Raw genomic sequence first — 69,531 nt, forward strand, 5'->3', positions numbered from 1 at the left:
AGAGGCAGTGGGCAGCCCCAGCGAGTGAGACCAGCCCACGGGGCTCCCCGGAGTCCTCCCCCAGCTCAATTCGGAAACGGTGCTATCTGGGGAGCTGCCAGGCTGAGAGCTGCCCAGGGACGCTGGCCGGCCGGCCTCCCTACTCCCACCCGCCCGCAGCGAGCTGGCACAGGGGCGTCCACAGCCTCTGTCTCCTTCCCCAGCTCGGAAAAGGCACAGCCCGTGGTGTCAGGCCCCTGAATTCAGCCCGCCGCTCTGGGCAGGGGTCAAATGCCACCAGGCCACTGGCCCCACAGCGACGGCCTCCTCCAGCAGGGCTGTCCAGAGGGCCACTGAAGCCGCCACCCCGTAGTGTAAGAGAAGCTTCTCGGCCGCTCGCAAGCTGCCCCGGCTCCGGTTCCCTCTCTGCCAGAGGCTCTGACCGCCAGTGGACTGTGGGTGCAGGTGGGCAAGCTTACCTCGGGTGCGGCAGCCGGGAGCCCAGGTGAGCCTGCCTGGCATGAGTGTGTGTCAGCGAGTGTGGAGACACGTGTGTGACTTGTGTGTGCTGTGTGTTACGTGTATATGTGTGGTATACATGTGTGTGTGTACGTGTGTACAAATGGGGATGGTGTGTGTGGTGTGTGTGTCTGAGTGTGTGTGTATATGTGGTATGTACGGTGTGTGAGAATGGAGGGGTGTGTGTGTGTATCTAGGTGTGTGTGTATGTGTACATGTGTGTGGGATGTATGTGTGGGGGGTGTATATAGTGTGTGAGTGTGGAGGTGTGTGTGTGCATGTGTGTGTATGGGTGTGGTGCGTACATGTGTGTGGTATATATGAGTGTGTCTGCTGTGTGTATGTGTATATAGTGTGTGAGTGTGGAGGTGTGTGTGTGTACATGTGTGGTGTGTGTGTGTGAGTTGTGTTGTGTGTGTGTACATAGCGTGTGTAGGGGTGTGTGTGTACATGTGTGTGCTGTGTATGACTTGTGTGGTATGTGTACGTGTAAGCAGTGTGTGAGCTGAGGGATGCATGAGCTCAGCCTCCGGGGTGGGGTCTTGGCTGGCTTGGCTCTCCCGCCTCCGCTGGCTGGACATCCCTGGAGGCGGTGTCCCGAGGGACAGGACAGCGGGAAGGCCGGCTGAGGCCCTGCCAGCTCGGGCTCAAGGCCCCTGAGGGCTGCAGGACCTGCCCAGCTTGGCCATCACCTGAGCCCAGGGCCCCGCAAGCAGCCAGGCACAGGGAGGCTTGGAGGGTGCTGGAGCAACGGTGGGATCAGAGCTGAGGAAGGGCCCCTGATGAGGACAGAGGCCAGTGGGCCGGGGGCAGGGTTGGGGACAGACACAGGGTGCAGACCACCTGGCCTGCAGGAAGCAGGAGCCCGGTGGGGCCGGGTCAGACACCAGGGGGCCGGGGCCCAGGGCTCGGCATTGTCCAAGGCCTTGAACCAGGCGAGAGCCGGCCGGCCCAGCCCACCCTGCACCCCCAGAGGCCGGGGAGCAGGCAGGTCAGGGGACTGCTATGGATACTGTCGCCAGCTCCCGAAGGTGTCAGGTCACGGAGGGAAGGTGCTGGGCCAGAGCCCACAGGCCATCGGGGGGTGGGGATCCTCGGGGGGGCAACCCTGGCCAGACCCCTTCTCCTGGGAAGCAGGCAGAACCTTGAGGAGCCTCGCTTGGCCCCCTCAGGGCCCCCAGGACTGGCCCAGGAGCTCTGGGGGTGCCCAGGGCAGGTCTCCAGCCCAGGGAAGGACAGGGTCCCCCCCCAGGCAGCGGCCTAGCAGGCCGTGCCTGCCCCGACAGGGGGCGGAGGAGCGGGTGACACTCTGCAGGCCCAGAGCTATTTTCCACCCTTATCGCCCGTCTGTCACGAGGCCGCCTCGGAGAAGGACACTCATGTTACAAGCCGCCCCTGCGGGAGGCCCCAGGGCCTGCCCGCCCCCACACAGGGCGTCCACCCCAGGGAGGACAGGGGCCTGCGGGCAGGTGGGAGGCAGGGCCCAGAGCAGCCTCACCCGCTGGGCAGACCAGAGCCACGCCTTCCTCTGAGTTCCTGGGGGGGAAACTGAGGTTCAGCCCCTAGGCTTGACTGAGGCCACTGAGCCTAAGAAGGGTGGAGCCCAGCACTCAGGCCAGTCCTGGGGGCCTCCCCGCTGGGGAGGGGCCGGGGGGCCCTTTAACAGAAGCTGGAGCCTGGGCGAGGCTGCAGGTGTGGCTGAAGGCTGATGGGAGCAAGAGGGGCCTGGGGCTCCTGAGAGACAGCGGGCAGGGCACCCTGCAGGGAGCTCCCCCTGCACACAGGCTCCGTGCTGGGCATGGTCGCTCCCTCTCCCTGAGAGCTGACCCAGGCTGACTGGCTGTGAGCCCAGGCAGGTCCCGGTCACCCCTGCGCCCTGGCAAGAGCTGCCACACTCACCCCAACCAGAGCTGTGGGGTGTTTCCAGCTGAGGAACGGGAGGCTCCGAGAGGTTAAGGGGCTTGCCAAGGTCACACAAGGTCACAGGATGGGGCTGAGTGAGGCTGCCTGCCCCGGAGGCTCGGAGCTGCCAGGGACACTCACCACATTGCACCTTCACAGCCAGTCACGGGCACATGCACGTGTACAGGCACACACACACTCCCACATGCACACTGGCACGTGTGCGCACAGACAGAAGGCGCGTACACTGACGCTCGTCCTCACACATGCTCCACATACGTGCGCACTCACACGCACGGGTGAACGTGGTCACGCACAGCTGCACACACACTCTTGCCCAACATATGCAGGTACACCTGTGCACCCACACACACGTGTCCACAGAGGGCTCACACACGTGCATCTACGGGCATCCACACGTGCACACTCACCAAAGTGCTCACACAGGTGTGCACACATCCCACCACCCCCGGCCTGGGGGCAGGGCCCTGGGAACCCCAGTAGGGGTTCAACCGCTGGGCCACTGGCAGAGCCCTGGCCCCCCAGGGCCTCTGCGAGAGCAGGCCTCCCCCCCTCCATCCCCTCCACCCCCGTGACCCTGTTTGCAATAAAAAGCCTGACGCTGAGACAGGAGAAAATTGCTCCTTTTTGAAATAACTGAATGGCCGGGCTGTTATCTCCCAGATGGAGAGAGCCCTTCCCCAGACCAGGCACCCTGGGCACCCCGGGCACCCCTCCCCGACCCGGCAGCTCCCGCCTCACTCAGCCCCACCTCCACCCTTGGGGGCGGGGTCCTTGGAGGATACCCCTCATAAAGCACGGACACCTGCCTCCATAGAGAGGGAGCAGGAAGGCCCACCCAGGACCCCAGAGCAGGGCCCCAGCAGAGCCTGGGGCTGGGGATGGGTGGGGAGAAGCTCCCACGCCACCCCGCTCTTGTTATCCATGGGGACGGGGCACAGAGGGCCTGGCCACACCCCCGGCACCCACTTTGCTGTACAGGTTCAAAGCAGGCCTGGGGCTGCCTGGCTTCACCCGCACAGGACTGAGGGAGGCCTCAAAAGTCAAGGACCCTTCAAAGGACGTGAAAGAAAATTCACACTAGACAGACCGCACTCAGAGGCTCCCAGAGGGGGCAGTACCGCCTTACACTTACTACACGAGCACTCTAAACACCAGGGAGAAAGACAGGGAGGGACAAAAAGACAGAGGGAAAAACAGTCTGGGTGGGCCTGAGGGCTGGGCCCAGCAGCTCCAGCCCCCATGAACGCCAGAGAGGCCTTTCCCAGCCCCCACGAAGCCCTGCTGAAGCCCAGCCCTGGATGCCGGCTTTCAGCCTGGAGCATCCCCGGGAAGGAAGCAGCAGTGATGTTTACTGCAGTCTTATCTGTGGCCTCAAAACAATTGCAAGTGGCAACAGTCAAATGCAAACCTCCCGGACATCCCCACTAATGAAGGAGCACGGTCGTCAATCACAGGGTCAGCCCTGCGGAATATTACGCAGCCGGTAAAGCTGATGATTCAGAAGATGGCAGCAGGGGAGGACACTGACCACGCGGTTCTGAGCAAGCAAGTTTCCTCCACGCCGGGAGCAGGTCGAAGGGAGGCTGAGGGGTGGGCGGATGCCAGCTCAGCTTCTGGAAAGAATCTCCCCCCCTTTTATTTTATTCCTGTGTGTGCACCCTGGGTGATAAATAATGTCTGCTTATCTCAGGACCATGTCCCCGTAAATGAAGACTGCAGCGCACGCCTTGAGCCCCGACTCCCAGCCAGAGACTCAGCATCAGACAAGAAAGAATGAGGAGGCGGCTCCAGGCTCACCGACACCCAGGGCGGGGAGGGTGCGGCAGGGCCCAGGGAGGGCGCTGGTCTCTGGGGGCCCAGGGCCCCGTGCACCTGGTCCAAGGGCTGGGCCTCTGTGGGTGGTGGGGAGAGGAAGGAGAGAGGGAGGGGGTGGTCTCTGCCCCAGGAACCCCAGGGGGAGAGGGCTGAGTTGGGAGAACCAGGAGGCCTGGCCCTCCGCCCACCCAGGGGTCCCCCTGCCAAAGCCCAGAGGAAGCAGCAGGCGCTCTGGCGAGGCTGCCTGTCTTCTCCAGCCTCCGGGAGGCCAGACGGGAAGCACTCACTTCCGCTTGCTTCCCTCTACTTCCCACCCTCCAGGAGGGCAGAAAGGGCCCCGCCTCAATCCTGAGACGAAGCTCACGGGAGCGCTGTGGCCGTGGGGATGAGCCGCGGAGGACCACGAGGCACGTGCGGTTCCGAGAGCCCCTGGAGGTGGCCGTCCGCTGTAAGAGAGGAGGCGAGCGGGCCGCGGCGGGGCGGGCGGGGGCTCGCGGCGGGGCGGGCGGGGCCCACAGTCACGGCCCTGCCCTCACAGTAAAACCCAGGCCCGTGGGGTCGGGCAGGACTGAGTGGCCGTCAAGAAAACCACAACCGACAGGAAGCCTAGAACCAGAGCCGCCGGGGCCATCCCTGTCTTCTTGAGGAAAGGCCGGAGGGCAGGGGTCCCCGCGCCCACCCACTCTTCCCTCCCGCATCCCGAAGCTCCTCCCTGCCCCCCAGCCTTCACTGCTCACCTCCCCGGTCCTCCCCACTCCTGCCCAGCGCCCCAGGGCCACCCCAGAGCCCACTCTGTGCCCCTGCCCCCTCCACCCCTGCCCAGCTCACTCCTACTCCAGCCCTGCCCGTGGGCCACAGCCCTGTGTCAGCTAGCGATGCCTTGTGACGAATACCACAGACTCAGCCGCTTCAGCAACCGCGCTGATGATCCCAGCAGCCCTGTGGGCCGGGGCCCCGGGCACAGCCGCGGCAGCCCTCCCTCACGGAGGCGGCCACCAGGGAGTCAGCCAGCACCGGGCCTCACCCGGCGCCCAGGCCCCTGGCGCAAGCACACCGGGTTATTACAGAATTCACGTCCTCCAAGCTCCACCTCCAAGGGCAGCAGAGGAGCCTCTCCCCGACCTCCAGACCCTCTGCCCGGAGAGCTCGTCCAATGGGGCCAGGCCCACCCAAGACCCCGTCTCTTGACTCGGTGCCTCATGGGGATTCCCGTCGGAGCTGCGGGACCCTGGCCCCTCTGCCGTGTCCTGCTGGTGGAAGCGTGTCCCAGGCCCCCACGCTAAGAAGGGGGGACCACACAAAGGCAGGGACCCGGTGGGGGTGGGGGCATCTTAGATTCTGTTGCCACGGCCCCTAAGGACGGGACTCCGAGTCCTGCCGAGCTGTGAGTGCAGCTTGCCGCCCCAACACATGTCAGCGTCTCCTGTGGAGGCCGGTGGTAACCAGCGGGAGAGGCCTCCACCAGGGGCCCTGCCCCCACACTCAGCTGCCCCTCCCTCCCAGATCGGCCCCACCTCCAGGAGCTCCCGAATCCCGAAAGCAGAGACCCTCAGACGGGGAGTTGGGCCCGGTCAGCATTGGCCTGGGGCCTCCAGTATTGGCCCGGGGCCTCCAGTGAGCCAAGCAGGATGGATAGGAGGCCAGGCGTCTGGCCACCCTCGCCCCAGGACCCCTGCAGACTCCACACACACCCCTCCCCCGGGACCCTCAGGAGGCGCCCCGCATCTGGAAGCTGAAACCTGAAGCCTAAGAGGCTGGGTGGGACCCTGGGAGGGCACTGGCAGAGAGGCCAGCCAGGGGGTGGACCACCCAGCCAGGTCAGGACCTGCGGGAGCTCGTCTCCATCGGCAAAGCGGGGAGCTCTGTCTGACCTGGTCAGACTCAGGGTCCTCAGGAGGGAGACTGACGGGGGACACCCTGGGGGAGCCTGGCTGGTGGAGCGGGCTCACCTTCTGAGAGGGGAGGCGCCTCCCTGCCCAAGCCCACTCTCACTCTCCTCCCCAGACATCGCCTGCAGGGAGCCCACCGCCGCTGCCCAGGGTAAGTTCAGAGCCTTCACCCTCGACCCCCAGAGGCCCCGCCCCCACGGCTCCAGCACCCCAGACCCTGGCAGGGCCCCGCCCTCAGCTGGGGTCCCTGATGGACGTGGGTGGGCAGCAGCTCCCCAGGGCCGCCCTCTGCCCCTCACTGCCCACCGCGGGAGGGCGCAGGGCAGGGTGCCCACAGCAGGCCCCCGTTGCAAGGAGCCCACTGGCCAGAGAGGGATAGGGAGACCCAGGCCCCCGGGGACCTTGGGGGTCACTGAGCTGCCATGAGCTGCCAGCCCCTGCGGGAGCCCGGCAGGGTCCGCACCGGCCCCCGCTGGTGGGAGGAAGGGCGCCCGCGGGGTCCCCGCCGGGGCCGGGGTCAGGCCTGCCGGCTGTGCTAACCTCCCCCCTCGGCCCCCAGCGCCCAGCCGGCCACGGCCCCGCGGCAGCTCCCTGCTTCTGCGGCTGACGACCTGCGTCCTGCTGGCGCTGGTGCTGGGCGTGTGCTGCGGCCAGGCCGGGCCCGTGGCCGGGGCCCTGGAGGACCTCCGGGCCCGGCTCCTCGCCGCCCTCCTGCGCCTGCGGCTGGCTGCCCTGGACTGCTGGCGCTGCCTGCTGCAGCTCTGACGGCGACGCCCGCCCCCCAGGGCCCAGGGGCATCCACCGGGAGGTCTTCTTCAAACAAGAATGTCACCACTGAAACCCGGGCACCCACGGGTTCCAGCCCCTAGGGCTACCCTTCAGGCGCCCCCTCACCCCGGCAGGAACTCTCGGTGACCTTGGGCTGGGCTGCTTGTAGCCCCTGGAGCCGGGGGCACCCTCCCTCTTTCCGGGGCACCCAGAGAAGGAAAGGAAACTGGGCTTTGCTGCTTGGGGACCTGAAGCCCAGACCCCAAAACCGGGAGAGGTGGCTCGGGGGTGCGCTCTGTCCTGCAGTCACGTGAGGGGGGCCCAGCACCCCAGCTTATCTGCCACCAGCGCTGCGCCCCCGGCCTGGGGAGCCCCGCTTGTCCAGGGGATGTGCGCCACCTGGCCCCTCGAAGCTGCTGGCCTGGGGGAGGCAGAGAGGGGACGAGAGGGCTGAGAGGCAGGGTCGCCGCCCTCGGGATGCGGCCGTCTGGGCCTGGGTCCCAAAGGCCCCGCGTGGGCTGTGTGGAGCCTGGGAGCCCCATGACCATGTAGCCCACGCAGGCAGACTGAGGGGGCTCTGCGGAGACAGACCCTGGGTCCCCTCAGATGCAGGGAGGGAGAGGGGCCTGAGCGAAGCAGGGAGGCCCCTCCGGGGGAGAAGCCCCCACAGCTCGAAGACGGGTGTCCACACGGGGCCTGGGCTCCTGCCGTCCGCCCCCACGGGCTAAGTGGGGAGACGCCGGCTTTCTGCTGAAACACTGCCACCTCTTTCCTCCCGGAGACATTGGCCCCAAGGAGGGAAGTCGGGACCGACTTGCTGTGGATTCACTTCGGCAGCCGCTGCAGAGGTCGGGGTGCCGTGCGAGCAGGCCCCCCAGGGCTTCAGGGGCCGGGGCACCCGTCTCCAGGGTCCCTGCAGGCTTCAGAACTCAGGGAGCCCTGAGCCGGGAGCCCAGCAGACAGAGGCCCGCCTCCGGGGGCAGCGGCCCTTGGGGACCCTCCAGCATCACAGCTGCCAACCTCACGGACACCCGCCGCCCCCTGCGCCCACCCACCCCCTGAAGAGGACGGGCAGGCTAGGTGGCAGAACCGAACCCACGGGAGTCAGCCCCACCAGCCCTGAGCCCGTCGTGAGGGGAGCACTCGGGGGTGCCTGGCTTCCCCAACACCCCTCCTCAAGGCCCGCCGCTCTCAGCTCAGGGCTTCTGCAAAGACCCGCTCAGCTCCGATGGGTCTGCAAGACCTGGACCCCCGCTGCTTTGGGGAAAGTATCGCTCAAGGTGCACCCGAGAACGCTGAGAATTCTGAAACACGAAATCCATCCTCACACCCGAGCAGTGACGGGAAGCAGACAGAACAGAGCCCAGATGGAGGCTGCAGCCGCCGGGGGCGGGGGGGCTCCCGGTTCCCAGCAAGTCTGGGAAACTCCAGGAGCAAACACAGAAGGCGGTGTTTTCAGTCTTCAATTGAAAGCAGACAGAAAATAGAAACAAAGGCAAACTGAAGAGGCAGAAAAGATGGGTAAAGAGACACCTGATCCTTCGTCCACATTAGAGGCCCAGGTATTTTTGTTTTTATTTTGACTTGAGAAATAAATACATTTGCGTGGAAGAACCTTCACTTTCAGTTAAGCTGGAGTAGAATTAAGATAGGATGTCCATTATCAGACAGCACTGGGGAGAAGCAGGCACTGAGGAAGCGGCAGGGCAGACCCTCCTCAGGGGCCCCAGGGCACGGCTGGCCCCTCCAGCCCCAGGCGTCCTTTCCCGGCCCACTGCAAGGCCACCGCCTCCTGTCCCAGGACACCCTTCCCAAGGCCAGCCGTGCCTTTCCCGGGAGCCCCCAGGATGGGGAGTCTGGGGGTGCCAGTGCAGCTGGCCCACGACAGCCTGTGTGTCAGTGACCGTTGCGCTTTGCGCGTGGCCCTGTAAGAGGACACAGGCCTCTGCTGGTCTGACCGAAGGGCTGCCCAGACCGGCTCCAGGCCATCCACAAGTGCCAGGCACACCCACACCTGCAGCAGAGCCTCTGGTCCAGAAGCCCACATCCAGGGCCTGCTCCACCCTCCAGAGCCCAGATGGCTACCGCCTGCTGGGGGGCAAGGCAGAGCCACCCCCTTCTGTGGAGAATAGACCAGGAGCTCCCAGGCACCAGTGAACTGGACAGGCAGATCCCCTTGAGGGCCTCAGGTTCTGTCAAAACCCCTCCCCAAGGCCCCTGCTCCTCTGGCCAGAACCCCCACCAGGCCAAGGGCCAGAGCATCTAAGATGCCAGGAGCCTCCATCACCTATGCCCCGAGCCCCCCTCCCGAAAGATGCCAGCTGAGCACATCATGACAGGTGACGTGCACCTTGCTTCCCAGGGCCAGGCTGCCTGCCGCAGGGGGCCCCTAGACCCAGGCCCAGATCCGCGGCCTCTGGATGCCCCAGGCCCCTCCTTTCAGGGAGATGGAGGCACAGCAAACCAGCATGCAGGCCAGACCTGCCTCCTGAGCCGGGAGCCCTGAGCGGCGTCCACAGCCAGGCAGCCCCAGGCCCCCGCCAGCTCCTCCGCCTGCCGCCACGGGGGCGGGATGCACCCTCGGGGCCCCCTGAGATGGGAAAGCGGCCCCTCCTCTGGGGCACAGGGGGCCCTGGGGATGGGGGTGCAGACAGCTGCCTGCTCTGGTCTCCACCCACACACGCACGCTTGCACACACACTTGTGCACAGGCACGCTCATGTGTACACGCAACATGCTCACACACGCTCACACCTCGCCATGCAGGCTCACGTGCACTCATGCACGCTCGCACACACTGGCCACGGGCACTCACAGCGCACACACGTCCACACCCTCGCACGCCTCACATGCACGCACACACCCTCGGTGGCACCTGGCCCCTCTCCCCTGCAAGACGTCACTCCCACATCCAGAGCCCAGGTCTCCAGCCCACAAGCACAGGCCCAGCCCATAGGGGGGCCCCTGGGGCCTCCCCAGGCCAGGCCCCCAGGAAGCCCGCACCACCGCTGCGGCCTGACCCCAGGCCGACCCACCACTCTGTGCTTTCCCAGGGGCTCTGGAGCCAGAGTCGGGGGCTCTTAGCCCTGGGGGCCGCCTGGGCGAGGGGCTCCTTCCCGCACGCGGCGCTTGGCCCGCAGGTGGCGGGCTCCTCACCCCCCGCGCGGTTCAGGAGCAGGTGGCGAGAGTGACGTGTGGCCGTCTTGGGCTGCTGGGGTCACACCGAGGCCACAGGTTGCTGCCATGGGACCTGGCAGGAGGTCACACAGATGGCGTCCAGCCGAGGCCCACAGGGAGGCGTGGCCACAGCAAGCCCACTGGCCGGGGGCCTCCGCAAGGCTTACCCCCGGGATGGGTGGAGGCCCCTGCATGGAGCCTGGGGGCTGAGGGCGGCCCCACCCCCGCTGGCTGCCAGGCCGGTCCGCGGTGGGAACCAGGCGCCCAGTGAGGGGGTCGCTCAGCACTGCACACAGAGCCGAGGGGAGGCATGCAAGGCGTGGGGGCTGGGCAGAGCCAGGGCCGCGGCCCAGGGCAGCACGTGCCCCCCAGCCCAGGTGGGGGCCGGCCGGGCCTAGATGACGGCGCTCTTCTCATCCTGGAAGGCGGCGCGGGGGGCGGGCCGGGCCAGCAGCAGCTCCTTCTCGTGGACCAGGTTGTCCAGCAGGTCCTCCTGGCGGTAGTTGTGGTAGACTTTCAGGAAGGCCAAGACGGTGATGGCCAGCCAGGCCAGCCACGAGGCCCAGAGGCCGAACTGCAGGGGCGGAGAGCACGTCAGGGGGCCGGCCAGGTCCAAGGGACACTGCCGGGGGCACCTGCCCACCCCCCAGGGCCAGACAGGATGGGGGCATCACCCCCAGTGTCTGGTAGCCCTCAGCCCCAAGCCGCGCCCCTGCCTCGGGAACACTGCCCATCCTCGTGTCCAGGTGGGGCCCCCGGGGTAGGGGGCGGGTACTGGGCCCATTCGGCTCCAAGCAGAGCTCGTTTCTTCTGTAAGGGAGCCTCTTCCAATCACTGGAACAAATTGACCTTTATCTGCTGTTTCCAAACAGTTGGAGGGGAAACAATTTAATCAGAACCAGGCTCAAGGCGCAATTAAACTGGCTCCGTGGAAGGTGTTTGTCATCGCTCAGCCTGCACCTCCCTTATCTAACCAGCACAAACTCGGGCGGGAGCGTTTCCCACTAAATTTACGTGAAGGTGTCTCTGGCAGGCTCGGCTCATCTCAGCTGGACCCACTGACGTCCAGCCCCCCAACCTCCACCCCAGAGGGCTCCTCACTTGGAAAAGACCCTCAGGCCGGCCACTGGCCAATGCAGGGCCAGAAGTGGACCCGGAGGCTGGCGGGACCTGCCCGGAGCCGAAAGAACCCACCTGCCCAGGCATCCCGCCACCCCCGCCATCAGAGTCATCATCAGGGTCAGGCGCAGATGTTGAGGGACAGGCCCTCTCTGACCACACGTCCCGACACGCTTGTGTCCAGCAGACGGGGTCCCTAGACTGACCCATGGTCTCCTGGAGGGCAGGGGACGAAGCTGATCCAGGGGCAGGACTGGCAGAGCTGAGTTCCCCAGACAGTGGCTAGGGGCTCCTCCAAATGGGAAAGCCAGATTCCCTCTAGGAACCCCCTCCCTCCCAGCTGGGGCTTCACTGTGGGTCCTCAAGCATCTATCTGAGGGCCCACGTGGAGCCAGAACCAGGATCCAGACTCCGGGCCCCAGCCTGCAGGCTCAGATGAGCAGCACAGAGCCACCTCTCACCCCCCAGGCCTCCCGCTTCTGCCCTCAGTTCAGGCTGTTCCCTCCTCCGGGGATGCTCCACGCCTCACTCCTCCCTACCCACACAAAATCCTCTGCCTCCAAGATCCAGCCCTCCTGCAGGAAGCCTTCCTGACTGCTCCCCCAGCGCTGTGCTCACTGTCTCCTCTACCATGACACCATCCTTAACCAAGAGTCTGTTTCCTCCTGGATGGGGCGGGGCTGTGCGCTCAGCGAATGCTCAGCAGAGAGTGGTCCCCTCCCTGGTACCCCAGCAGCCCCGCCCACCCGGGCAGCCCCGCCCACCCGGACAGCCCGGCCTACCCAAGAAGCCCCGCCCCTGAGCAGCCCCGCCCACCCGGGCAGCCCTGCATACCTGGGCAATCGCAAACTGGTCATAGAAGGCAGAGTTGTCCACGTTCAGCTCCAAGTCGATGCCCTGGAGCTCTTCACAGCTAAAACGGCAAGACGCGGGAGTGGACGGTGACCGCTGGGAGGGCCCAGCAGGCGGGCAGCAGAGCATCATCCCCAGATGGCGAGGCGCTGTCCCCGAGGCGGGGCAGACAGGGAGCTGCCGGGCCCCATCGGTGGAGCAGGGACCCTGTAGATCTGACCCCATCTGACCCTGAACCGTGGGGGATGCCAGCCCTGGCCATCACTCCCCTGAAGCCCCCGGCCCTGCCCCCCGTGGCCCCACGGCACTGCAGGACCAGGGGCTGCAGAAGGTGCGGGCTGCAGCTTCTGGCCCCTCAGTCCCCAGACTGAGCTGCACAGCAGCCCTGCTTGAGTTTAACGGGCATCCGAGGGCACCCCTTTAACCGCCTGGGGCTGGCAGCACAGGCCAGCAAACCCAGAGGCAACCCACAGGACATGACGCAGAGCCCTAGTGACCTCCACAAGCTCCTTGCATGTGGACAGGCTGGGCCGCGCTGGGCCTCCGAAGCCTGGAGTGGATGGGGCCTGGGCTCAGGGACCTGTAGCCTCTCCAACGTCAGGACACAGGAGTGGGAGCCTGGTGCCCAGAGAGAGGGAGGCCCAGAGGCCCAGGCTCACCCTGGAAGGAGCTGGGGGGATGAGGCTGAGGGCTGGAAATGGAGTTCTTGAGGGTAAAGAAACACTGGGTACCTTTCCAGAGGAGCCCAAGGCCATACCCAGGGGCCCGTCCCCACTCTGAGGACTCGGGAAAGGGGGCAGGGGGTGGTAAGTGGCTGGGGGCTCGGCAGGGAGAGCCCACACAGCTCAGCATGGGTAAGACCCCCACACACAGAGGGGCTGCCCTGCTGTGGACCCTGAGGGAGTCACCCACCCTGGGTGCTCAAACCTTCCTCTGTTGTGCGCCCAAGGCTTCTGCAGAGGCACCAGGACCCCAGGGCGAAGGGGCAGGGTGGCAGGCAGGGGCCCCACCCCTGCCTCTCACTTCAGCTCTGTCGTTGGTTTACACGTTCAAGTTCCAGATCAGACTTTTCTTAGAGAAAGAATCTGGAGCCTCTGGAAGAGGTGACCCAAGGGTCCCCGCCTTTCCAGAGCCCTGTCCTGGGGCACTGGATACTGCCCTGAGGGCTGGGCAGTGGGCAGCCCTAGGCCAGGGTCCAGCAGTCACCATGCTCCACTTGGGGCTGCCCCAAGCCAGAGACAGCCCCTCACTCAGGACCCAGAGCATCCTTCCTGGCCCGAGGCCTCTGTTCCCAACCCCCTCTGACCAGAAACTCCCAGTCCTGCCCCTCTCACCCCGCTCACCCCATCTTCATCTTCCTCCTAGGACCTGGAGCCCAGCCCATGGGGTCCCGTCATCCGACCACATGCTGGCGATGATGGGGAAGCTGGGACCTCTGACGTCCGGGACCTCCACCCCCACCCCCAGCCCATCCCCAGGGTCCTTGGGGGGCCTGCCCCGGTGTGAAGCTGCTGCAGGCTCCCTGAACTGGGAAGGGGGTGCGGACCAGCGGAGGGTCCCCACGGGAGAACCATGGGCGGCAGGGAGGGTCCGTGCAGGAGGAGGTTGGTGGGGAGTCGCAGCGGGGCCCGGAGCGCACCTGCGGGACACGGCGCCCTTCTCGGTGATGGCGTCACACCACATGGTGAAGCCCACGCTCACGATGGTGCTGGCGATGAAGACCAGGAAGACCACGAAGGCGCTGACCAGCAGGCTCAGGAAGGCGTGGAGGAAGGAGCTGCAGCGAGCGCGGGAGGCCGTCACCGAGCCCGCCTGGGCCCCCAGCACCCCTGCAGCGCCAGGCGGCGGTGGGGGGCAACCCCGGCCCTCAGGTTCCCAGCGGGGCCCTGGGCCCCAGGGGACCAGGTGGGGCCAAGCAGGGTCCCTGCCCTTCCCAGAGCGTCCCTCATCCCACAGCCCCGCTGCCCAGCCCGTCCTCCCAAAGCCCCGGAGTGGGGCCCATCTTATGGCAGAGACAGGGCCTCTGTTTAAAGGCAGGTCCACCCGGTTCCAAAACCTCGAGGCCAGCAGCCACGCTGGCAGGCCAGACCGCCTTTCCTGGCGGCTCAGCCTCACGGGCACCACCAAGGCCGTCCTGGCGGCTCACCCTCACGGGCACCACCAAGGCCGTCCTGGCGGCTCACCCTCACGGGCACCACCAAGGCCGTCCTGGCGGCTCAGCCTCACGGGCACCACCAAGGCCGTTTACCCGCACGGCCATCAGTGCGGCTGAGCAGCACCCGCACTGGGGGCCGCGTGACCCTGCTCTGACTTCCCCACTGGAACCTAAAAGGCCAAGGAGTGACCAGGGCGGGCGCCTGGGGGCCCTGGGGGCCGGGCCGAGAGGGCAGAGCTCACTCAGGGCAGGGCTACACCACCCGGGGGGCCAGGGCCTCTCCAGGGTGCACATGGGCAGGTCCCCACTGGGATGCTCTCAGACGGTGCCAGCATTTGCCCTCCCATGGGGCAAGCGAGGGGCCATGGTGGGAATACCCACCCTCTGGACTCTCCTAGCCACCCAGGAGCATCCTGTCTTCTCCAAACCACCCCCGGGAGACCCAGAGTCCTGCAGGAGAGCAGGTGGCCCAGCTGAGGCTGCAGGGGGCGGAGGGACAGGGCTGTCCCGCCGAGAAGGGCCAGGGGGCAGAGGGAACTCCCCCAGGTGGGACTGCAGCCCGGGCCCACCTCCCACCTGCTGCAAATTTCACGTGAACATCAGTGCTTTCAGGACATCAAATCTGAGCGGAATGATTGGCCAAATACGGCTTCACAGAGAACATTCATCAAACAAGGTATCGGCTGGGACCTCAGCCAAGAAAACATCAAAGTTACTGTCCCTGAGCATGGTGACTGTAGGCTGAGGCCAAGGGGCGATGGACACGATCCATCCATCATCCACCCCCCACAATCTGTACTGAATCCTACAAGCCCAGGCGGGCTCCTCACCCTCTGTGTGGACAGACACCTTCAGGGAAACCCTGGACAGCAGGCCTGAGACACAGCCGGCCCGTCAGAAAGCTGCCCCTTCCCACCTCTGAGGGTGACTTACAACAGTCTCTGAGAGACAGAAGCCCCAGACACTCCAGCCGCATCCCTATTAAAGGGACACAGTTTAGGGGTCTCCATCCCACAAGACGGGCTTCCCTTATGTCTCAGCTGGTAAAGAATCCGCCTGCAATGCTGGAGACCTGGGTTCAGTCCCTGGGTTGGGAAGATGCCCTGGAGAAGGGAATGGCTACCTGCTCCAGTATCCTGGCCTGGAGAATCCCATGGACTGTGGAGTCCACGGGGTCACAAAGAGTCAGACAGGACTGAGCGACTTTTTCATTTCCATCCCACGAGACAGGGAAGGGTCCGTGCTGGGGTCCCGCCGGCCGACAGCCGCCTCCGACTCTTCCCTCACTTTCTGCCAATTTCCTCGGCATCTGTCCCAGGCTTTACAGGCTTTTGAAGAATTGGGCGTGTGAGAGCCTCACCCAGCCCCCCAGAGTTCACAGTACAGGAATGGGAGCCTGGCACTCACAGGGTTAACTCCGCCTTCCTCCTGCCACCTCCCAGGGTGCCCTGCCCGGATGTGCCGTCTCCATGGTGACAGCTATCCTGGTAAGCCCTGGGAGCGATGCGCAGGCTGAGGGACACGTGTGGGCAGGCAGATGGGTTGTGTTAACCCAGCACTCCCCAGCCATCAATCACAAACCACGGCCACCTGGACACACAAGGCTGCCCCAGGCCCCCGGGCCTGAGACTCACCCTCAGCTCAGCCAGGGCCCTGACCCAGCAATGCCCCAGGAAGACACAGGCACCACGAATCCACGGACCCTCCCTCCAGGCAGCAAGCAGGGTGACTCCCCCTGTACAAAAGCGGCCTCCACCCATGACTCTTCACACCCCCCGGGCACAAGTCAGGGGCGCCCGCTTTGCAGACACGCTCTGCATGAGGAGGGAGCTGGCACCACGGACACTGTGTCAAGACCACGAGCATGAGACCCAACCATGAGCCCCTCACACAGAGCAAAGGGTGGGATTCCACCCTCAGTCTTGGTGGGCCTCCCTGGTGTCTCTGAAGTTGGTCTCTTAAGAGATTAAGGTGCACGCTGAACCCTGAGCAGCTAGGCCCCTCCTAAAAACCCGAGTCTGACCAGAGCAGTGGGTCCTCCATGGGCTGGACTGCAGGGGCCACCAACGCCCCTGAGGGCCTTGTCCATCACACGGCTCCCTCTACCGCCCCTCCCAGCCTCCTGGCTCTCCCTGACCCACCCCAGACCTGCTCCCCTGGTCTGTACAGCTTGACCAACTGTGCCAGAACTGGCTGCCCACAGCTGAACATTCTGCCCACGGCAGGTCCAGACACAGCAATCCCAGAGGGCTGACTCCTTGACCAGACGGTGAATCTGCAAAGGCGTCTGGGCCCATGAGTGGCCGTGAAGCAGCAGACGCCAAGAGGCGGCAATCTTTCTGTCATCCACTCAACAATCACTAATTTGGTGCCTTCTGGGCACCATGCCCGACGCTCAGCCCTGAGCACACAGAGGTGAACAGGTGTGTGCCCACCATGGGCACAGCCAGCCCAGGGTCCCCTCAGATGGACAGCCGTGACCTCCACGAGAGCTTTGACCAGGGCCTGCAATCAGAGCTAACACGGAAGAATGGCACTCGAGACAGACGGCATCACAGCTGACCGACTGCCAACCGAGTTCTGTGACGGACAGCGTGGGGCGGGTGGACACAGGTGGGCCACCACACGGCCGTGATCCTGATGGCCGAGAAGGGCGTTCCGCAACAGATGTGCCTGGAGAAGAGAAGCCTGGCTCAGCCCTGGCCGCCAGGGTCGAGCCCACTGGTGGTAGCACAGGTGAGCCCCTGGAACTGATGCAAAGCGACAGAGGACCCAAGATGTTCCTCCAACCAGGACAACTCAGAGGAGCGCAGGCTCCCTCTCTCCTCAGAGGACAGGCGCAAGGAAGGAGCGTGGGGAGGCACGCACACCACAAAGCCTCAGTTTTCTGTCTTTAAAACAGGGATGGTAAAAAATCTAAAAAAGCAAAAGAAGGGGTTATATGCATATGAATGATTCAGTTCCCTGGTGGCTCAGACGGTAAAGAATCTGCCTGCAATTTAGGAGACCCAGATTCAATCCCTGGGTGGGGAAGATCCCCTGGAGGAGGAAATGGCTACCCCTTCCAGTATTCTTGCCTGGAGAATTCCATGGGCAGAGAAGCCTAGCGGGCTACAGTCCATGGGGTCCCAAAGAGTCGGACACGACCAAGCAACTTTCACACATGTATACCTGATTCACGTTGCTGTATAGCAGAAACTAACACATCATTATAAAGAAACTGTACTCCCAGAAAAATTAATTTTGAAAAATATGAGGATGCTCATTGTTTCACAGAGCTGATGGACACCTTCTATGAGACAATGAAGGGTGGAAGCTGACCCCAGTTCCTGTCCAGCTTGTGTGAAGTGGGCAGCATGCCTGACCAGGACTCCTTTCTTGCAGGCTCTGGGCTCTCTGCACCCTGCCTGCTCCCAGCCTCTGGTGTGTGTGTGTGTGTGTGTGTGTGTGTGTGTGTGTGTGTTTAGTTGCTCAGTCATTTTCTGACTCTTTTGCAACCCTACGGACTGTAGCCCACCAGGCTCCTCTGTCCATGGAATTCTCCAGGCAAGAATACTGGAGTGGATTGCTGTTCCCTTCTCCACCAGCCTCTGGTGGTCTCTCTGAAATCTCACATCACTCAGAGCCACAGGGGCTGAGCCCCACCTAGAGAGCCACTTACATGTCCTCACCGGGTAGACGCTGAACACTCTGAGGCCACTTATCTTGTAGAAATGAGCAGGAACCATGGGTGTGAACTGATGGTCAAGCCATGGCCCCCACCTGGCTAGTGCCCTCTGCCCTCAGCTGCACAGACTGAAGGGACCTCCGCCTGCACCACCTGCTGGCCACCCGTCCTCTTCCTCAGACCCCGTCTCATAATCAGAGCTGCTCCTCCAGCCTCGACCTGGGCCAGAGGCACTGACCGGCTGGCACCACGCTTGGCAATGTGGGTGCAGGTGAAGCCTCACACATCTCCTCAGGACACAGTCATCGTGAAGGCTGAGGGCGGAGTGAGCAGGGCAGGTGCCCTCTAGGACTGGCCTGGGCTCACCCCACAGAGCCCCCAGCCCACAGCACGCAGAGAGACCCCCGGCTGACACGTGGCTTCTGCAGACCCCGGAGCCTGAGTGCACTGGGTTGAACCGCATCCTCTGCAGCACCGACCCGCATCAGCACCGCAGTAACCGAATGAGACCTCGCTGGGGAGTAGGGTCTTTGTGGGCGTCACCAAGTTCAAGATCTCCGGATGAGGTCATCCTGGCCTTGCAGTGGGCCCTAGGTCCAGTGACTAGGGTCCTTCTAAGAAGAAGGAAAGAGACAGAGAGGAGGCCCCATGCAGAGGGGGACAGAGACTGGAGTCACGGAGGCCCAAGCCAAGGGACATCAGGGTGGCAGGCGGCCACTGGGCACCAGGAAGAGGCCTGGAAAGGGTTCTCTTCCCAGATGGAACCAACTCTGCCGACTCCTTAATTTTGGGCTTTTGGCCTCCGGGACTGTGAGAGAATACACCGTTTTAAGCCCCCAGTTTGTGGTGCTTTGTTACGGCAGCCCCAGGAGCTCATGCACATGGGTTGCTGGGATTTCACACCCTCCCGGGTTGGGATCCCCTAGCCTCAGCTGGCCCTTTGCCTTTCAGCTTGCAGCCTCCTGTTATCTCTCCGCCCCTCTCTCCACCCCAAAGCCCAAACTGAGAGAGCTCAGGGGCCTCTACTCATCTCCTACTTCCCCCCCCCAAAGAAGTGAAAAGCCACCCAGAACCGCCAGAAGATGATGGGTGGGGTGATGGGGCAGAGTTGGGAGAAGGCCTAGCTTCCACGTGGATGTGAGGGCTGACAGCAGGCAGGACTGGCCTCCTGTGCCGGAGCGCTGGCCACTCCAGGGTGTGGCGATCCACAGCCTGGGCGTGCGGGGCTGGGGGGGGGGGGGGCACAGTGAGTCCCACAAGGGTAGAGGCCCGGGGAGTGTTACTGACTGAGGACCCCCACCCCAGGGAGCCACATCCCCCTCTCTCACAGAATAGAGCCAAGACAGGGAAAGGTGAAGAGGAAGACAGAGGCCAGGAGCGAGCGGGGGCCTCACTCGCCAGCCACTCCCTCTCCCACATCCCCCAGCCAAGGTGTGAGTGCTGGCGGTTGGCCTCGAGGACTTCCCTCCAGCTTCCCTCTGCCAGGAGGATGGGGACGCGGGGAGGGTCCCCGGTTAGTCTGGTGGGCCTTCTGCCTGCCCGGTTCTTCCCCAACCACCCAACTCGACGGGGAGCTGTCCGCGGTGCTGACGGGTGTGGGCCCCGCAGAGCCAGCGAAGGAGGCCCAAGCCCGCTCAGAGATGACGATGCAACATTTGCGCCCCCGGGGACATGGATGGTGACGCGCACTTGTCCAGTGAAGTACTGGCCTCGTGCAGAGACGGCCGTGGCCCCTGGGTTCTGCGTGGAGACAAAGGGCAGTTTCCCTGGAAGTGATGAGCCATGACACATTTTAAGGCCTCTGGAACCGTGGGGAGATGGAGGGGCTCGCGCTCCTCCTTGGGGAGCTGTGGGCACAGAAGGGGCGCCGTGCCGGGGGTGAGGGTTGCGTCTGTCGGTGAAGGGCAGCCGTGAGACACCCCCTCCCCCACTTACCCCTCGTGTCCCTTGCAGAGGAAGAAGAGCGTGCGCCAGGCGTGAGCGGCGGCGAGCAGCAGAGAAAGCAGGCTGGCGAGCAGGCTGAAGCGGCAGGCGGCCGGCGGCCCCCACTCCTGCACGGTGAAGCGCTCGCGTTCCTGCACCGTCAGGTTGGCGCTCAGCCACATGCCCTCGGTGAAGAGCAGGCAGCGGCCGCGGAAGTCGTGGCCGTTCTCAGACAGCGGCACCACCACCACGAAGCTGAACAGAAAGGCCAGGAAGTAGCAGACGCACTGCGCAAAGAGGAAATTGTTGAGCGCCATGGCGAGGCCTGGCGGGCCGAGGAAGCGGCCGGAGGACGCGGCGAGGCCGGCTGGGGACGCGGGGCGAGGGGCGCCGGCCGGGAGCCGGGGCCGCCTGAGTCTCCCGGCGCCGCGCGCAGGCCCGGCCGGAGCCGCGCGCGAGGCTGCGCAGTGGCTGCGCCGGCGGGTCCTGCGCGCCCCGCCCGGGACGCGTGCGCAGCGGCCGAGCGCGGGCCGCGCCTGTGGCCAGCACCGCGGACAGCTGCCGGCGAGAAGGCCGCAAAGCCGGACAGCGGGCGTGGGGCGTGAGAGGCCACGCCGGGGAACCGGGGAACCGGGGAACCGGGGAACCGGGCACCGACGCGGAAGCAGAACGAAAATCAGGAAGCAGGAGGACCGCTATGTCGGCTTACGGAGACCCGACTCTGGGGCCAGGAGCTACGTGTGTGGGCTTCACATGGAACGGTTCCCTGGTCCCCAGCACCCGCATCAGCGTTAAGGGGCGAAGGCCGGGAGAGAGGCGCTCAAGGGACGAGTCCCAGATGCCCACAGGGAGGGTGGGAGTGAGGTTTGCGGTCCAGGCTGGAATGACTCTTTTTCGGGACTCTGGGCTTGCACCAAGTGTAGGGGACTTGAGACAGACAGGGGAGGAGCTGGAGTCTTGAAAACGACACAGAGGTCATCCACGGAGCCGGGAGCCGGGAGCCGGGAGCCGGGAGCGGGTCTGTGAGCTCCTTTGCTTCTCCGCCAGGCCGCCTCGGAACCGCCATCTCTCACACGGCCTGACAAGCAGAGCTCTGCGCTGGTGCTGGTGAGATAAACAATGGATGCCCCCAGCACCTCATTAAGACAGCCTTTGCTGAGACGGAATCTGCCGGTGCATTAATTAACAGAATTAACGCCTTTTCTAGTTCCTTTTGAGACCAAGGCACGTTTAGTCCAATTCCCAGAGCAGAGAAAGCCGCCTCCTAAAAGAAACTGCCAAGTGGTTTAAAATTACATCAGCGTTTTTGTTGCAAGCATGAAAAAATCTTTGTTTTATTGCCAAAGAAATATATGCTCATTTTAGAAGTCGAGCCACATAGAAACGTAGAAAATAAGAAGACAGTGTCTCCTTCTTGTCCCTCCCCACCCCCACCCTGCCACACTACCGGGATGACCACTTCTCACAGTCTGGCTTCTACTTTTCTGGGCATTCTGCTAAGCACACAAGCACACCTGCCCACAGTTTGCACATATGCTTTATACTATACACACCATTCTGCAGGTTGATTCTTTAATTCAGCAATATGTCACGGACATTATTCCCTGCCCACATATAGAGCTTTACCTCATTCTTCTTAATAACTGTGTAACAGTCGGTAATTACGATGATCCCACAGTTTGCATAACTGTTCCTCTTTGGGGAGCTGATTAATGCCTTTCCTTTTTGCTGTTTCAAATACTGTTGGGTGAGTTTCCTTGTACACATATGCTTGTGCGCTGTTACAAGTATCTTCTAGAAGAGGAATTGCTGGGTCTGCATGTTTTGAGGGTTGGCAGAAATGAGCAAACTGCTCTCTTAAAATGTCATACAAATTTACCTTTATGCCCATATTTCAGACACCCTCTCGCTCAGCCGTGTCCGACTCTTCACAACCCCATTGACTGTAGCCTACCAGGCTTCTCCATCCATGGGATTTTCCAGGCAAGAACACTGGAGTGGGCTGCCATTTCCTTCTCCAGGGGATCTTCCCGACCCAGGGCTTGAACCTGGGTCTCCTGAATTGCAGACAGACGCTCTACCGTCTGAGCCACCAGGGAAGTCCATTATACAGGGGATTGGCTAATTCAAGTGCATCAGGGGACTATCCTGGTGGTCCAGTGGATAAGAATCTGCCTGCCAATGCAGGGGACGTGCGTTCAATCCCTGGTCCAGGAAGATCCCTCATATCACAGAGCCACAAAGCCCCTGCGTCACAACTGCTGAGCCTGTGCTCTGGAGCCCCGGCTCCCCAACAAGAGAAGGCGCTGCAATGAGAAATCCTTGCACCAGAGCTGGAGCATGGGCCCCGCCCGCTGCCACCAGAGAAAAGCCCCACGCAGCAACAAAGACCCAGCACAGCCGACGTAAACGCGTAAATATCTCAAAATTCAAAAGGATAGAGACATTGCTGGAATAACATATCTATTTTTAAAAACACACGTGGAGGGGTCTTACACTTCAAAAGCCTGGCCAAAACAAAAGAGGCCACAGCGACTGAGAGGCGAGTGGCCCAACTGGAGAACTGCAGAAAAATTGGGAAGATCATTAAGTATCCACCATCTTTTAAAGTCTTTATCGACTTTGTTATAATAGTGCTTCTGTTTCATGCTTTGGCTTTTTGGCCAAGAGGCACGTGGGATCTGAGTTCCCCAACCAGGGACCGAACCTGCATCTCCTACACAGGAAGCCAGAGGCTCAACCCCTGGGCCACCGGGGCAGTCCGAGATCTGCCGCTGTGAAAGGTGCGAGACTCCAGCGTGTTCAGAGATGAGCCCCCTCTGCCCTCCAAAAGCCGTGGAATTCCCTCGTCATTAAAGCGATTTCAATCTATAGAAAGTGTGGAAAACCCCAAAATTCATGTTTTAAAAGTCAGTGTTACACTCATGCCAGAATCCCCTTAGAAAAGTGAAGAAAGTAACGAGGAAGTGCATGTACAGATACTGATGCAAAGAATTTCAAAGAAAATATTGGCATCTTGAATACAGTCCAATGCAATAAGAAACTAAGAAAACGTGATCAAGCAGAAGTTATTAAAAATGTAAGAGCAGGTTAGCTTTAGGTAATTTATCAATAATTTATTACATCAACAAGCGAAGGAGAAAATCGCTATTTTTTTATCCAGGGATACCCAAAGTCATTCATATAACTGAATACCCTTTCCTTTTTTTAAAGTCTGTGTAATAAGAAGAAAATTACCTGAATATGATTTTTTTTTAAAAATACCTTAAAACAACATCAAGGGACTTCTCTGGTGCTTTAGTAGTTAAGAATCCACCTTGCAATGCAGAGCGTGCGTGTTCGATCCCTGATCGGGGCACTAAGATCCCACATGTTGCAGAGCAACTGCCCAGGCACCACAACCAGGACCCAGCACAACCCAATCAATCAGTTAACTAATTTTTAGAAACAGTGTATATGAAAAAGCAAGATCAAAAATCTGCACCCATTCAAGTCAGAAAGAAGATGGGAAGTCGCACTCTCACGCCTATTACAATCTGTTGGGCAAGTCCACCCAATTAAACAAGTCAAAGAAAAGAGTGAGCTATATATCTGGAAAGAGATACAATTATATTTATTGGATAATATGACTATATGGGGCTTCCCAGGAGGCACTAGTGGTAAGGAACCCCCCTCCCTCCCAGTGCAGGAGCCGCAGGAGACCCGGGTTCAATCCCTGGATTAAGAAGATCCCTGGAAGGAGGGCATGGCCACCCACTGCAGTATTCTTGCATGGAGAATCCCACGGACAGACAAAAGCCTGGCAGGCTACAGTCCACGGGGTCGCAAAAGAGTCAGACACGACTGAAGCCACTTAGCGTCATGCACATATAACTGTATACCTACAACCCTCCAGATACTCTGCTAAGAAGTCACTAGAATTTACAAGAGAATTCTGTGAGACGAACGGACAGACAGGACACAAACATACGAAACTCAACAGCCACGATCCTCTAAGCCAGAAGCTTAGGTCTGCTTCCTGGGAAACAGACGCTGAAGCCTGAAATCCAGGCGCGACAGCACACGCGAAGGCGTGAGGCGGCAGAGCTGGGCAGACGGGCTGTCGGCCTGGGGCGCAGCTAGAGCGAGGCCTCAGCCAGGAGGCCCTGAGCGTCGGTGGACGTGTCCCACGCCGAGGCCCGGGGCCCACGCCGAGGGATGCGGCCACGTGGGCATGCACTGCCTCGGGCGAGGCAGCTTCGCGAGGCAGAGGGCAGTTTCCAGACAGAGTCCCCTGGGCTGTGGCCCCTGAGCAGGTCCTGAAGCGGGTGTGCACCCAAGACCACAGCATGCGCCTGGTCCCCACCTTGAGCAGCCCCGACCCACGCGCTGCGCAGCAACCCCAGGCTTCTCGAAAGCTCTACCTGCTGCGGAGTTTTCCTTCTCTCGTGGCCAGGCCCGGACTCACAGGCAGAGTGCGTTTGGCCCACACACCCTCCTCTCCTGTGGACATGACCTTGTGAGGCAGCCTGTGCGGGGCGGGCCTGGCCGCATGGTCGGCTGAGGCCCCAAGTCAGGCCCTCTGTCTCCACCAGGGCCAGCGGCTGGTCCGGAGCTATTGCATAAACGGTGATCAGTTCTCCTGTGTGGACAGCAGGCCCTTGTTCTAAATCCGAGTGTCTGCACTCTGACCCTACTGGGCCTATGAACTCCACGAAGCACCCATTTCCACATAAATACCTCTAACACGAGGCATGAGACCAGCCCGTTCGTGTGGCCCGAGCACAGGGCTGCCCACCTCCCAGCTCAGAATTTCTGGGGGCTCTCTCCTGCTCCGGGAGCAGCCAAAGCTGGCAGCCTCCCTTCCCCAGGACGCAGTAAATGAGTCAGAGCTGGGCCCCCACGTGTGAGCTTCAGGCCCAAAGAAGCCTGTGAGCCTAGTCCCTCCTCCTCCTCAGCGGCAGCAGGTGCTGGGCTGGGTGGTCTGCTCTGGCCTCGCAGATGGCTCCCCAGCATGCCGTGGACCATGGGACCCTGCACGCATGCCAGCGCAGCAGGCCCTGAGTCCTGTGTGGCTCCAGCACCTCCCCGAGGCCTCGCACACCTGCCCCGCCAGCTCCTTCCATCGGATGATCACAGTCACGGTGGACCTTGTGAGCGTGTGAAGTCTGTCCAGACGGTTCAAGCCCTTCGGCGATGCGACGGCAGAAGACAGGAGCTAACACAGCCCCGGGGCAAGACCGCGACGAGCGCCGCTGTTCCTCACACACAGGGCGAGCTGTCGCCGCGGGGTGGAAAGGAACGTGCTGGCCACACGGGTGGCTGGGTGCCCAGGGCCGCAGGCCCATCACTCTGCTCCGGCAGAGACGCACTTCCCGGCAGAGCTGTGGCTCAGATTTCTACGTGGTCGCGTTTGTGGAAGTCCACTGTCATCCTCCGTGGGCCTGGGGCTCAAGGAGCCGGGGGAGCCAGGGCTCCTGAGTGTTTGTCCCAGGAGGCTCCCGGGGAAGCAGACTCTGGGCGTCGGGGAAGGGCTTGGCAACCCACAGGGGGAAGGTCAGGACAGACCAGGATGGGCTCCCAGGGCGGCCTCCGCTGCCCCTGGGGCCCAGGCCTCCCCTAGCCACCAGTACTGACCAGTCAGAGGGAGCAGCGGTCCCGGACGGAGGTGACCCCTCGCCAGGCGCAAGGAGAGGGCAGTGCTCAGGGCAGCCGGTGGACCGAGCCCAGCTTCTGAAGCAGCTCCGCCAGGGAGCTCAGGCGCCGTGGGGCAGGCCTGCTGAGGTCAAGAACCCCGCCTCCTTGAAGCCAAGCCCTGGGTCTGATCCCCCACTGTTTCCGCCCTCATCATGGACTCTCACACTGGCCTTTGGCCGGACTGCAGGTGGCTCCGCTGCCCGGCAGCCTTCTCCCGCGACGGCAGGAGCTGTCTGATCCCGCAGCGCTGCCGTGACCCTGCCCCTGCCGCCAAGTGCCCAGCATGGGGCCCAGCAACCACGACACGCCCCACCCCGGTGTCACACCCCAGGCGCCGGGGCTGCAGGGTCCCAGCGTGACCTCACCACCAGCAGCGGCGCCGAGGCCGCCGTTCCGCCTCCATCCCGTGTCTGCAACTGACTCCTGGGACCTCACGGGTGGGAAACAGACACGGGCTTTGTGCTTTGTGGAGCGCGTGAGGGGCCTCCTGGGAAAACAGCCGTGAGTGAGCAGGAGCAGCAAGATGGGACCTGGAGAAGTCGCCCAGCGACTCAGAGGCCACGCGAGCCAGCTGACCCCATCGCAGCAGCCCCCCGAGAAGGGTCCCAGACTGCAGCTGGGGCTGGACCTTTCACCCCCAGACTGGCCGGTCACTGGACATGGACTCCACCCCAGGAGGCACTGGAGGAGCTGGCCCCCGTCTTCAGCTGCCCCCAAACTGGCCTACAGGGAGTCGGCTGGTGGGCACAGGCAGGTGACCTCGGTCCTGCGGGGACTCCGTGTGGCCCATCCCAGCCCCCCAGGAACCAGCCGACTCCTGGGAATGAAACACCGGCCGCAAAGTCCCCGAACACGAGGAGACTGGAAGGGGCACGTGGCCGAGATGAAGGGACATCCACGCCACGGAAGGACAGAAAATGAGGCTGGAGGCCCGGAGGGAAGCACCAAGCTTCTGGGTGAGCCATCCTCCCGCCACTGAAGGCCAGTCCTTCCCAGAGAAACCTGCAGGGGTGTTGCCACTCCAACCCAATTCCTAGTTTTTTACTTTAAAGTTCAGTTGTAAAGAATGGATTTTCCGTGATTGTCAGAACGTTCTGCAAAGTGTTAAGCATTGCCACGAAGCAGGTGCAGAGCCGCCCCGGGGACGGGCTGGAGGGGCAGACACGGCTCAAGTGCAGAGCCCTGCAGGGGAAAGAGAGGCCCGTCCGTCCAGTTGCGGGGGCCAGGGAGCAGGCGTGCTCACTGCACCGCAGTGTTGCCATAGCCGATCAGAGGTGGGGAGGAAAGCATGCTTAACCCGTACCTCATCCCAATACAAGAATAAACTCAGTATTTTTAAAGGACCAGGATGCAGTGCAAAACAAAAGACATCCAATAAGAAAAAAATGTAAGACTATTGGCATAATTCCAGGTCAGGGAGACACTTTCAGCCAAGAGGGGAGGTCCAGTAACAAAAGAAAGAGAGAACTATTCAACCATTGTACAAATGTTAAATCCTCTATGGCAAAGTGTAACACATCAGCAATTTTTTAAATACTACATTACTCTGTGTGTGTGTGTGTTAGTAGCCCCAGTCGTGTCCGACTCTGCAACCCCATGGACTGTAGCCCACCAGGCTCCTCTGTCCATGGGATTCTCTAGGCAAGACTACTGGAGTGGGTTGCCATTTCCTTCTCCAGGGGGTCTTTCCAATCCAGGGATCAAACCCGGGTCTCCCGCCTCGCAAGCAGATTCTTTACTGTCTGAGCTACAAGGAAGCCAATTACGTGAGTATATTACATATTGAATATAAAAATGTTACATTTGTGTGTTTAAAATATGTGAGTACTGAATCTAAAGACAAACACCGGGGCCTGTAACTCGCACAGCTGTCTCTCCATTTGCAACAGAAAACGCGCACAGCCCATGTAATCAGGAGGTTTAATTCCCAGCCTGTACAAAGAGCTCCCGCAGACTGAGATGAAGGATAAACGGAGGGTTCATGCGCGCGGAAACATAAGCCTGGATATGGAACGGTGCCTGCACACGCGGGCAGTGAGGAGGCGCAAACCAAGATGGAAATCACTCCAAACGCAAAAGGTCAGTAGTGGGCGGGGCGGGGGGGGCGGCGGGTGTGTCCAGGCCAGGGGGCGGGGCTCCGGCTGCAGAGGGAGGGCGGCTGGGTCTGGGGGTTGGGGGCACATCTGAGAAGCTCCCTCTGCTCCGTTCTCTCACACACACACCCCTCCCCAGATCTTCCTCTTGTAAGGACATATGTCCATGAATGTTTATCACAACGCTCTGTGCCTCCCAAACGCAGAAACAAGCAGAATGTTTACTAACAAGGGCCAGGCTGAATACACTCCCGTGCCTCCTCTCGATGGAAAAATGTACACACGAGACATAAGGAGCCAGGGCTCCGGGCTCCGGCTTGAAGGATGATCCATCACAGAGCGAAATCTGAAAAGCAAATTGCAAAGCAATGTGTGCAGTGTTGCGCTTTCTGCACAGGCAGTCTGGCTGTTTATCCGACACACACGTGAGACGGGTGCGTCCAGAGCAGGAGGCAGCAGGCCAGCCCGCAGCCTCGGGGGGGACGGAGCCTGCAGGCGGCCTGGGCCCACGTCCATCTGTCCCCTCTGGCCCACAGGTGCCCGGTGCTGCGGGGCTCTGGAGGAACACTGTGCGGCTTCAGTGCTGCGGGGCTCTGGAGGAACACTGTGCGGCTTCAGTGCTGCGGGGCTCTGGAGGAACACTGTGCGGCTCCCAGGCAGTCACCCTGGAGTCGGATGCGGAGGCTGCTCTCAGGCCTGCCAGTGGCCGGCAGCTCCCCCAGCGCCCTTGAGGCAAGACTGTCCGCAGAGCGGAGTGCAGAGGAGTGCCCGGCCTCCTCCCAGCCTCCTCCTGGCCTGTGGCCAACCGGCCGCAAACCTTGCCTCCCTGAACCTTTGCGTCTTCATCTGCAGGTTGGGCTAATATCTCCCCCCCCCACCGCAGGCCAGGCGTGTGCGGGGACAGGGCCACGACCCAGAGCTGTTCTCAGGATGGCATCTCAGGATGGTTCTCCTCCATGGACCGTGTCTGGGCACCTGCTCCATAACGGCCCTGAGTCAAGCACCGGTGCCCCCTCCAGAGCCCCCAGACACTGAGGATGGGGGACCGACTTCTAACTCTGCGAGACAGAGGCACCACAGGCGCTCAAGCCATGGGCCACGCTGAGCCAGAGGAAGAGGCCGCCCTGAGGGGCCCAGAGGGTCCAGGAGATCTGGGAGGGGCCTGAGGGGGAGGGGCAGAGACACGCAGGGCTCAGGGCACAACGGAGCTCTTCAGAGTCAGAGTCGCAGATGGAAGACTCTGGAAGGGACGCCCCCACCAGGCCTCACCGCCTCCTCTGGCCTGGGGGAGCAGGGCTGGGGGCTGGCGGCAGGAGGGGGACACACAGCTGGAGGGGAAGGCCCCCCACCGGGTCCTGGATCTGCAAATGCCTTCTTGCTGTGTCTGGGTCTCGTTGTTTCTGCTCCGCACTTCACGGCGTTCCTGTGCTCTTGGCGAGCTTTTCTATTTGCCAATCAGAGATACCCTCCTTTGGCCCTCTTAAACATTTTGCCCTGAATTTTACTTTCTATGATATAAATACTGCATTACTTACATTTTTTTTTGGTATTTTTATAGGGATTTTTTTGCAGCTTTTTTTGAAATTAGTTCTAAATCCATCTGAAAGTCCTAATCTTTTAACACATTTACTTAACCCATTGACATTTATTGTGGTTTGTGATAAAATAAAATCTTACTTTATATTTTCTATTTTATTTGTTTTTCCCCTTCCTTACCTTATTTTGCAGCAAAAGTTTTTCTTATTCCATTTTTTCCTTAACTGGCTTTGAAATATTTGCATTCTATTTCCAATCTTCTCTTGATTACCTGTAGACTTAAACTTACAATTTTCTGGCAGCGGTCTGGGCCTAGATGCCCTCAGAACAAGGCAAGGCTCGCAGTGTAATTTTATTTCTCTCCATGTCTCACATGTCCCCCAAGCCTCCCCTGTTGACCCCACATGAAATTTTAGCTTCCGATTGTTAACATTTTTACAGTTGATACCTATTTATCTGAGCGTCACAATGTGCTACCTCTTTTTTTTTTTTTTTGCAACTTCATCCTCATCTGCACCTTCATCCTCACCTGTGAAATCTGAGCAGCAGCCCCTGAGCCACAGCCTCACCGTGAGGCTCAAATCAGGTCATCTGTGTGCATCACTTAGCAGAATTCCAACAATAACCGTCGCCAGCAGCGCCCTCGTCACCCTCCTTCCTGCTGAAACACATCTCCCAGCGGTTCTTCCAGAAAGGTGGGTGATGAGGGCCCAATGTCTTTCTTACACATAAATAATGGACTACCCAGGCATTTCCTCTCAGAACGGAAGGCTATTCTGTCTTATCACTTCCAACATGGAGAAGACAGATGTCAGTCTGATCCCTGCTCTTTTTCAGTAACATCCCCTGCCTCTCCCTCCTCACCCAACTTGGGAAGACTTTAGGATTTTCTCTGTGTCATCATTTTGCTCTCTAATGTGTCTAGAAGCAGGTTTGGTGTGTGGGGGGTGGGGGAGTTGTCTGCATTTATCCTGCTCAGCACCTGGTGGTCTCTTCCGGCGAGGCTCGTTCACCCGATTGTCTCTCGGAGCCCCAGAAGGTGGGTGCGGGGCTTTCAGGCCTGCAGGCCCCCTGTCTCAGCTCGCCCTGCGTGCTGACTCTGTCCCTTCAGCTCCCCGTCCCAGCCCACTGGCTGCCCCACGGCATCTCCAGTCTTCACGCAGCCCAGCCACAGACACATTTGGCTTGTTCCTAACGACTGTTTAAATCCCAGGCCTCTCATCAAAAAATCATCATTTTGCTCTCTAATGTGTCCAGAAGCAGGTTTGGTGTGTGTGGGGTGGGGGAGTTGTCTGCATTCATCGTGCTCAGCACCCGGTGGTCTCTTCCGGCGAGGTTCGTTCACCACCCCCCACCCCCCCGACTGTTTTTCCGACACGCCCTCCATCTCACTTCCTGGGACGCCGGTGCGTTTCGGACCCTCTCGGCCGGCTCCGCGGTGGTTTGTTCTCACGAAGGCTCCCATCCCTTGGAAACTGGACGATGTGTGCCGGTGAGCTCACCTTAGCTGCGGCTTCTCCCATGAGGCCCCTGCTGTGTCGCCTGCCACGCCCTTGGAGGCGACAAGGCCTCTCGAACCTCAGCCACCTCTGCGCACTCTCCACCAGTCAGCCTGTCCTTGGCCGGCTGAGTCCAGCTCAGCAGGAATCGCCCCCGCCCCCGGACTTTCCTGGAGGCCCAGTGGCTGAGACTTCGCACTCCCAATGCAGGGGCCCCAGGTCCCACGCCTGCTCAGAGAACTAGACCCGCACGCCAGAACTAAGACCCGGCACAGCCAAACCCAATGGGCGTGAACCAGAACACAGTCCGGGAGATGGTGAAGGACGGGAAGCCTGGTGTGCTGCAGTCCATGGTGTTGCAAAGAGCTGGACACAACGTATTGACCAAACAGCAGTCAAGGGAGCAGATGAAAGGGACCCCCAGCTCCTGACACCCGGTCGAGCCCCGCCTCCCCCTCCTGGGACACGCCCCACGTCCCTCTGGGTAACCTCCCATCCGTGCCCTCGCCCTGCCCACCTGTCCCTGTGTTTTCAGAGTTGAGCCCAGTCTCTCTCTCCTATTGCAACAGTCTTGAATAAAGTCTTCCTTGCCATTTCTAAACGTGTCCAGGGTAATTTTTTTCTCTTTTACAAAAGGAAGGCTAAAGGCTGAGACTTAACTTCAGTTTCCAGTAAGAGTGGAAGGCCAGGTCATGCCTGGTTGAGGTTACTGGGTCCAGACTGGGTGTGAGCGCTCCATACCCCTCCCAGAGCCAGCAGACACCCGGACGTGCCCTGCCTCTTTGAACCAAGATCCCACAGCCGCTGATCCTAGTTTAGACAGACCCTTGATCACCGAGGTGACCCCAGGTCGGGGGGGGGGGGTGGGGGGGGGTGGGCAGGGGACAAGTGCAGCCAATCAGTGTCCAGGTGAGAAAGCTTCATTTACACACAAGCATCCACTTCATAAGAGATCAAGGAAACGGCTTGCGTAGGGTGGGGGAAGCCCTTTTGGAACTGAGGGCCCTTTCCCTGCCCTGAGCAAAACGTGTTTGATTTCTAGGTTGTCCCACACCCAGGGACGGCTTTGTCTGCCACCCACCGAGCAGATGCCCCCACTCCGTATTGTGAGAAGGCTGCGGCCACAGACAGAACGTGGACACAGTCTCCAGCTGGGGAACATCCGGGGGCTGGGGGGATGAGACAGGGCGCAGGAGAGGGTGAAGGGACCAGTGCAGGGAGCACCAGTTTGGAGAACTTCCGCCCTTTACTTGGCACTCCCTTTTTAAAAAGAAAATGTTTATAGCCCAGGAAACCAAGAGGAGAACCAAACATGAAAAACTGCCGTGCCCTACAATCAAAGGCCAGTTGCAATGCATCGAATTTGTGCACAGAGGCAAAGAAATTGTTCCTGAAAAAAAAGTGCAAATTGCTAGTTCGCTGCATGTAAATGAACCGTTAATTGCTTTTTGCAAACAATATTTATGCAAATAGTCTCCCACTCTGCAAGGCTGTGCAGATAATGCCTTCACATCCCCGTTTGTCACCACCCCAGCCGGACCCCCGCCGCACACTCTCCTGTCTCCTTCCTCCGCAGTCCGCGGGCCCCGCTCTGCCGCCTCCTTCCCCCTTCCTCCTCAGCTCCTCTGCCCCAGGATCCTCCTCCCTGAATCCTGCCTCCTTCCTTCTGTACGTGCAGGTCCTGCTCTCAAACCTCCTATCCCCAAGTGAAAGTCAAGACCTAACAGCTCACCCTGCACTCAGCGCTGCCAACATCTCCCCATCAGCAAAATCAACAGGAAACCTAAGAGCCTGGGGGAAGTCAGGCAGACAAGTCACACTACTCCGAATACATAAAGACCTTCTGAAAACCAGTAAGAGAAGGCCCACAAGCCAGCAGAAAGAAATTTTCAAAGACAAAGCATTAGAAAATAAAACCCACTGAGTCTTAAACACATGAATGGGATCTTTAAACCACTCGCATAAGAAATGTGCTCTAAAGCTCCCAGAACTGGACTTGGGGAACCAAAGAGGATGGAAGCGGCCTGGGTCTGCATCCCCTGCAGGACTGCCAGAAACAACGAAAGACAAGAACAAACACAACCGCACGGAAACCGCGCCCTCAGCACGACTGGAAGATGAGACCGCCGGGACTTCAAAACAACTGTGAGCGTGGAAGAAAGGGAGAGAGGACACGAGACGCCAGCAGGCAGGCTCCCCTGCTCTGCAGCGAGTGAGAGCAGTCCAGCACTGGGGAGGGGGCTGCAGACGAGGGCTGGCCGGGCAGCCAGCGCAGAAGCAGAACCCCGGCAACAGGGCAGCGGGGAGCCCCACGTGCCTGCACAGCAACACGCGTGCCGCACATCAGGGCACCGACTGCGGAGACACCCGCGTAAAGTGGGGGCTTTGAGAAGCAACGGGTCAGGAGAAGCAAGACAGAAGGAGGCCCTCCCCTGTAGGAGTCACGTGGCAAAGGCAGAACGCAGTGCGACAGGGAGATTCCAGGTGCCCTTAGTGCAGGGGACTTACCGCCTGTCCCGCTCCCACCACCCCCAGAAATGAATCTATTAAGGAACCCGGACTTGGCTCTTTGCTGCACAGATGGAAGAGGGGCCACTGAACCAGCAATCTTGTCAACACTCCCCCTCCAAATCCACAAAATGAACAGAGCAAAATTACCTCTATGCTGAAGTGAAAGTGTCAGTTGCTCAGTCGGGTCCGACTCTTTGTGACCCCATGGACTGTAGCCCGCCAGGCTCCTCTGTCCATGGGATTCTCCAGTCAAGAATACTGAAGTGGGTAGCCGTTTCCTTCTCCAGCAGATCTTCCAGACCCAGGGATCAAACTCCAGTCTCTTACGTCTCCTGTACTGGCAGGAGGGTTCTTCACTCCTAGAGCCACCAATATACTCCAAAGAGCGTTGGGGGACACGGAAACCATCTTGAGTCAGAAATTCAAACTCTAAACACACAGATGGACAGAAGTGGGAAGAAGTGAAAAGGTTGGTGGAGATCAGAAGGGAAAAGGAAGGAACAGGGAAAATCATCCATGAAGCAAAGATCAAAGTCAAGACCCCTGAGAAAGAGCAGGCTGAATAAAGGCGTCAGGGAAAGGGGGAGGCGGCCAGGAGCCTGGAAACGAGAGCACAGAAGAGGCAGGAGGGGCCAGGGAGAGAGAGGGGCTGAGAAACACCAGCAAAGAGGGGGCTCCAAGGTGGGAGTGAGAAGCGGGAGGGGCTAGGGAGAAAGAGGGGCTGAGAAACACCAGCAAAGAAGGGGCTCCAAGGCGCGAGTGCAGCTGCCAAGGACAGAGACAGGCAGGAACAGTATTCACAACCACAGCCCAAGAAAGGGTCCAGAAGTAGGGCCCGGAGGCATACAGTGAAAGCCCATCCCCGAGGATACCGGGGAGGAATGACCTGCAATGATCCATTCTGAGATGATTCCTGGAGAAACACCCACACTTCCAGGAATAACTCACAAGAGCGAAAGAGCTCTCCTGGCATCAAAAATAACAGCAAGGCAGCAGTGGGGCAATCTTCCCAAAATACCAGCCAAAGTCTGAACCAAGGAGTCTGCATCTGTAGAGAAAACACTTCCTGTTTCTGAGATGCGGTGGGCTTCTGAGCCGGAAGTGCTGGTGACCTGGGTTGCAGAATGCCAGGGGGTCAGACCAGCCTTGAAGCTTCGGAAGTGACAGACCCGGGGGAGAGGGTCCAGGTCTCTCTCCCTTTGCCACGTGTTTAGATTTCAAAATGGGATGAAACTGAGAGCTATCCCACCACATCCCCAAGGCGGTAAACGAGGGCCGGTCCCTTCTGTTCTCTGCATTAGAAAGAGAAGCTTCTTCTCCAGGGCTCCTGGGGAGGTGAGTGCTGGGCTGGGGAGGCAGTGATCTGTATAGTGGTTCGTGTATGAGCCGCAGGATCATAATTTGGGTCCCTCTCCAGTGGGCAAATCTCCTTCTGCTCGACAGGGTCCATTCTACTCTCACCTGCTGCCTGGGTGGGGACCCGTCGCTGGGAGCAGATGCGGAGATTTTCTGCAGGCAAACCCAAGGCCTTCCTCTAACCCAGAGATCTCACGCTTAGCCGTTCAGGATCCCACGCCTACTTACACTCAGCATGAGATAAATAAGTTCAGATACAAAAGAGTATCCATATCAAGTCAAGGTACCTTTCAAGCATCAAGGCCATAGGAAACGGTTTCAAACATTAGAACTTAGGAAATTCTGGACCAGGAGCCCTTCTTGAGGAAACTTCCAGATGATTAACTTCATGCAACCCAAAGGATGACTCAGAAGACTTCAGCTGGACCAATGTGGTGGAGGGGAGGAGGGCGGAACGTTAATTCAGTGAAACTATGTGTGTGTCATGATAGGAATAGGGCCGCGCTTAGAAGCAGGCCTTCGTAGGAGAGAAAGATGTGTTCATCTGTGTTGCACAGACAGCAAGGGGCGGGAGTTACCACCAGAAACTAACAGTGAGGATGTGAATGAGAAAACAGGAAACTACGGGCGCTTAGAAAGTACGAGCGCAGAGGTCACCACCACAACAAAAATCAAAGCCACACAAAAGCAACAACAAGAGCAAAGAACCCACATCATAGCAAACATTATAACACGCACACAATTACAAACTATGACAGCCAACACCACACACGCAAGTCACATTAAGAAGCGTTAACGGGTTGGGTGCATCCATTCAAAGAAAAATATTCAATTTGGCTGCTCAACAGCCTGCTCAACACACTACAGGAGGGACCCACCTAAAGAGGTGTAACGGACACACACACAGTGTAAGGAAAGAGTGGGCCAAGTGAAGGTCAGAACAGAAAGCATTAAGCATGAGAGAAGGCCTCTAATGCAAGAAGACGCAATCCCGAACAAAGCGGAACAGCCAGGCCGGAAAGAGCACAGCAGCCAGCCGACGGACGGAAGAATTAGCGACTCAAGCCGTCGTGGAGCACGAGGAGCACTCGGCTTCCCCGCATCCTCGCAGGACCAGAGGGACACGGGGACGAGGAAAGAACGCGTGACTCTCACCAGGAGGCACACCCAGGCGACTCCTCCCACCCCCGGGCCACCTGGGAGTCAAGCGGGGCGGCAGGGGAGCCACGTGGGGCAGCCCTGGCAGGTCCCAGGGCCCCAGCTGGCACTGACGCTCTCGCGACACCCGGTGGGGGCGGCCTGGGATGTGGCCGTGGCTCAATCACACAGCCGTAGCCAGCTCTGCACCCGAGACCCAGGAGAGCCCTCTCCCCACAGGCGCTTCTGGTCGGGGTGCCTGAGGGCTACACCCGCACAGCAAACAGACGGCTTCACGGCCGGCCGACAGGGCAGGGCTTGGGGAGAGGTCTCACAGCCACGCACAGACACACACAGACACACAGACACACACAGACACACACACACATGCACACACAGACACACACAGACACACACAGACATACACAGACACACACAGACACACAGACACACACAGAGACACACACACATGCACACACAGACACACACAGACACACACAGACATACACAGACACACACAGACACACAGACACACACAGAGACACACACACATGCACACACATGCACACACAGACACACACATGCACACACAGACACACACATGCACACACAGACACACACAGACACACACACAGACACTCTCACACACACATACACATGCAGACACACACACATGCACACACAGACAGACACACACAGACACACACACAGACACACACACATGCACACACAGACACACACAGTCACACACAGACACACACACAGACACTCTCACACACACATACACATGCAGACACACACACAGACACACACATGCACACACATGCACACACACATGCACACACAGACACACAGACAGTCACAGGAAACAGACGGCTTCACATCCAACCAACAGGGCAGGGCTTAGGGACAGATCTTACACACACACACACACACACACACACTCACACACACATACACATGCAGACACATATATACACACACACACTTGCACACACAGACACACACACTCTCACACACATACACAGGCAGACACATATATACACACACACACTTGCACACACAGACACACACACTCACACATACACAGGCAGACACATACACACACACAGACACACCTGCGCACACATACACAGAGACACACGTGCACATGTACAGACACACGGGCATGCACATGTAAACACACATGCATATACAGACACACATACATGCACAGGCATATACACAGAGAGACACACACACACCATAGGCCTAGGGAGAACCTTCTCAGGCACTCATGGAACAGTCACAGAAACTGGTCCTAGATGGGGTCATAAAACATCAGTAAGCTCCGTAAAGCAGAGGTATTACAATAAAAAATCAGCTCATGATATGAAACTGGAATTTAACAACAACGTGAGGCGGGCAAAGGTCCTTCCCCTTGGACATTTTCTCTTTGGAAACAAACAGCTCTTAAATGAAAGTAGAAACACACATTAAGATTATGTACTTTATTTTAAAAAGAACAGTAGGGAAAATGCCACACATAGGGTTCCCAGGGATATATTTAAAGTGGTGATCAAGGGGAAAATTCATAACTCCAAACACTTTTATCAATAAACATGAAAGAAAGAAGGAGCAAAATTCCCAGCTCAAATAGCTAGAAAAAAGAACCACAGAGTAAACCAAGAGAAAGCTCAAGGAATGAAATAATGCAGGTAAAATTCAGATTAATGAGTCGGAGAACAGGAGCACACCGGCAGATTAATAAATCAGAACCTGATTTTTTAAAATTAACAAAATAGGCAAAGTAATAACTAACTTGAACATAAAAAAGGGAAAAGATCAAATACAAAACAAGAAATGACAAGAGGAAATTAACCATTGGAGCATAAGAAATGTTTAAAATAATGGGACCACTTTGTGGACATCCATGCAAATGAAATCTAAAACCCCGATGTTTCAGGTTAAACTGTGTCCCCGACTGAAAAAAAAAAAAAAGTTGCTAGTTTCGGTATGAGATGCCACCCTCAGTGCCTCAGAACGTGACCTGATTTGGAAGTGGAGTTGTTGCCAAGGTAATTAGCTAAGGTGCGGTCACCTTTGCTCACCTTAACTCGCTGGAGTCGAGTGAGCCCCTCGTGCAGTGTGGCTGCTGGCCTCATAGTGCCCCCAGATGGGGGATCTGGGGCTTCCCTGGTGGTCCAGTGGGTAAGAATCCGCCTCCCAATGCAGGGGATGCAGGTTTGACCGACGTCTGGGAAACTAAAAGCCCACACGCCAAGGGGCAGCTAAGCCTGCACACCACAGCTGGAGAGCCTTCATGCCGCAGAAAAAGACCCCGCGTGCCACAGCTAAGATGTGCTGCAAGACAAGTAAATACATAATTTAAAAACACAAGAGAGGAATTCAGATACCCTCCCGCAGAGAAGGAAGACACCAGGTGAAGCTGGAGACAGAGACGGGAGTGAGGTGCCCACAGCCAAGCGCAGTCAGCAACCAGCAGAAACCAGGAGGAGGCAGGAAGCTCCCCGCAGGTCTCAGCAGGAGCCTGGCCCTGATGCCATCTTTGCTTCACACTCGTACCCTCCAGAACTGAGACAGTAAAATTCTGTTATTCTAAGCCACCCAGTTTGTGGCACTTTGTTACAGAAGTCCTGGGAGACTAATACACTTAATACAAGGGATAAATTCCTAAAGAAATGGTCCCAGGTCGGGAAGATCTCCTGGAGTAGAGAATGGCAGCCCACTCCAGTATTCTTGCCTGGAAAATTCCACGGACAGAGGATCCTGGTGGGCTACAGTCCACGGGGTCATAAAGAGTCAGATGTGATTTAGCACACAGCACGCAGGCAGTCACCTAAAGAATTGCCTGTTACCAAAACTGACCTAACCAGAGACAGAAAACATAAACAGAATAATTTCCAGAGAAGAAACTGAGAAAGTTGTCAAGGAACTTCCCCATTTAAAAAGCCATCAGGCCCAGACGGTTTCACAGGGAATTTCTACCAAATTTCCAAAGACCAAAAAGTTCTAATGCTTCATACATTTTTCAGATCATTGAAAAAGAAGAAAAAAAGAAAGAGAAAGAAAAAGAAGGCAGACATATAAATCCCTTTAGTGACACATTTAAATCTTGTAAATACAGTGTAAAAAAGAAAAAGGCAAACCCGTATCGCTTATAAATAGTGATGCAAAAGCACTAAGCAAAGCAGCAGCGAACAGAAGTCAACGCCACATAAAGAAGGTGACGCACCACAACCTAGTGGCCCTTATTTCAGGGATACAGCCTTGGTTCAATATTAAGAAGACTTTCCTCTAAGATGAGGAGTAAAGCAAGCATGTCTAGTATCTCTGCCACTGTGTACTGTTGATCTAGCGGCATCAGCCAATGCAATTAGACAAGAGAGAGTAAACAGAAGCAGGTGAGAGTGAGAGTGTCGGTCACTCAGTCACGTCCGACTCTGCAACCCCACGGACTGCAGCTCGCCAGGCTCCGCTGCCCATGGGATTCTGCAGGCAAGAATACTGGAGTCAGTAGCATTCCCTTCTCCGGGGGAATCTTCCTAATCCAAGGACTGAATCCAGGTCTCCCGCATTGCAGGCAGATTCTTTAACATCTGAGAGAAAATAATTTAAACTATGTTTATAAATGATAGGCTCATATTCCTAGAACACTCATAAGGAACCAATGATAAAACTAACTCAAATAAATAAATATTTCAGGAAGGTAGCAGAATGTAGAATTAACATATGGAAACCAATAGCCTTCATAGCCTTTGATTGTGTGGATCACAGCAAACTGCAGAAAATTCTTAAAGAGATGGGAATATCAGATCACCTGACCTGCCTCCTGAGAAATCTATATGCAGGTCAAGAAGCAACAGTTAGAACAAAACATGGAACAACAGACTGGTTCCAAATCGGGACAGGAGTACGTCAAGGCTGTATACAGGCACCCTGCTTATTCAACTTCTATGCAGAGTACGTCTTGCAAAATGCCAGGCTGGATGAAGCACAAGCTGGAATCAAGATTTCTGGGAAAAATATCAATAACCTCAGATATGCAGATGATATCACAAGCAAAAAGTAACTAAAGAGCCTCTTGATGAACCGAAAGACGAGAGTGAAAAGGTTGGCTTAAAACTCAACAGTCAAAAAACTAAGATAATGGCATCCAGTCCCATCACTTCATGGCAAATAGATAGATGGGGAAACAATGGAAACAGTGACAGACTTTATTTTCTTGGGCTCCAAAATCACTGCAGATGGGGACTGCAGACATGAAATTAAAAGATGCTTCCTCTTTGAAAGAAAAGCTATGACAAACCTAGACAGCATATTAAAAAGCAGAGACATTACTTTGCCAACAAAGGTCTGTGTAGTCAAAGCTATGATTTTTCCAGTAGTCATGTATGGATGTGAGAGTTTGACCATAAAGAAAGCTGAGTGCCAAAGAACTGGTGTTTTTGAGCTGTGGTGTTGGAGAAGACTTTCGAGAGTCCCTTGGACTGCAAGGAGATCCAACCAGTCAATCCTAGAAGAAATCAGTCCTGAATATTCATTGGAAGAATTGATGCTGAAGCTGAAAGTCTTAATACTTTGGCCACCTGATGCTAAAACTGACTCGTGGGAAAAGACCCTGATGCTGGGAAAGATTGAAGGCAGAAGAAGGGGCTGACAGAGGATGAGGTGGTTGGACGGCATCACCGCCTCGATGGACATGAGTTTGAGCAAGCTCCAGGAATTGGTGATGGACAGGGAAGCCTGGCGTGCTGCAGTCCCTGGGGTCACAAAGAGTCAGACACAACTGAGCAACTGAACTGAACTGAAACCCAAAACACTAACCAGATGAACCTGCGGCTCCCACGTTGCCGGCAGATTCTTCATCCTCGGAGCCACCAGGGCAGCCTAGTTAGAGGGTATAATGGTACCGAAAACACCAGTTACAGTAGCAACAAAGAGTAAGCATTAATTTGGGGGGGGGGGGGGGATCAACAAAAAGTGCAAAACTTGTATGAAGAAAACTTTGAAATGTTCTCTTTAAAACTGAAAGACTTAAGCTAATGGAAAGGATTCCCTGTTTTTCGTTTTCTTTCTTTAATTTTTGGCCACACTGTACAGTGTGCATGACCTTAGTTCCCCAACCAGGGGTCTGAGCCATCGCCCCCACTAGAAGGGCCAGAGTCATAGCCACTGCCCACCACGGAGGCCCCAGACAGCCCCTGTTCTTGAATAAAATGAGCCAGCAAAAAGATTTTGGTGCAACCCGCAAGGCCTGTTTAGACTGCCGCAGTTACACACGTGTGGTGTGTGTGTGAGAGAGAGAGAGCTCTGTGCCCCTCCTAACACGTTCCATGCACTTCCGAATGCATCCCAGGCCCTCGTCCACCCACCGCCACAATCACAGTGCAGAGGCCTCCAGGGCTGCCTCGCGCTGCCTTTCTGCAGCCCCACAGCCTCCCCGCCCCAAACCCGGACTCCTGACAGCCACTCCTCTGCCTCCACCGCTGACGGCATCACCCTGCGAGGGGCTCGTCAGTGGAGCCACACTGCAGGCAGCCTTCAGAGGCCGGCTGCTTTCGCAGAGCCCACGCACAGTGCTTCGACGGTCGGTCCCTTTCTCTTGCCAGTGTGCCCACTGAAGGACACCGGAGTTGTTCCTAATTTGGGGACATTATCGATAGAGTTGCTGTGAATATTCACAGACAGGTTTTTGCATGAGCTTAAGTGTATATTCAGAGAAGGAAATGGCAGCCCACTCCAGTGTTCTTGCCTGGAGAATCCCAGGGATGGAGGAACGTGGTGCGCTGCAGTCCATGAGGTCGCTAAGAGTTGGACACAACTCAGCGACTTCACTTTGACTTTTCACTTGCATGCATTGGAGAAGGAAATGGCAGCCCACTCCAGTGTTCTTGCCTGGAGAATCCCAGGGACGGGGGAGCCTGGTGGGCTGCCGTCTGCGGGGTCACACAGAGTCGGACACGACTGGAGTGGCTCAGCAGCAGCCGCAGCAGGTGTACGTTTCTCTGATGTAAATGCCGAAGAGTAACAATTGCTGCTTCATGAGTACACTTCTAGTTTGAAAAGAAACTGTCCCCAAAGTGGATAAAATGGACCTCATTTCATCTACTTTCTCGACCTCATCAAAATTTAAGTCTTTATCTCTGCAAAACCCTGTTAAGAGAATAAGAAAAGCTACAGACTGGAAGTGAATATTGGCAGCCCACACATTTGAGTAAAGGCTTGTGTCTAGAATAGATGCAGAACTCTCCAGCTAAACAGGAAGAAAACGATAATCCAATCAGAAAGCAGGCAGGGCAGCCCTCGTGGTCCAGTGGACAGGAATCTGACTTCCAGCGCAGGGGACAGGGCTCCATCCCCGGCCCACCTGCCGCAGATTCCACGTGCCTGGGGCCACCTAAGCCCCCGGCCACAGCCGCTGAGCCCCAGCACCCAGAGCCTGCGCTCCCCAACGAGAGAAGCCGCCACAGCGAGAAGCCCGCACACCGCGGCCGAGAGGGCGGCGCCTGCTCGCCGCAGCTAGAGAGAGCCTGCACTCAGCAACCAAGACCCAGTGCGGCCAAATAAGTAAGTCCGAGAAAAAAGAAAACGAGAAAAAGATGCAAGTGGACGTCTCACCGAAGAAGATACACAGATGGCAAATAAGCACACGAAAAGATGTTCAATATAATGAATAATTAGGAAAATAAGAATTAAAACCACGCACATCAAAATGGCTAAAAATAAATGCATAACACCAAATGCTGCTGATGCTACAGCGAAACTGGGTCACTCACCCAGATGTTGCCGACGGGGATGCAAAACAGCACAGCCGCGCTGGAAGCTTAGCGGCTTCTTTTAAAAGACGCACTTTTTACAAATGGTGCTGGGACAATTCAGAAGCCATTTGGAAAAAGATGAGTTAGATCATGCCTCATACCATACCCAACAGTAAACTCCAACCAGACCAGTGCTGAAGGAACTAGGAGCGAGTGCCATCAACTTCGACTCAGGGAAAGAATTTCTACCTGTGACTCAATATCCAGAGGCAATAAGAGAAAAGGGTTATAAACCCGACTAAACAGAAGCTGAAATTTTGCATAGAAAAAGACACTGTGAGCAAAGTCAGAAGAAAACAAACTGACAAGCTAAGGAAAAGTATGCATAGCACGCATCGCCCCGTGGACTGTACAGTCCGTGTGTCTCTCCAGGCCAGAGCCCCAGGGGGGGTCGCCTTTCCCCTCTCCAGGGGTCTCTCCCAACCCAGGGATCGAACCCAGGTCTCCTGCATTGCAGGCAGATTCTTTACCAGCTGAGCTATCAGGGAAGCCCCAGAATACTGGAGTGGGTAGCCGACCCCTTCTCCAGGGGATCTTCCCGACCCAGGAATCGAGCCAGGGTCTCCCACACTGCAGGCGGATTCTTTACCAGCTGACCCACCGAGGAAGTCCAGATAAAAGGGTGATATTCCTAATCCGGGCTTCCCTGGTGGCTCAGAGAATCCACCTGCCAGTGCAGGAGACGTGGGCTTGATCCCTGGGTTGGGAAGGTCCCCTGGAGGAGGAACGGCAACCCACTCCAGTGTCCTGGCCTGGAGCATCCCATGGAGGGAGGAGGTCGGTGGGCTACGGTCCACAGGGTCGCAAAAGAGTCAGACACGACTTAGTGACTAAACAGGAACAACGCTGAAAGCTCTTAAATATTGAAGATGCAGAAACCCACTGGAAACAAACGGAGAAAAACAGGAACAGAAGATGTGAAGTGGCCCTTAGACACACGAAATAGCGCTCAACCTCACACGTGACTAGAGAATGCACGTTAAAACCACAGCAAGGCATTCAGCCTCAAAAGTGAGTAAGCTTCTGGCACAGGCTTCGGCTTGCACAGACCCTGAGGGTATCATACGCACTGAACTAAGCCAGTCACCAGAGGAGAGACCTGCGTGATTCCACTCCCAGGAGGGAGTGGAAGGCCCTGGAGCGTCAGATTCATGGGCCCAAAGTAGATGGAGGGGCAGGGGCTGGGGAGGAGGGGTGAGAGGTCAGTGTTCGGTGGGGACAGGGCTTCTGTTCAGGGAGACGGAGAGTCCTGGAGGAGACGGCGGAGCTGGTTGCACAACGGTGCCAGCACGCCCAGCGCCGCAGAGCTGCTCGCTTAAAAGTGGGCAAGGGCTTCCCTGGTGGTCCAGTGGTGAAGAGTCCGCCTGCCAACGCAGGGGACGCAGGTTTGACCCCTGGTCCGGGAAGATCCCACATGCTGAGGGGCAACTAAGCCCGTGTGCCCCAACTCCTGGACCAGCACGCCCTAGAGCCTGGCCCCGAGACGAGAAGCCGCTGCGATTAGAAGCCCGCAGGGACCTAGGGAAGAGCCCGCGCAGCAACCCAGATCCAGCGCAGCCAAAACACTGAGACAAAACCCACGCGGTTTTTTTAATCGTTACGATTGCAGGTGTTTATTCCTCCACACACACACACCGAAAAAAACCTGTGCACTCAGACACAATTTCATATTGATGAGACCAGAAGGAGTGACAACTCAGTCTGCCAGTGAGGCCGTGGGGGAAGAGGCGCCCTGACACACGCTGGGAGACTGCAGACGAGCAAACACTTGGGACAGGAGCCGGGCAGCGTCTTACGAAACTACTCACATTCTTCCCGTATGACCCAGACGGTCTAGGACGCACCTGGAAAATACCACGGCACAGGGTTGTTCGCTGCAGCCTCTTCGTAGTTGCAAAATGTCAGAAGCAACCCAAATACCCACATCTTTTCCTCCCTCCCCCGCCCTCAGAATTCTCGCTTAGTATTTGCAGACTTGATTAAATCCATTCTGTGCTCTGTTGTTGGAGAATGTGGATGATCCAAGGATTGAGGGCAGGGGCGCAGAGCGCGTGTGGAACGCAGAGACTGTGTGTCTGCGTAGGTTCACCTAGCGCAGAATCATAGTAGTGAGCTTCAGCATTTTAAAATCAGACCCAATATTCTGGAGTGCTAAAATGACTTTCTGCCTCAAAGTATGGTTCCTATTCAGTTGTTAGTGGGGAGAAAACTAGACCAGAAGAAGCAGAGAGCAGAAGCAGCCTTTTTAGTCGCAGGGTTTCAGCACACAGACCCCAGGGCCCGGGGTTTTTATCAGGAGCTGCTCATGCCAGCAGCCTCTATCTATCAGAGGTTCAATAAAACACAGTTTGCACAAACACTTTAGCCACAGCAAGTTCTAGAGGTGGCGGGAACTCTCCAGAAACCCACATCCCCAGAGGTCAGTCACAGGTCACCCTTGCAAGGACAGCAGTCTCAGCCCCTCTCTGCAAGCTCTCTTCTGCACAGACAGGGGCTGAGAAGTTTCCAGAATTGATGAAAGGTCTATTCTCAGATCCATGACTCATAAGTTCCAGGCAGAATTTTAAAATCAATTACATACCTAATTATACCACAGCGTAACTGCAGAACTTCATGATAAAGAAAATATATTAAAAGCAAAGAGAGAAAAGCATATGTCTTAGTTTGCTAGGGCTGCCATAAAGAAATATCTCAAAGTAGGAGGCTTAAGAAATTATTTTTAAGAATTTTATTTTCTCATATCCTGGAGGCTGGAAGTCCCAGACCTAAGCGTCTCAGGTACGGGGGCTTCCCTGGCGTCTGTGGCTAAGACTCTGTGCTTCTACTGCAGGGGGGTGTGCGTTCTGTCCTCGGTCAGGAAACTAAGATCCCAAAATACTGGATTTACACAAAAATGCATAAAACAGATGGGCTCTTCCCCGCTTCGTCCACAAGTTTTGGTAAGCAGTTACTGTTCAGATCTATTTTCTCATTTCCCTATGAACGCCTCTTTGAAGCTGGATTATTTAGAAGCGTTTTTTTTTTCATTCTGAAACTGTGGGGTTTGCTAATACCATTCACTACTGATTTCTAAGTTGACTACTCTTTCAGCAGAGAGTGCACCTTGCAGGCCCCACAGGTTGGTGTTTCTGAAACGCGGCCAGTGTTTGTAAATCTTCCACCCTTCAGAAGGATGACCTCTAATCAGGGCTGATGTCCACCTGCGTTCATGCAATTACGGAATCGTGTTTCCACACCTTTCCTACCTTTATTCATTTTTATAATTATCAGCTTGTGTGACTACTGAGCATTTGAAATACCACCAATGGGGTCTGAGAAACCGAGTTTTAAATTTTATTTCATGTCAATTTGCTCGCATGTAAATGGCACGCGTGGCTCTGGGCTGCCACACTGTACAGCGTAGGCGTGAAAGCAACTTGTCTCACAAGTGGTGCAAGGACACCGCCTTTCCACGGGAGGAGGGTTCGGTTCAGTGCCGGCCTCCCGCCACAGGCACGCGGAGCCGCAGGGGGATGAAAATCGCCTTAAAGACTCTTAAGTTTTTTGAAACGTGAAAAACCAAACCACTGGATGGGCGCAAAAGTTCATTCAGGTTTTCCTGTGAGCCTTTTACAGGGAACAGCAGGCTGCGATACTGGTGGAGCAAAGGGCTTCTTACATGAGGCACAGAACAGACAGAAAATAAGGAGCGGGAACGTGACGTTCCGAGCGCCAGAAGCGTCCCACAAACAGAGTGAAAAGCAAACAGAGACTCGGATAAAAGCGTTGCCGTGCGCGTGACTAGTGAATTCTTAGAATCCAGAAGATAAAAACAACTCCGACAAAAGACGGTCTGGAAGGGAAAAGGACACGTAATTGAAGAGCAGGCCGAGGGTGCTGCCCGGGGGCCACGAGGGCCCCTGGCGCCTTTCAGTGCTGCGCGCAGCCTCCTGCTGGGAGCGGACACCGGCTTCACCAGAACCCCGGCCTCGGCCGTCACCCCATCAGCATGGCCGGCCTGCACGTGCGGCCACTCGCCAGGCTCTGAAGTCCTCTGCCTGGATTTGGACACATTCAGGCCAATCTATTCTCGCTCCCAGCGGCATTGATTAAATGCTTGTATCAGAACATCCGTGTGCCATGGAAAATCACCGCCATGGGTTGACCCTCGGGCTCTGTGGGCAGGAGGGTGGCTTAAGACCTGGCTGCCCAGCTGCTGTCGAGACCCAAGCCCTAGGTTGCCCTGGCCCCAGCCTGGATTTCTGCAGCCCCACCGTGGGCCTCAACTGAGCTGCGGGCCTCAGCCCTGAGGAGAGTGGACCGAAGCAGCCTTCTCCTGACCTCACTTAATCTTAGTTACCTTCTCTCTCCAAACACAGCCACGTTGGAGGCTAAGCTTCAAGCACGAACCTGGCAGGGGAGGAAACTGGGTTCAGTCCAGCAGCCTGTCCCCCAGCACCTCCGGGTGGTGCCAGCTGGCCCCGGAGGTGGCACATGGCGGGGAAGCGGGACAGGGCACACCCTGCCGAGTGAGGGGCAGCTCGCAGCCCCGGGCCCCCCCCCGAGATCAGCCAGGAGGGCAGGAGGACCAGCACGGGGTGGGGGGTGCCGCGCAGGGGGCACAGGCGCCGGAACAGCGGGCCCCAGGTCCACGTGGGCTGGGGCGAGGACAGCTGCGGCCACACGCGAGTTTCATGCCCTAGCTGGGGCCCACCCGCCCAGCCCTGAGCCCGGCTCACGCCCTCCCCACCCCAAGCTATGGACACAGACATTTCACTCGGTGCTTTGAACTGAATGGTACTCTGAACCTGGGGGACACAGACAGTGTGTGTCCCTGAGCACCAGGCTGAGGCATCACCCACTGCCTCCCCGTGAGAGGCGGCTCCACACGGCAGACACAGGGCCCGTTGCCCCTGCAGAGACGCCCCCTCCGGAAAGGACAAGGGGGAGGCGCAGGCTCTGCTGAAGCCCCTCAGGCCTCCCACCACACCCCGTGCCGCATCCCTGGGTGCCCAGCCTCGTGGGCGCAGCCAACCTGCACCCCCACCTCCCACTCGACTTCTCCACCCTGCACGGAGAAGTGTGAACCCGCAGGCAGGCTGGTGGGGCAACCCGGCCAAGGGGCAGGAAGCACTAACCAGGGCAGCGTCCTGCAGGGCAGCCTTCCCTGGGGGCCCTGGGCGGCGCTCCCTTCCCCCAGAGCACCTCATCCTCACAGCTGACCCAGGATCACACCCCCAGTACCCAGTACCCCCGGAGACCGGGCTCTCCACACTCCCTGTGAGAGGCTGGGACAAGCTTGTCCGCAATCGAAGAACAGGAAGGACCACCTGTTCACTCACGTGCCTCTGGACAGAATGGGGATGACGAACAGAAGTCTTCGGGGTCCAGCGCCTCCCGCATCTTCCCTGCCATCCTCCCTCCGCCCAAGCTGCAGGGTGTCACATGCCTCCCTGGGGCCAGGCTAGGGGGACGGGGAATCAGAGAGCTCCTTCCTGGAGCCCTGGGGCGGGGGGGGTCTGTACTCCCCAGACCCCAGACCCAGGGCCGCACCTGAGCTCATGTTGATGAGTGGCTTTGGCAGGGGGCTTGACACCAGACAGATCAGGCGTGAGGGGAGGGAGGGGACTGGAGCCTAACTCAGCTGCGAGGCCCGGATCTGGCCGTCATGCCATGTGATAATCACTCTGGTGGGCTTCCGGGCGGGATGCAGGGCTGGGCCAGGAGGGGGCCGTCCTGAGCCTCGAGGAGCCGGGCTAGCAGCTCAGGGCTCACCCAGGCGTCTCCTCGTTCAGCTGGTCCTGGTCTGCGTCCTTTATGATAAAATCAGCACTGTGAGCAGAAAGCCTTCTGGGCTCTCTGCGTCGGGTGAGTGACTCAGGGACTCTGAGGAACCCCAGGAACTTGGGTGTGGCCGGGGTGTCAGAGGCCGCTCACAGGGTGGTGTTGGTGGGGACACCCTTCATCACAAGGCTGTGCCACCTGCAGGGGTCCACACAGAACCACGTCAGTGTGTGCGCAGGGAAGGGGGGTGGGGCGAGACACGGGACAGCTGGGGTCACCGGGGAGCTTCCCATCCCATCAGGGAGGCAGTGTGGCGAAGCCTGGCCATCGGGGCCAAAGCTCAGGACGGCCATCTGAGGAAGGAGCTCGAGTTCCAGCCACCATCTGACCGCTGTCCCGGACGGGTTCTGGAAAGCGTCTGCCACCTTTCCAGAAGCACCAGCATCAAAACCTCCAGCTGCTGAAGCTGGGCACAGCGGGGGTGAATCTTCTCCAGAGCACGGCGTTGCCCACCTTCCCGGGGACCCGGGACCATCTGTGCAGAAAACAGGGGCCTGAAGGCTCAGGGTGGGAAGTGGTCGGGAGCGCCCTTCCTGGCCCAAGGACCCCAGGGCCTCCGAGCCCGTCCGTCTCCATCGCCTCTCTTTTTACACTTGCACGAGCACGCGCTGTGCAGACCTGCGTCGGAGAGGCCCAGACGTGAATGCGAGCTCGGGCTGTGTGCCGCAGGCACCGGCTCCTGGGCTCGCAGGCAGCGCTCTTTCTTCCCAAGAGGTTCATAAAGTAACGGTGCTCCTCGGGATCCATGCCAGTCCACAAGACCTGCTTCAAAATAACACCAACTCCCCGGTCCAGAGGGTCCGGACAGCTCGCCCTCAGATGAGCAGAGTCTCCTGCTATGAGCAAAGGAGGAAAAAAGCCACGTGAGTGACCTCGGCAGACACAGCAAAGGTCAGCACAAAGCTCAGCACCTACTACTCTCTAAAAACTCCTGGAAGGCTTCGAATGCAAGAGAACATTTTTACTGGATAAACTCAATCTTCAAAAACCCCAGGAGACAGCAGACTTAAAGGACAAATCTAAGACTCGTCAAGATCAGAGGTAAGTCAAGAACATCTCCACCATAGCTCTGTTGAACATAATTTTGAAAGACCCAGGAAACGTGTGGGACAGAAAAATTGAAGTCAGAGAAGGGAGGGTTGGAGAAGCCCCTCGTGATGCATGGATAATGCGACCGTCTTCGTAGAAAATGTAAGCAATTCAACACGAGACCCTCGGGCACTAACGGGCCACAAGATAAAGCTCCAGAAATCGTGGTAAGACGCCACACTGCTGCTAACACGCAGGAGGTGAGCCACGGCTCACGGTCCAAACAGCAGCCAAGCCGGGAATTGAGCCCGGCCGAGCGTACTGTGCGTGCGCATCTTAGGACTCAAAGGAAGGATGCTGACATTGACCGAAGCCAGAAAGAGATGCAGTCAGCACGGCTGGGCTGACTGTCCCCAGGTGAGTGTCCAGACCAGCGTCCTGCAAATCTGAGCCCCAGCAGGCTTTTTTAGGAAACTCCTCCTAAATCTGCCCGCAGAGACTGAGGCCTAGGAATGGGGACACAGGCCAGAAAAGAGCAGGAAGACAGCGCTGGCTCCCTGAAAACACAGATGTCCCCATGGGGGAACCCCTGGGGACACATGGGCTGCAGAGGGCACCAGTGACCCACACCTGGCCAGAGAGACACGGTGCTGGGAACGCAGCTCATCACTGGGGAGAGAAGGCTGGTCTTTATAAAAAGCTGGCTCCAGATGGACCTCAGGCAGGACCGCAAGGGCAAGTGTGAGAGAAGTGTGGGCACGGGCCGCCTGGGGGATGACCGCCCACGGGCACCGCAGGGGAGCCCCAGGGCGTGCCGGACGACTGAGCCACACGCGTGGAGACCGCAGAGCCGTGGCTCCCGCCCACCGGGCTGGCACACGGAAAGCTGGCGCTGCCCAGGGTGGGCCAGGAAGCGGGAGGCGGTCACATGCATCACAACTGCAGAAAGCCTGCCGCTCAGGGCAGACAGGAGGGTCCTGGCCCCGAGATTCATCAAAGGCAGGGCACTGCAGGACGCCACCCTGGCAAGTGGAGTCTGGGGTCGGAGCCCAGCAGAGGGCCGCAGAGAGGCCCCCGACCGCCCCGGCCTAGTGCAAGGGTCCTGACCTAGTCAGAGCCCACCCTGCTCTGCCACACACACACGCTCGGAGCGGGAGCTCTGGGCAGGGGCTGAGGACCACCGGTTATCAGCCCTCCACGTCAACACCCGAGGCCCACGGGGCAGGAGACCCCGCCACTGAGGCCTGGAGTCTGCAGGGGCCTCCGGGGCCTCGCCAGCCTGTCTGAGGGGCAGCCGGTCCCCCTTCTGCCAGACCCTCACCCACAGCCCTGCCTCCTAAACCTCACTGCCCTGTGCAGTTGACCTCACTGGTAACTCACCAGCTGGGCAGCCACACAGGAGCCCAGACCTCTGCAGTGTCCTGACTGGTCAGGAGCAGCCCCTCTGCGAGATTCAGCACGTGGGCTGGTGGGGGAGGCGCTGGTCAGGGCCCAGGCACGCAGGGGATCGCCCCACTGCCAGCCCCACGCCCTGCTCCCCTCCCTGGAGACCCCACGTCCCCTACAGCCACCAGCAGCCCCAGCTTCAAACAGGTTCTTTGAGGGGGAGGAGAAACAATCTCCTTCATATAAATGTTTAATTGGGAATTAATATTTATGAGGCTCTTGAATGGCGGGCCGCGGGTTTAATAAATATTAATAAGGATGCGTCTCCTCCGCCCCAGGAGCCGCGTTAATACCTGTTTGTGCAGCGTCCATTATTCACCCGGAAGCTCAGTTCCAGCCCCAGCAAGCGGGGTGGATCTGCCCCCCAGCTCCGGGGGCTCGTGGGGAGGGGAACATCCTGGTGGAGGGGGAAGGGGCCGTGGCGCGACCTCCCGGGCTGCTGAGTCCATGAGACGGACACCTCTCCTCGGGGCGTGCGCTCCCACCGCAGGAGCCCCTCTCGTCCGCACCCGGGCTGCGGCCAAACGTGCCGCCTCCCCCAGGAAGCCCCCCGCCCCTGGGGCAGAGTCCGCCTCCTCCCTCCTCCTCGCCCCTTCCGCGGGCTGGTGGGGCCAAGCCCAGCGATCGCCGATTCCCTGCTGCTCGGCACCGGGAGAGGGCCGCGTTTTCCTATTGGAAGCCGGGTGGTCCCGGAGGCCGCGCCCACCGCCCCCCTGTCTCGGGAGCCAGGGCCGTGGGTGGAGCTCGGGCCCCCTCGCGTGGCCAATGCCGGCAAGACTCCAGCAGGGACGCGACGGGAACGGGGCCCTGGGCTGGGGGGCAGCCGGACACCCACGAGCGCCAACCCCACCAGCGGCCGGCCGTCCACTCCCGCGACCCAGCGCTGACCGTGTGACCTGCAGCGGCCGCCCGGGCTGCCTCCCACGGCCCTGGTCCTGCAGCCCAGGGAATGTCCGCAGGGACCGGGGGAGGAGCCGAGAACCTCTGCCCCCTACCCTGCCCCACCTTGGGGGCCTGGCCTTCTGGCCTTCCTCCCCTCCCCCAGAAACACTCTGGGGTCACCTCTGTGCCGGGGGACCCACTTCCATCCTTGGGGTGCCAGCCTCGCCTAAGTGGCTCTCCCCGAGCCTGGGTCCCTGTGGCCTGGTCCTTGTGCCCCGCCCCCTCTGCACCCCCAGGGCAGGTGGCTGGAGGATTTCAGCGGAAGGCACGGGGAGCCCCAGCGCCCCCTTCGTCCATCCGCCCCTCCTGTGAGGAAGAGGAGGAGGAGGAGGAGGGAAACGTCCTTCCTGAGGTTTGGGAGGTGGGGGTGGCAGACCCCGCAAGCCCCCTCTCACTGCTCTCCCCAGGGTCAGCACCATCCCTGGGCCCCACTCACCCTCCCCCAGCCTGGAATCTACCATCCTCTCTCCCCTGGATGCCTACCCCACACCTGCCCCTCCTGCTCTCCTTAGATAGCAGTGGGTCCCAGCACCACCCTGCTTAGAGACCATCTCTGGCTCTGTGGAGAGAGACCAGGGCCCCCCACGCCGCACCCCGCCAGGCCCTGCCCACCCCCACAGCTCCTCCAGGCAAGCGCTTCTCTCGCCTCAGAGCACCCTGAATTTCTGTTCCCCGTCTGGAACAGCTTCCCGCCCCTCACTTGTGTCTCAGCTGCTTGGGTTTCGGTCTGACTTGCTTCCTTCCCTGATGTCCCGGATGGGACTGGAGCCTGGAGACTTGGCTGAAGGAGGCTGCTGGGAGGCGGGAGCCATGCCCAGCTGAACAAGGTCATACCCCAGGCCCACGGGCTCCCAGGCTGTACAGACGGGGATCCCGCGGCCAACACGCAGGTGTCCACCAAGGTCACGGCTCTGGGGAGGCAGAGAGTTCAGTTCAGTTCAGTCGCTCAGTCATGTCCGACTCTTTGCAACCTCATGAACCGCAGCACGCCAGGCCTCCCTGTCCATACCAGCTCCCAGAATTCACTCAGACTCACATCCATCGAATCGGTGATGCCATCCAGCCATCTCATTCTCTGTCTTCCCCTTCTCCTCCTGCCCCCAATCCCTCCCAGCATCAGAGTCTTTTCCAATGAGTCAACTCTTCACATGAGGTGGCCAAAGTACTGGAGCTTCAGCTTTAGCATCATTCCTTCCAAAGAACACCCAGAGCTGATCTCCTTCAGAATGGACTGGTTGGATCTCCTCGCAGTCCAAGGGACCCTCAAGAGTCTTCTCCAACACCACAGTTCAAAAGCATCAATTCTTCAGCGCTCAGCTTTCTTCACAGTCCAACTCTCACATCCATACATGACCACTGGAAAAACCACAGCCTTGACTAGACGGACCTTAGTTGGCAAAGTAATCTCTCTGCTTTTGAATATGCTATCTAGGTTGGTCATAACTTTACTTCCAAGGAGTAAGCATCTTTTAATTTCGTGGCTGCAGTCACCATCTGCAGTGATTTTGGAGCCCCCCAAAATAAAGTCTGACACTGTTTCCACTGTTTCCCCATCTATTTCCCATGAAGTGATGGGACCGGATGCCATGATCTTCGTTTTCTGAATGTTGAGCTTTAAGCCAACCTTTTCACTCTCCTCTTTCACTTTCATCAAGAGGCTTTATAGTTCCTCTTCACTTTCTGCCATAAGGGTGGTGTCATCTGAGACAGAGAAGACCGCCTTAAAAACAGCCAGACTCGTGACATGTCAGCTGTGCCACTCACAACACGTTGTAATCAGCCTGGTCTTTCATTTACAAATGCAAACACAGAACTAGGAAAGCCCAGAGAACTGAGGGAAAGCAACAGAGGGCAGGCCTCCCTGGTGACTCAATGGTGAAGGACCCGCCGGCCAGCGCGGGAGAGGCAGGAGGCACGGGTCCAGTCCCTGGGTGGAGAAGATCCCCCGGAATAGGAGATGGCAACCCACTCCAGGATTCTTGCCTGAAGAATCCCATGGACAGAGGAGCCTGGCGGGCTCCATGGGGTCGCAATGGGTCAGACACGACTGAGCGACCGAGGACAAAGTGCAAGGGAAGCGCTAAAATCATAAACAGATCAACTCGTGAGGCGGTGGAGCTGTCACAGGAAACGGGAAAGCTCAGAGAGATCCCGAGATTCCAGAGGGCAAAACGGCCGCCAGGGAAGAGCATCAGAGCTCCTGGCATGAAGTCCATGGGTGAAGATCACGGAAAGGCCAGCAGCTCAGACTGGGCTGAGCACTGGGGGAGGAACCCAGGAAGTGTGGTCACGAAAGTCTGTCTGGACGTGAGACAGAAGCAGAAAGGGGCATTTGCTGTTTGTTCCAGCCGCCAGCGTCCACCCCCCCCCCTTGCCCAGCTCCTAGCCTGCGGTCTGGAAGGAGTCAGCATTTCATGTTCCCAGTCTCCCTTGGAGCGAGTGTTGTCATGCGACGCGCAGCTGGGAGTCTGCTGACAGGTTTCTGGGCAAGAACTTTCTCTCATACAAAAGAAGAAAGGCTCACATGGAAAGGCATGCCAGCCTGGCCTCCCCTGCTTCCTGCCTTTAAACACTTGTGAAGCTGATGGCTGGAGCGCTGGCAGCCGAACTGTCACAAAGAGGCAACAAATCTACAGGGGAAGATGACAGAACAGGAGGAGAATGCAGAGCCTCGGGCCTCGCAGACATCCTGGAGCCGCCGGCCCCTTCCTGGACCTCCGTCCTTCAGCTTCCTGATGAGCAAGTGGTAACTGTCCACGGGGCACTGTGGTATACCACCACGTGGTTTAAACCACTTACACCTGGGGCTTGTCACTTGCAGCTGAATAAACCTTTCTAGGAAAGGATGAGAGAAGGAAGAGAGGGCCCAGAAGCTGTATAGTAGAGGCCCTAGGGGAGGACGGAAAGAAGAAGAAACAGGGAGAGATATTTTTGAAGAAAATATTCCCGGTAGGGTGACTCTAGCATACACAGCACGGTGACTCCAGCTGACTGTGCTGAGCCCTGGCTCCGTGAGATTTCACGCGCTGTCGTCATGACTAAGTGAGGCGATGAGGTCAGTTAGCTTGACCGCAGGGATCATTGCACTGTGTGTATGTATATCGAACCATCGTGCCTTACACCTTAGATGTTGAATATATGAAATTTCTATTTCAAAAATAAAATAAATTTTTAAATACAACATTTTTTAAACTTTTTTAAGTAAAGACAATTTTCCTGATCTTGACAAAGACTTGGTCCATTGACTGTCTGGTAGCAATGGTCAGCTAACTATCAGGCAGGAGTAACTTTTTTTTATTTAAAACGTTTTTATTTTATGTTGGAGTACAGTTGTTTAACAATGTTATGTTTGCCGTTTGACGTGTTCAGCAAAGCGATTCAGTTACATACACACATATATTCACTCTTTTTCAAACCCATTTCCTGTTTAGGTTATTACAGAGTGTTGAGCAGAGCTGGTGTGTTGAGCAGAGTAGGTCCTCGCTGGTTTTCGATTCTAAACGCAGCGGCGTGCGCAGTCCCAGCCTGCCAGTCTGTCCTCCCCTTCCCACCCTTCCTCCCGCTGACCGTGAACTCATTCTCTAAGTCTGTGGCTGTTTCCGCTTTGTAGGTAAGCTCATTTGCATCTTATTTTTCTTAGATTCCACATATAAGCAATATCATATGATAATTCTCTTTGTCTGACTTCCGGAATAGTTTTTTCCTTTAAAGGACACACACCCAGTACACGCAGATGAAAATTCTGAACTCCAGGGATGAAAAAGAAAAGCTGCCGTGGTAAATAAACAGATTGCCTGGTGAGCGGTGCACATCGGAAGGGCAGACGGCTCCTTCGCAACCCAAAAGACCAGGAGACGATGAAGAACCGTCCTCCGAAGGAAAACATTTGTTTCCTCAGTGCCCAGGCCAATTGCGATTCAAGTGTAAGGGGAAATCACATTGTCAGATACGGAAAGACTAGTAAACTGCCCAGAGCCTCGATGAAGAACAAGAGCACTTATAGACCACCAGCGGCAAACGGGGAAGAATTGGCAGAAAGGAATGATGAGGAACAGAGAAACCATGAAACACAGAATTATTCTTGATAATTATCAGCAATGCAGCCATAACGTTTAACGTGATTATTAAGAAAAGGTTCCTAAAATAGTAGATAATTAGAGTAAAAGGCATTAATGACAGCTGGAAACTAAAATTCTGGAAGACAGTCAGCCAAACGAGAGAGATGAGGGTGGAAAGAGAGGACTAAGTGGGCGCCAAACACCATGCCCTGCTCAAGGGAGGAAACAGACGTGATCAAAACGCAATGTGAGTAGAAAACACACTTTGATGTTTTTATTTTAAAATTTAAAGGACGTCTCAGACCCAATGGCTATGACTGTGCGTCCACTGCCGAGGGCCCAGGTTCAATCACTGGTGGAGGAACTAAGACTCCACAGGCCACGCAGGGTGGTCAAAAAAAAAAAAATTAAGGTTGACCACTAATAAAATGCAAATGAAACGTAAGACTTCTAAGAGGTCTGGTGTCTATTCCAACCCCACTGCTCACTGTCTGTGACCTTGCGGGGTGACCTCAGTCCTCTGAGCCTGGGAGTAACAAACTCCACCTAAAAGACAGCATCGCTACAAACAGGCTAGTGGAGGGGACGGAACTCCAGTTGAGCTGTTTAAAACCCTAAAAGATGATGCTGCGGAAGTGCTGCACTCAACACGCTAGCGTATTTGGAAAACTCAGCAGTGGCCACAGGACTGGAAAAGATCAGTTTTCATTCCAATCCCAAAGAAGGGCAATGCCAAAGAATGCTCAAACTACCGCACAATTGCGCTCATCTCACGTGCTAGTAAGGTTACGCTCAAAATCCTCCAAGCTAAGCTCCCACAGTACATGAACCGAGAACTTCCAGATATGCAAACTACGTTTGGAAAAGGCAGCGGAACCACAGACCAAATTGCCAGCATTCGTTGGATCATAGAGAAAAGCAGGAAATTTCAGAAAAACGTCTCCTTATGCTTCATTGACTAAAGCCTTTGACTGTGTGGGTCACAGCTAATTGGAAAGTTCTTAAAGAGATGAGAATACCAGACCTCCTGAGCTGTCTCCTGAGAAACACATCTGGGGATGAAGAAGCAACAGTTAGAGCCAGACATGGAAAAACCAACTGGTTCAAAATTTGGGAAGGAGTAAGGCAAGGCTGTGTTTGTCAACCTGCTTATTTACCTTATATGCAGAGTACGTCATGTGAAATGCCAAGCTGGATGAACCATAAGCTGGCATCAACATTGCCGAGAGAAATGTCAACAACCTCAGATATGCAGACGGTGACTGCAGCCATGAAATTAAAAGACGTTTGCTCCTTGGAAGAAAAGCTATGACAAACCTAGTCAGCTTATTAAAAAGCAGAGACATTAATTTGCTGACAAAGGTCCATGTAGTCAAAGCTGTGGTTTTTCCGGTAGTCTGGCATGGATGCGAGAATTGGACCATAAAGAAGGCTAAGTACCGAAGAAGTGATGCTTTCGAACGGTGATGTTGGAGAAGACTCTTAAGAGTCTCTTAGGTTGCAAGGAGATCAAACCAGTCAGTCCTAAAGGAAAGCAAGCCTGAATGTTCATTGGAAGGAACAATGCTGAAGCTGAAGCTCCAATACTTCTGGCCACCTGATGTGAAAAGCCAGCTCATTGGAATAGATCCTGGTGTTGGGAAATACTGAAGGTGGGAGAAGAGGGCGACAGAGGACGAGATGGTTGGACGGCATCACCGACTCAATGGACATGAGTTTGAGCAAACTCCAGGAGATGGTGAAGGACACGGAGGGCTGGCCTGCTGCAGTCCATGGGGTCGCAGAGAGTCAGACACGACTGAGCAACTGAACAACAACCAGTCTAATGTCAGAAAGCAAAGAGGAACTAAAGAGCCTCTTGACGAAGGTGAGAGGAGAGTGAAAAGCTGACTTGAAACTCAGCATTCAGAAAACTGAGATCATGGCATCCAGCCCCATCATTTCATGGCAAATAGAAGGGGGAAAGTGGAAGCAGTGGCAGGTTTTATTTTCTCGGGCTCCAACATCACTGCAGATGGTGACTGCAGCCATGAAATTAAAAGACACTTGATCCTTGGAAGATAAGCCATGGCAAACCCAGACAGTATACTGAAAAGCAGGGCCATCGCTTTGCCAGCAAAAGTCCGTCTAGTCAAAGAGATGGTTTTTCCAGTAGTCACGTATGGACGTGAGAGCTGGACCATAAAGAAGGCTGAGCGTTGAAGAACTGATGCTTTTGAACTGTGGTGTTGGAGAAGACTCTTGAGAGTCCCTTGGACTGCAAGGAGATCCAACTAGTCCATCCTAAAGGAAATCAGCCCTGAATGTTCATTGGAAGGACTGATGCTGAAGCTGAAGCTCCAATACTTTGGATACAAAGAGCCAGCTCCTTGGAAAAGACCCTGATGCTGGGAAAGACTGAGGGCAGGAGGAGAAGGGGGTGACAGGCTGAGATGGTTGGACAGAATCACTGACTCAATGGACATGAATGTGAGCAAATTCTGGGAGATAGTGGAGGACAGAGGAGTCTGGCGTGCTGAAGTCCATGGGTCGCAAAGAGTCGGACACAACTAAGCAACTGAAAACAGCAACAACCACGTGTGTCTGTGTGTCTATATGGAGAGAGGGAGAGAGAGGTTTATTATGAGGAACTGGCTTGTGCAATTGTGAAGCCTGACAGGGCCCCCGCTCTGCTGCGGGCAATCTGGAGACTCAGGGAAGCCAGTGGTGTATGCTTCAGCCTGAGTCAAAAGGCAGGAGACCAGTGTCCCAGCTGGGAGACAGTCAGGCTGGAAAAGTTCCCTCTTACTTGACCATTCTCAGTAATCAGGCTTCAACCAACTGGGTGAGGCCCACCCCCACTGGGGAGTTCAATCTGCTTTACTCCGTTCAGTGATTCAAATGTTAATCCCCTCCAGAAATGCCCTCAGAGACACACTCAAAGTGCTGTTAGACCCGATGGCTGTGCCCTTTGTGGCCCAGTCAAGCTGACACAAAAATCAACCATCACAGGTAGCCAGCCCTCCATCCATCCCCAGACACAGCTGGGGTCAGCACTTCACTTCTGAGTTCCTGGCATCTCGAGCCTGTGCTCGTGGCCCCTGAATGATGGGGAGATGAGGCTGTCCACTACAGCCACAGCTGATTTCTTTCCCCGGCGTGATGTCAGAGCCGCCAGTGGCAGACACGGCTGCGTCCGTGAGGCTCCCGAGCCCAGCCCACAGCAGGCCCTCCCAGGGACTCCCCCACAGCCGCGCTGCGGGGCCACACACCGCCTGAGCTTGGCAGCAGCGAGCACCAAAGTCGTCAGATCAGAAGCCCCAGCTCCCGTGAGCTTGGGAGCTGACCCAAGAGGAGTCCCAGCCAATTCTTCATAAGCCCTCTCTCCACCAGCCGAGTAGCTCCCCGGAGGGCCGGAGCACAGCAGGTGTGGGAGCAAGAGAACCTCCCCCCAAGCCCAGGCAGCGCTCAGCACCTCCCTGCCTCCTTGTCCTCAGAGCTATTTTTACTGGGAATAGACGTGGGGATGCTTGTGTTGTTTTCTAAAATCCTTGAGGAGCAAGAATCGCACACAGTCTTGTAGGAAATTAAATTTAGAAATGAGATGCTCGGCTTGGCAGAGACCACAGCAGAGCCTCCAACTGGGCCAGACCGACACATTCACGAGATCACATCACAGTTATTAACCTTTTGCTCCAAAACGTATGGAGAAAAGCTGCTAGAAACCCAGGGAGAATTTGCCTAAATGACAGTCACAGTGGGAGACCAGCACACCTCGAGCAGCAACTGCGAGATCAAAAAAATGAGTAAAGGAAAAGGGACCGTCAATAGAGCGGTTAACCACCATAAATTAACAGATATACAGGACTTTACACTCCACAGTGAAAGAAAGTGCATTCCTCTCAAATGCCAAACAAACAAAGAGCTCGTATGAGAACTCCCGGAAACTCTCATAGGTGCCTAAGGTCAGAAATCACAGATAGTGCCCCCTAAACATGTGCAATAAACACAGAATTAATGGCAGGTGATGCTGTTAAAGTTCTGACTTCTTGTGAGGCTGACAGAGCAGAGTCCCCTCCACCTGTCCTGCCCCTTGCAGGCTGGGCGAGCCCACGTCCTCCCCTGCAGGACGGCCATGCCGCCGGCTGTGCACCTCTGTGTCCTGAAGACGGAGTGCAGTGGCGCGCTGAGTATACGCGCCCAGAGAGCACTCAGGCGACGTCAGCCAGCGTCGCTGGTGTCAGGCGGGATGCACACAGCCCTCTGAGTTAAAGAGGAAATGAACTAACCCTAACCCTAAACGTCCCATTACAGACTCCTGATGCGTTTGATAACGAGGGCATTACCTACCAGACAACAGAACGCAGCCGAAGCAGCTCCCTGAGGACGACGGGTGAGCCTACTCTGCATCGCTCAGGCGCGTCCGACTCTTTGCAACCCCGTGCACTGTAGCCCACCAGGCTCCTCCCTCCGTGGGGTTCTGCAGCAAGAGTGCTGCAGTGCGTCGCCATTTTCAGCGGATAGCCCTCAGGAACCCTGACAGGAGACGGGAAAGAATGGCCGTGCGCTTTCCTCTAAGAAGCTCTCACGGGGGGAGATTCGCTCGTGACGCCGCACACATCAGAGCGCGGACGGTTCAGAAGCGCTCTGGCTCGGTCTTTTCATCACATTCCGCAGAGTCGAGGGGCTCTTCATCATATTCCACAGAATCGAGGGACTCTTCATCGTATTCCGCAGAGCTGAGGGATTCTTCAGTATATTCCGCAGAGTCGAGTGACTTTTCATCATATTCCGAAGAGTCGAGTGACTCTTATTTATATTCCACAAAATCGAGTGACTTGAAACCCTCCATAATCCATGATGAGACGAATCTTTAATAGGCACAATTTCCTTCTAATTTACCTGTCTTTTCATTCCTCTTTGCTCTTAGAATTTTATCTTAATGTGATGTATTTTGTGCACATCTTTGTGAAAGATAAGGAAGGGGAGGACCTGACCCCAGCCAGTCCCACAGGGTCCACCCACTAAAATACATACATAAACTGAAATGTCATTTTCTATACTTCATAAGACTCTTAATTATCTTTATGTTTGAATTAGGCTATTTTTACAGTCATTAGCTCACAACCAAAAGCACAAATTTGGGTGTAAATAATTTACATTATACATTTCGATAGAAAGCTGACAGAGAAAGTAAGTTTTTGTTGGAAATGCATCTCTTGATGCGATGGATGGGGCTTTTTCCCGCTTAATTCTTGCTTCCACGACTGGTTATTACTTATTGTTAAAAAGGTACAGTGCACAGCATCAAATTTACTCCCACTTTTCAGGGTTTTAGCACTTTTTACGTTAGCACTAAGCAACTTTCTTCCCCATATGTAGATATAAAGAATCCGCCTGCAATGCGGGAGACCTGGGTTTGATCCCTGGGTTGGGAAGATCCCCTGGAGAAGGGAAAGGCTACCCACTCTAGTATTCTGGCCTGGAAAATTCCATGGACTGTATAGTCCATGGGGTCGCAGAGCTGGACAAGCCTGAGTGACTTTCACTTTCAGACATATGTATGTAACAAAAGGACTTTTGTTACAGCAATTCCAAAAATCACATAAGATACAATATCAAAAATTACTGGAAATTCCCTGGTGGTCCAGCGGTTAGGACTCTGAGGTCTCACTGCAGGGTGTATGGGTTTGTTTAATCCTTGGTCAGGGAACCAAGATCCTACAAGCGTCATGGCACGGCCAAAAAGAAGAAGATTACTGTTGTAGTCAGCTGATTCCCAGAGCCATGTGCCACCCGGGGCTGGTGTCCCTCATATAGACAAACTCAGATTCGGGGACCCCTGTTCCCCAGTTCAGAACCACCTGCCAGACAGGGAAGGTGACGCCCCATCTCGCCACCAGAGGGCGTGCTGGGCTGCAAATGGACAAGAGGGCAGCCGCCCCCCTGCGTGGGGAGGGGCTTGCACCAGCCCGGGGTCAGGGGAGGGCAGGGGCCAGCATCAGAGAACTCAATGTCCCTGCCTTCCGTGTATCTGCTCGGGGCTGCGGTGCTCCTGCCTCAGCCCCTGGTCGCCCCACCTCCTGGCTGGAGGCCTGGCCAACACCCTGCTCTCACTGGCCCCACTTCTGAAGCTCTGGCTGGGTGTGGGGGGTCCCCAGAGCTGAGTGAACCGCACCCCCACAAAGGCCCCGGGATCCCCTGCTGGAGCAGGGACTATATAAGGTCCTGAACTGGGTCTTCTCTCTGCAGAGCTCCTGCCCCCAGGCTCCAGGGAGGGGGTCCCATGCCCCTTCAGGGAATAGCAGGCTTCCCAGAGTGACGGACAGGGGTCACCTGGACAGACCCTGGCATGGCCAGTAGGAGCCCTGAGTGATCCTGCTGTGGTCCTGCCTCGCCTCTGACCTACGGTCTCAGGTCTGCCTGTGGTAATAGCAGCTCAGTGTGGGGCTGAGCATGGTTCCCAGGCCCACCAGCCAGCATCATGCCACCCCAGTCTCCCCGAGGGCATGTTCTGAGTCCCTCTGCCCACCCCCCAGCCCTAGGCTGGCAGATGAACCTCAGCCACGATGCCCAGGAAGAGAAGGCCCAGCTGGGGTCTGGAGCCCCATGGACCCTCAGTTCTTGGACACGGTGCTCCCAACCCAGAGGACTCAAGGACCGGCCTCCCCAGGGTGCAGCCAGTCGGGCCCAGAGCCCTGGCCTGTCACCACCTCCATCACAGCCCAGCCCCGCCTGGGCCCTTGTCGCCTTGTGGGCCGCAGTTTCCCCTCTGCAGAGCGGGCTGTTTATGGCTTGTGCTCGGGAGGCTCACAGCTCGGGGGCTGAAGTGGCCTCTGCTGCCTGCACGTGGCAGGAGCTCAGGACGCGGTGTTTCTCCTGCCCTCCGCTCCCCCAGCCTGGACCCCAGCCAGGAAGGCGGCCAGTGCGTGGGGCACCTCCCTCATCAACCCCACCCCTGGGCAAAGGGGCCCCACACCCAGCCTCTGCCGAAGCTCCCTGCAACACAAGCCCCAGCCCTGGGAACAACGGGCTGGGGGCTCATCCTAGGACCCCCGCGGCCCTGAGCTGGCTCCACGCACAGTGGGCCTGCGCCACGCTGCCCTGTGCCACGCTGTGCTGCCGGCCCTGTGCTGAGCTGCCCTGAGCTGCCCTGAGCTGCCCTGAGCTGCCCTGAGCTGCCCTGTGCTGTGCTGTGCTGTGCTGTGCTGAGTTGTGTTGCTGTGTGTTGTGTTGTATTGCATTATGCTGAGTTGCCCGGCCTGTGCTGACGTGTTGTCTTGTCCTGTGCTGAGTCATGTTCCATTGTGTTGTGTTGCCCTGTGCTGTGTTATGCTGTGTTGTGTTGAATTGTGTTGAGTTGTGTTAAGTTGTGTTGTGTTGTGTTGTCCTGTGCTGTGTTTGCTGTGTTGAGTTGTGCTGTGTTGTGTTGCCCTGTGCTGTGTTGTGCTGTGTTGTGTTGAGTTGTGCTGTGTTGTGCTGTGTTGTGTTGAGTTGTGTTGTGTTGTGTTGAGTTGTGTTACCCTGTGCTGTGTTGTGTTGTGTTGCATTGTGTTGCCCTGTGTTGTGTTGTGTTGAGTTGTGTTGCCCTGTGTTTTGCTGTGTTGTGTTGCGTTGTGTTGCCCTGTGTTGTGTTGTGTTGCCCTGTGCTGTGTTGTGTTGAGCTGTGCTGTGTTGTGTTGTGTTGTGTTGTGTTGCCCTGTGCTGTGTTGTGTTGCATTGTGCTGTGTTTGCTGTGTTGAGTTGAGTTGTGTTGTGTTGAGTTGTGTTGTGTTGAGTTGTGTTGCCCTGTGCTGTGTTGTGCTGTGTTGTGTTGAGTTGTGTTACCCTGTGCTGTGTTGTGTTGTGTTGCATTGTGTTGCCCTGTGTTGTGTTGTGTTGAGTTGTGTTGCCCTGTGTTTTGCTGTGTTGTGTTGCGTTGTGTTGCCCTGTGTTGTGTTGTGTTGCCCTGTGCTGTGTTGTGTTGAGCTGTGCTGTGTTGTGTTGTGTTGTGTTGTGTTGCCCTGTGCTGTGTTGTGTTGCATTGTGCTGTGTTTGCTGTGTTGAGTTGAGTTGTGTTGTGTTGTGTTGAGTTGTGTTGTGTTGAGTTGTGTTGCCCTGTGCTGTGTTGTGCTGTGTTGTGTTGAGTTGTGTTGTATTGTGTTTAGTTGTGTTGCCCTGTGCTGTGCTGTGTTGTGCTGTGTTGTGTTGAGTTGTGTTGTGTTATGTTGTTGTGTTGCCCTGTGCTGTGTTATGTTGTGTTGTGTTATGTTGTGTTGTGTTGAGTTGTGTTGCCCTGTGCTGTGTTGTGTTGTGTTGTGTTGAGTTGTGTTGCCCTGTGCTGTGTTGTGTTGAGTTGTGTTGCCCTGTGCTGTGTTGTGTTGAGTTGTGTTGCCCTGTGCTGTGTTGTGTGGCCCTGTGCTGTGTTGCCCTGTATTGTGTTGTGTTGTGCTGAGTTGTGTTGCCCTGTGCTGTGTTGTGTGGCCCTGTGCTGTGTTGCCCTGTATTGTGTTGTGTTGTGTTGCCCTGTGCTGTGTTGTGTTGCATTGTGCTGTGCTGTGTTGTGTTGAGTTGTGTTGAGCTGTGCTGTGTTGTGTTGTGTTGTGTTGTGTTGCCCTGTGCTGTGTTGTGTTGCATTGTGCTGTGTTTGCTGTGTTGTGTTGAGTTGTGTTGTGTTGTGTTGTGTTGAGTTGTGTTGTGTTATGTTGAGTTGTGTTGCCCTGTGCTGTGTTGTGTTGTGTTGCCCTGTGCTGTGTTGTGTTGCCCTGTGCTGTGTTGTGTTTCCCTGTGTTGTGTTGTGTTGTGCTGAGTTGTGTTGCCCTGTGCTGTGTTGTGTGGCCCTGTGCTGTGTTGCCCTGTATTGTGTTGTGTTGTGCTGAGTTGTGTTGCCCTGTGCTGTGTTGTGTTGCATTGTGCTGTGCTGTGTTGTGTTGAGTTGTGTTGCCCTGTGCTGTGTTGTGTTGTGTTGAGTTGTGTTGCCCTGTGCTGTGTTGTGCTGTGTTGTGTTGAGTTGTGCTGTGTTGTGTTGAGTTGTGCTGTGTTGTGTTGTGTTGAGTTGTGTTGTGTTATGTTGAGTTGTGTTGCCCTGTGCTGTGTTGTGTTGAGTTGTGTTGCCCTGTGCTGTGTTGTGTTGCATTGTGCTGTGCTGTGTTGTGTTGAGTTGTGTTGCCCTGTGCTGTGTTGTGCTGTGTTGTGTTGAGTTGTGTTGTGTTATGTTGAGTTGTGTTGCCCTGTGCTGTGTTGTGCTGTGTTGTGCTGAGTTGTGTTGCCCTGTGCTGTGTTGTGCTGTGTTGTGTTGAGTTGTGTTGTGTTATGTTGAGTTGTGTTGCCCTGTGCTGTGCTGTGCTGTGTTGTGTTATGTTGAGTTGTGTTGCCCTGTGCTGTGTTATGTTGTGCTGTGTTGTGCTGAGTTGTGTTGCCCTGTGCTGTGTTGTGTTGAGTTGTGTTGTGTTATGTTGAGTTGTGTTGCCCTGTGCTGTGCTGTGCTGTGTTGTGTTATGTTGAGTTGTGTTGCCCTGTGCTGTGTTATGTTGTGCTGTGTTGTGCTGAGTTGTGTTGCCCTGTGCTGTGTTATGTTGTGTTGTGTTGAGTTGTGTTGCCCTGTGCTGTGTTGTGTTGTGTTGTTGTGTTGTGTTGAGTTGTGTTGCCCTGTGCTGTGCTGTGTTGTGCTGTGTTGTGTTGAGTTGTGTTGTGTTATATTGAGTTGTGTTGCCCTGTGCTGTGTTGTGTGGCCCTGTGCTGTGTTGTGTTGAGCTGTGCTGTGTTGTGTTGTGTTGTGTTGAGTTGTGTGGCCCTGTGCTGTATTGTGTTGTGTTGTGCTGAGTTGTGTTGCCCTGTGCTGTGTTGTGTTGCATTGTGCTGTGCTGTGTTGTGTTGAGTTGTGTTGCCCTGTGCTGTGTTGTGTTGTGTTGAGTTGTGTTGCCCTGTGCTGTGTTGTGCTGTGTTGTGTTGAGTTGTGCTGTGTTGTGTTGAGTTGTGTTGTGTTGTGTTGTGTTGAGTTGTGTTGTGTTATGTTGAGTTGTGTTGCCCTGTGCTGTGTTGTGTTGAGTTGTGTTGCCCTGTGCTGTGTTGTGTGGCCCTGTGCTGTGTTGCCCTGTATTGTGTTGTGTTGTGCTGAGTTGTGTTGCCCTGTGCTGTGTTGTGTTGCATTGTGCTGTGCTGTGTTGTGTTGAGTTGTCTTGCCCTGTGCTGTGTTGTGCTGTGTTGTGTTGAGTTGTGTTGTGTTATGTTGAGTTGTGTTGCCCTGTGCTGTGTTGTGCTGAGTTGTGTTGCCCTGTGCTGTGTTGTGTTGTGTTGAGTTGTGTTGCCCTGTGTTGTGTTGTGTTGTGTTGAGTTGTGTTGCCCTGTGCTGTGTTGTGCTGTGTTGTGTTGAGTTGTGTTGTGTTATGTTGAGTTGTGTTGTGTTGTGTTGTGTTGTGTTGCCCTGTGCTATGTTGTGTGGCCCTGTGCTATGTTGCCCTGTGCTGTGTTGTGTTGTGTTGTGCTGAGTTGTGTTGCCCTGTGCTGTGTTGTGTTGCATTGTGCTGTGTTGTGTTGTGTTGAGTTGTGTTGCCCTGTGCTGTGTTGTGCTGTGTTGTGTTGAGTTGTGTTGTGTTATGTTGAGTCGTGTTGTGTTGTGTTGAGTTGTGTTGTGTTGTGTTGAGTTGTGTTGCCCTGTGCTGTGTTGTGCTGTGTTGTGCTGAGTTGTGTTGCCCTGTGTTGAGCTGTCTTGCCCTGTGCTGAGTTGCCCTGTGTCGTGCAGGGCACACGGCCGCCTGCACCGCATCTGATCTGCCTGCGCAGCACAGCAGCCTCGGGGGCGCCATCTGCCCACACAGCCCACAGCTCCATCACCGGGTTGGGCCTCTTCCAGGATCTCCTCACACATTTTAAGGCCTTGGAGCCCCAGATCCTCTACATGGAAAGTTCCGCGAGGGCGGTTTGCAGACGCCTGGATCCTACAGACGGGAAACACTAACAGCCTAGGGGTGGGGGGCCTGTGACCTCAGACTGGGGCGACCCTGGCAGGACATTCCAGCCTTTGCCCGGGCGAGGGTGACCTGGAGGTGGACGGACAGACAGTTGGACGGCTCGGTGCCCGGCCAGCTGAGACCACAGAGCTGTCAGGAACAGCAGCTTGTGGACCAGAGAGCGGGGGGGGGGGGGCCCAGGACAGAGGATGCACCCCCGGAGGCTCACGGTGCCCCCACCGCGGGCCCTGCTGACTGAGCCCAGTTACCCTGGAAATAACTAAAAGCCACAGGGAAGCAGTGAACTGGGCACAGGGGCCCCTCCCGCTCAGTGGGCAGAAGCAAGGCGGTGACCACATGGCTCCTTGCAGCCTCTGATTCCCACATTTTCAGAGCTGGAGTCCGCCCCTCCTCCTGCCTAGAGGCCCTGGCTGCTCCAGAGGGAGGCCGTTTAAGGACCACAGGCTGGGCACAGGGGATGCCGACGGCCACAGGTCCGCACCCCTCACCTGCGGACGATCCACTCCCCGCCACGAGCAGGGGAGTCCCGTCCTGGGGGCAGCCTGGCCACCTCCTTGTCCCCGACCCGCTCACAGGCACCTCTGCTCTGGGTCAGCCTCCTCCGGCGGCTCCTTCACTAGCGGATGCCGGGTTGTCTGTGTCTAAAGCCTATGAAAGCGCCCTCAGCACCTGCACGCGTGTGATGGAAACGACTGGTGAGTTTGGAATGTTTCTCCATCTCTGGGAAATATCCCTGAACATACTTAACACAGTCCCTACTCCAGGCTCCATCCCCCCGGGAAACGTCCGTGTCTCTTGGCTGTTCCATCATCTGACATGTCCCTTCGTGGGTTCTAACGAGGAGGCCTGGGGACAATCTCTCTAAACGCTTGCATGTCGAAGGCAGTCTGTCAACAGCCGCTGTGTGTGCAAGTTACTTGGACAAACGTGAAAACCCAGCTGTCACCCTTTACTGTCCTAAACAGATCACTGCATTTTCTTCCTCCGCATACCATTGCTTTTGAAAAGTCACAATCTGATTTTTCCTCCGCTGATAGACCTCAGGCATTTTGCCTGACTGCAGGATTTTTTTCTTGACACAATAATGTTACAAAAATACATCTCATGCTGGGTCACTCTCCCTGCGGATGGAAATCGTTTCAATACTTAAGTTTCAGACCTTTTCATGCTAGGTGAGTCGTCTTGGATTTTAATTTTTAACACCTGCTCTCTTCCGATGCTTCTGATTTTTTGTTTTTCCAGGAATTCCTTGATGTGTATGTTAGCTCCTGTTCTTTCTTTCCTAAATACTTTGATTGAGATATAATTTACATGTCATAAAATTCAGTCAATCAAAATGTGCAATTCAGGGGGGTTAGTGCACTTGCCGAGTTGTGCAACCAAATCATCACCGTAATCTGACCTTAGGACATTTTCATCAGCCCAGAAGAAAGTGCATGCCTGTCCCCAGGTCCAGCCTCTGGACGTACGCCTTCTGTCTCTACTGATCTGCCTGTCCTGACATTCCGCACAGAGCCCTTGGGCTGAGGGAAGGAGTGAACCACCTCCTTCACTCAGGGTGGTTTGCAAGGTTCCTCATGTCGTAGCAGGTGTCAGGAGGTCGTCCTTTTCTATAGCTCAGTAATATTTCTGTTACTCGGTTCCATCAATACAGCATATTTTGTTTATCAGGGTAAGATCAGGCAGACTCCTGTGATCAGAAACGTGGGGGGCCGTGAAGTGTTGACTCTGGGTCACAAGTCACAGAGGGACTGCGGCAGGCTGGGCTGGGCGTCTGCTCATCTGCCAATAAAACCCCTTGGTTTATCGGTGCGCTTACCCCGGGGAGGCCAGTCACCCTGCTGTCGGGACAGCTGACCGAGCCGTGGCGAGGTCCCCACCTTGGACCCGACTTGCTTCCGAGGGAGTCGGTTACCTGGGAGGAGTTCCTGAGCCCCAGTCCAGCCTTTGAAAGTCAGTGACCCAAACAAGCATGGACCACGCGGGGGACCCGGAGCCCAAGCTTCCCGGATGAGAGCCAAGCGCCTGTCGCGTCCACCGTCTGGGGGGCGGCAGGCTGCCTGTCCGTGTCCGCGGGGCTGCGACGCTCCAGCTGGCCCGCTCTTGCGCGGGGTCAGGATCTGAGCACAGGCCCTTCCTTGAGCTCACTTCGGCATAAAGCGGGTGCCGGGCGCTCAGAACCCGCAGCGGCGCAGACGCACAGCTCACGACCCCCGAGCCGCCCGGGCGCGGATGCCGGGACTGCTCCCCGGACGGACGGCCCTTCCTGCCCTGCTCCGCGGGACCTAACTTCCGCCGCCGTCTCCCGCTTCCGAGTCTGGGGCGGTCCCAGCCCTCGCTCCGCGGAGAGCTCGCGCGCCGGCGGAACGCCCCGCCCGAACGCCCCGCGCTGCCGGCTCCGGGCCTCTGGGCGGCGATCGCGGCTGGCCGTTTGCTGAGCGCGCTGCTCCCGGGCGTCTGCAGAGGTCCTCCCGGCCTCGATGTCCTCAGGCTCGCCGGACACCCCCTGCCGCTCCGAGGGCGCCGGCCCCCGAGCTGCCGGCGCGGCCTCCCTGCCGCCAGCAGAGGGCCGCCCTGGCGCCTGGCTCCCCGCGGACGATGTCCCCGCGCTCTGGTTCCGCCGCCCTGGAGGACGTGGGGCTTTACGGCGTTTGGGGAGAGCCGAGTCCTGTGCCGCTTCTAACACATCCTTCCCCCAGACAGGGGAGAGTTTCAGGACCTGAGAACAAGGAGCATGGCATTGTACCCAGGACCTGGGAGCCAGGAGCCCAGGCTGCGGCGGTGATGGACTGTTATTTGCGGAGAGGGGAATATTAAGGAGATAAAATGCTTACAAACCATGTTGACCTCTTATACTATGTGTATGTATAAAATTGGTGGAAGCTAAT

At 56.9% G+C, this 69,531-nt stretch overlaps 2 protein-coding genes and 1 non-coding gene across 7 annotated transcripts in view; 1 reads left to right on the top strand and 2 right to left on the bottom strand.

The window, feature by feature from the left end:
* C18H14orf180 (chromosome 18 C14orf180 homolog) overlaps nt 1–8,507 on the top strand; it is a 9,800-nt gene extending 1,293 nt beyond the window's left edge. Inside the window, exons 2-6 of one of the 5 annotated variants that reach the window (XM_069558774.1) lie at nt 313–484; nt 4,115–4,241; nt 4,561–4,687; nt 6,244–6,279; nt 6,688–8,507. In XM_069558774.1, coding sequence (XP_069414875.1) covers nt 4,131–4,241; nt 4,561–4,687; nt 6,244–6,279; nt 6,688–6,893 — 480 coding nt within the window. In that variant the 5' untranslated portion in view covers nt 313–484; nt 4,115–4,130 and the 3' untranslated portion in view covers nt 6,894–8,507. Of the gene's footprint in view, nt 1–312; nt 4,242–4,560; nt 4,688–6,243; nt 6,280–6,687 lie in introns of all 5 variants that reach the window. The other 4 variants (XM_069558777.1, XM_069558773.1, XM_069558776.1 and 1 more) reach the window with 4 other exon arrangements.
* A 1,590-nt stretch (nt 8,508–10,097) lies between these two features.
* TMEM179 (transmembrane protein 179) lies at nt 10,098–20,228 on the bottom strand. The gene is made up of 4 exons (XM_069558772.1): nt 19,801–20,228; nt 13,683–13,820; nt 12,026–12,104; nt 10,098–10,646 (listed from the first exon to the last, which is right to left on the bottom strand). Exons 1-4 carry the CDS (start codon nt 20,103–20,105, stop codon nt 10,467–10,469), a joined length of 702 nt encoding a protein of 233 aa, XP_069414873.1. The 5' UTR covers nt 20,106–20,228; the 3' UTR covers nt 10,098–10,466.
* Nucleotides 20,229–21,815: 1,587 nt separating this feature from the next.
* Nucleotides 21,816–21,887, bottom strand: TRNAC-GCA (transfer RNA cysteine (anticodon GCA)). The gene has a single exon. It is a non-coding gene; the product is annotated as a tRNA-Cys (tRNA).
* Between the last annotated feature and the right edge of the window lie 47,644 nt (nt 21,888–69,531).

Source organism: Ovis canadensis, chromosome 18 (genome assembly GCF_042477335.2).
Source record: "Ovis canadensis isolate MfBH-ARS-UI-01 breed Bighorn chromosome 18, ARS-UI_OviCan_v2, whole genome shotgun sequence".
NCBI classification, from domain to species: Eukaryota; Metazoa; Chordata; class Mammalia; order Artiodactyla; family Bovidae; genus Ovis; species Ovis canadensis.

Bases quoted from the DNA above. Each gene is read 5' to 3' on its own strand.
- TMEM179 (XM_069558772.1), bottom strand. From the start codon at position 20,105: ATGGCGCTCAACAATTTCCTCTTTGCGCAGTGCGTCTGCTACTTCCTG. The intron at 13,821-19,800 runs GTAAGTGGGGGA...CGCTCGCTGCAG, and splicing joins CTCTGCAAGGGACACGAGGG to CTCCTTCCTCCACGCCTTCC. The intron at 12,105-13,682 runs GTGCGCTCCGGG...TTGCCGTTTTAG, and splicing joins AAGGGCGCCGTGTCCCGCAG to CTGTGAAGAGCTCCAGGGCA.